Raw genomic sequence first — 72089 nt, forward strand, 5'->3', positions numbered from 1 at the left:
AAGTCGAGCTACAATCAAAGTACACCACCCCCATGGCAAATAAAGAAATAAACAACAAGTCGAGCTACAATCAAAGTACACCGCCCCCATGGCAAATAAAGAAATAAACAACAAGTAGAGCTACAATCAAAGTACACCGCCTCCATGGCAAATAAAGAAATAAACAACAAGTACAGCTACAATCAAAGTACACCACCCCCATGGCAAATAAAGAAATAAACAACAAGTCGAGCTACAATCAAAGTACACCGCCCCCATGGCAAATAAATAAATAAACAGCAAGTAGAGCTACATTCAAAGTACACCGCCCCCATGACAAATAAATAAATAAACAACAAATAGAGCTACAATCAAAGTACACCGCCCCCATGGCAAATAAAGAAATAAACAACAAGTACAGCTACATTCAAAGTACACCGCCCCCATGGCAAATAAATAAATAAACAACAAGTAGAGCTACAATCAAAGTACACCGCCCCCATGGCAAATAAATAAATAAACAACAAATAGAGCTACAATCAAAGTACACTGCCCCCATGGCAAATAAATAAATAAACAACAAGTAGAGCTACATTCAAAGTACACCGCCCCCATGGAAAATAAATAAATAAACAACAAATAGAGCTACATTCAAAGTACACCGCCCCCATTGAAAATAAATATATAAACAACAAGTAGAGCTACATTCAAAGTACACCGCCCCCATGGAAAATAAATAAATAACGAACAAGTGGAGCTACATTCAAAGTGCACCACCCCCATGGAAAATAAATAAATAAACAATAAGTGGAGCTACATTCAAAGCACACCGCCCCCATGGCAAATAAATAAATAAACAACAAGTAGAGCTACATTCAAAGTACACCGCCCCCATGGCAAATAAATAAATAAACAACAAATAGAGCTACATTCAAAGTACACCGCCCCCATGGGAAATAAATCAATAAACAACAAATAGAGCTACATTCAAATTACACCGCCCCCATGGCAAATAAATAAATAAACAACAAGTAGAGCTACATTCAAAGTACACCGACCCCATGGCAAATACAGATATAAACAACAAGTAGAGCTACATTCAAAGTACACCGCCCGCATGGCAAATAAATAAAAAAACAACAAGTAGAGCTACATTCAAAGTACACCGCCCCCATGGAAAATAAATAAATAAACAACAAATCGAGCTACATTGAAAGTACACCGCCCCCATGGCAAATAAAGAAATAAACAACAAATAGAGCTACATTCAAAGTACACCGCCCCCATGGCAAATAAAGAAATAAACAACAAGTAGAGCTTCATTAGCCCTTTCCCAATGTTAGTAATCAAGACCAATATGCGTTGAGAGTTAGGCAGGATTTCAAACCTTTGTGTGATTAAAGGAGGACATTTTGATGAGCAGGAAGGCGTGGCCAGAAGCACAGGCCCACGTGACCAAGGGCAGGTCGAGGACACTGCACCAGCAAGCAACCAATGGGCCGTGAAACCTCCCCGAATGAAAGGGGGAAGGAAAACTGAAACCTTCCTGGGAGAAGGAAGGATTGAAGGCCAGCATGCGACCAACCTCAGCCAATGGGAGGCTGTGGAACATTTTGGAGGCGTGCGCGGGTCTGATAAAACCCCCGTCCAGTGCATTTCCATTCTCTTGCATTTCGCATCGCCGACGAGACCCCCTATTGGATTTTGCTGTGCCACGATCGCCTGCTCTGGACTCTCTTGCTTTTGGCTCCACCAGACGACACTGCTCTTGCCTTTGTGCTCTTGCCCGGACCTTTTGCCTTTGTCCTTTGCCAACACTTCTCTCTCTTGCTTTTTTTGCATCGATGCCCGACACCCATCGCTCTTCGCCAATCTCTCGCTCTGACCTGGCTGACCTGCAGGCGTTGGCTTCTCCCATGATTCACCTGCGCTGAAGCTCGTCTGCCTGCGTTGGAGTTCGTCGTCCAGATACCTCATCCAGGCTGCATGTCCGGATTGAGGATCGAACTGCGCACACCACGTGGCCACTTTCGAGTCAGTCCCTGCTAAGCACCATCGGTACCAATAACCAGCGTGTTATTCCCTGTGTGAGTGTCAGAGTGTGAAGGAGCCAGTGGGGTTTATTATTAGGTAAGAGTTGATAAGGTGCATCTTCGTCTGTTTCTCTGTGCCTTCAAAATAAAAGGCAGTACATTTGGTTACTTTCCATCCTGTTCGGATACGTCTTTTCTCCATTGGCCGAGCATCATCCGAGACCGAATTTGGCTTGAATCAGGTCCATAAATCACGTTAGGTAACGCCGCTTTCCACACTGTGCAAATCCGCTCGGCACTCGATAAAGTGTGGAAGCGAGGGTTCGATCCCCGGTTTCTTCGGGTGCGTGTCCTGAAGGTATTTGGGAATATTTGACCAGCAAACTCTTCGGCGCGTGGCTGGGAGGTTGGCGATTGGAATTGCTTAGCAATCCGTCAATCACGAGTTCAGTCGCTCACGGTCGGCGGCCTCAGTGGAACCGGAGTTTGTGGGGAGACAGGGCATAAACCCCCCCCCCCCCCCCCCACCCCCTTAATACGTCGGCGAACCCGGGATCCGCAACTATGTATGTATATATATATATATATATATATATATATATGTATATATACATATATATATACATATATATATACATGTATATATAATATACATATATATATATATATATATATATATATATATATATATATATATATATATACATATATATATACAGACTTGGCATTTAATATGGAATTTTTTTTTTTTTCTTGACTTGGGTTTACTTTCTGAACTCAGTATATCAATCTGGTGAGTTTCTTTTATGTTTCGGTGATTTATTTGTTAGAAGAACCACGTCACTGATTGTCTGTCGCAGCAAGAAGTCAATAACAGGATTATATCACAGGTGGCGTGACAAAAAGTACGGACAGGTACATTTGACGATTGGCTTCACAATCGGGTATATCAGGGTTGTTGCGCTCTGTATTAGTGGAAAACAACTGCTGCACGTCTACAAAAGTTATTGCCGCTTCCTCTGGAGATGGTCCGTCAACTCGACAATGCTGTTTGTCATTGAGTGGTGGCTTTACGAAATTACGGCATGAAACAGTGTGCTATTGCTCGGCAGTATGGCATCACTCAAGGTCAGGTGTCAAAGATCCTGAAACGAAATGCTCAGAGGGGTGTCCCTACTCCAATAGTTGTTGCTCAGACGAAATGCAAACAATGTTGTTGCAAAATGAAAGTTGCAAAAACGAAATGCTCAGAGGGGTGTCCCTACTCCAAATTGTTCCCCCTCCAGCCTCCATCTCCTCCCTCACCTCAAACGGCCACACGGCTGATTCCGCACGTGAAAAAGCTGAATGCCTCAACTCTGTGTTTGCCTCTAAATCTTGTGTCCCAAACCCATCCCTCTCTGTACCCACCGTACCCAGTCGTACCCAGCTGCTCCTGGACTCTGTGTACTTTCCTCCTGACAAGGTGGAAAAGTTTCTGTCAACCCTCGACTCTGATTCTGCAACTGGACCTGACGGCATCAGCCCACGGGTCCTAAAATCATGTTCTTCCGCTCTTTCACTCCCTCTCTCTGTTCTCTTCACCCTCTCTTTTGCTCAAGGTCATCTGCCATCTGCTTGGAAATCTGCCAACATCACCGCTTTGCACAAAAAAGGTGCAAAAACAGATCCCAGCAACTACAGACCAATCAGCCTTCTCCCAATTATCAGCAAAGTCATGGAATCCATCATTGCTTCAGATATGAAATCTTTCCTCTTCTCCAATGGCTTGATCTCTGATCATCAATTTGGTATCAGACCTGGTCACTCTACTCTGGACATGCTGCTTCTGCTTTCTCAACAATGGATGGAGGTCCTCAATGCCAAACAGGAAATTAGAGCTGTCTCTCTTGACATATCACGTGCCTTCGATACGGTCTGGCACCCCGCTCTGCTCACCAAACTCTCCTCTTTTGGTATCCATGGAAAGCTCCACGCATGGCTGGCGGACTTCCTCTCTAGTCGTAGTCAACGTGTGGCCCTGAATGGGTTTCTCTCATCTCCTCTTCCTGTTCAGGCTGGAGTTCCCCAAGGCAGTGTTCTGGGCCCTGTGCTTTTCCTGGTCTTCATCAATGATCTCTCTGACTCTCTTGAAAATCCTCTCTATCTCTTTGCTGATGACTCTACTCTCTGTCGCTCCATTCTTCATCCCTCAGATCGGCAGTCTGCAGCCTCCTCACTCTCTGCAGACCTGGACAAAATCACAGACTGGGCATACAAGTGGAACATGTCTTTCAATCGTGACAAATCTCACACTCTTACGATGTCTCTCCGAAAAGACCGACTGGACAACCCTCCCATCAACTTTCTGAATAATCCTCTCCAAGAAGTTCTGTCACTCAAGCTTTTGGGTCTCACTATCTGCCACGATCTTTCCTGGGAAAACCACATTTCAAATCTGGCCTCCAAAGCCAGTCGCCGACTGGGCATCCTCCGTCGTGCGAAGTCCTTCCTTGGCACACCTGAGCTCCTCACCACATACAAGGCTTTCATCCACAGCTCAATGGAATACTGCTCTCCCCTCTGGGCTGGTGCACCTGCCTCACACCTAGCTCGTCTTCACGCTGTTGAAACCAAAGCATTCAGAATCATTGGAATCTCCCGCGATGAAGCTCACTCCAAGGGCCTCTCACTCACTCACCGCAGGCAGGTTGGTGGTCTTTCCGTCTTCTACCGACTCCTCTCTGGCCTTGCCCCCCAGCTCTCTCTGGGCTCTGTCCAGCAAATATTCCTACAGGTCGCACAAAATCTGCCTGCAACCCTCTTATGGTTAAACTGCCAAAATCAAGACTCTCTGCTCACCTTCACTCCTTCATTCCTCTTTTCTCCCGCCTCTGGAACAAACTCCCTCACTCTCTTCAATCCCACTCCACCCTCCAGGTCTTTAAAACAGCTGTTCACCACCATCTCTTATCTTCCCCCATCCATAACATTGATCTTTTCTATCCCCGCTAATTTCACCCCAATTCCACTTTTTTGAAATACCAACTTCTGTCCTGGAAGTCCTTAGTGTCCTTGTGTTTGATACTTCTGCCACCCCCCTCCCCCCAAGCCCTCTCCCTCCCACACATCGCCTTGCTCTTAAATGTTGTGTGCCCTCAAGTGTTTGTGTGCTTCCCCTTCTCTTGTCTTCTGCTCCCTCTTTTTATATATTTTGTTTGTCTGGTTGATTTGTTTGTGAAATAAATGTCAGCTCCTTCACGAGCCTTGATTCAGTATACGAAAAAAAAAAAAAAAATTACCGAGGCCTGGACGTCCCCACAGAACCACAAGGAGGGACGATCACCAGCTGCACCGGTTAGTCTGCAATGGCCGTACCAAGTCAGCTAATCGGCATAGGGTTGAGTGGCAGCAACTGACAAATGTGCCTGGATCCAGAAGGCTAGTCAACCAACAACTGGTTCAAGCAGGCTATCGTGCCAGGCGTCCCTTGAGAAAGCCACGCCTGACCAGACAACACCACCAGCGCCGATTGCAGTGGGCCAGAGAGCACCGTCAATGGCAGCCAGGACACTGGGATCACGTGATCTTCAGTGGCGAGTCTAGATTTCTGGTCGATCGTCAAGATGGCCGCGTCCGAGTGCGCAGACAAGTGCATGAAGCCTACAACGAAGATTGTATAGTGCCAAGAGTCCAAGCTGGAGGTGGTGGGGTGACCGTTTGGGCTGCTTTTCATGCAGGGGGCAAAACTGACCTGGTTGTTCTGAATGGAAACCTGAACCAGTTCAAGTACAGGGCCATTCTGGAAGAAACATCGCTTCCATTTGCTCATGCAGCCTTTTGAGGAAACTTTGTCTTCCAAGATGACAATGCATGGCCTCATTATGCTCACATGATCCAACACTTTCTTGCTGACCATGGTGCAGAGCATATGGAGTGGCCTGCCATGTCCCCGGATATGAATCCGTTAGAGAACTTGTGGGCAGAATCAACGCGTCAAATCGACAACTTGGACCAGCAGCCGACCTCTGTGCGTGAATTGCAGCAGGCTATTGTCACTGCATGGCAAGCGCTTCCTCTCCAAACCTTGGCAAATCTCGTGAACAGCATGCCTCAATGTGTACGTGCTCTCCTGAATGCTCATGGCGGTTACACGAAGTACTGAACTGTAATTTTACTGTCAGTAATCCCAGTCGTAATTTAACTTTTGTTTTTGTTTAAAAAAAATTTGGCTAATGTGCAAAATAAAGAGATACTTCTGGAAAACGTACAGAAGTTTAACACAGTACTGTCCGTGAATTGAGTTCGATATCAGTTTACATCACTTTCAAGGATCAATCTATTTGCTTCGAAATGTCAAATGTGGTTTTTGTTTCTTTTAAAGTTCACATTAACAAAATCTAGAATAATTTCGACATAATTCGAATGAACATTTGGTTCCAAGTCATCTTGAAAAGTAAGTTCACCCCCACAAAAAAATATTCCATATTAAATGCCAAGTCTGTATATATATCTATATTATAATAGCCGTAGATGATTCTGTCTGTCTGTCTGTCTGTCTATCTGTTGGGTGTCTGTCCGGGGTGTGGCTTACTCGGTTTGCAGAGTCGCTCCACCCATAGCTCCACCCATTCTGGGAGTGGCTATAAACAAATATCCACCATTTTATTAACTCGCATAGCTTTGAGTCCTGTTTTGTAGGCCCGTGGTGTCTTGCTCTCCCCCAGTTTTATTTCAAATCAAATTCGATAAATCATTTCATTTTTCACAGTCGCTAACATAGTTTTAGACTCGGTTGAAAAAAAACGGGAAGAAAATCCGATGAAAGTTGCCGTTTATAGAACGAAATGAATTCTCAAAGGCCTGTAACTTCAAGGCCATTGAGTCTCTCTCACGCCTTTATCTCCAATCTAACTCACCATATGATTTCATTTTTATCGATGGTTTTACTTTTAGACTCGGTGTCAGCAATAATTGAGAACAATCCACACACGCGGGAAAATGCAGAGATATATTTTTTAAAATCGCGTCATGGTGTATCATACACCGCCCAACATGACACCGCCGGCAATGTGTCGATATATATTAAAAATTCGCTTTTGCTTTTCCGTTATGATATATTACTATTTCGTTTGATGATAGTCGTCACAAAAACGTCAACAATGATGCCGACATATATTTCTTCGTTTTTATTTCATTCAACATATTAGCCGGAAGTAAAATATGTTTCAGGAAATTACCGAGAGATATTTCTTCGTTTTTTTTATTAGTTATGTGCGCATACACTTTAAATAGGTTTATTTGAAATCTTTAATTTTCCACAAACATTCCACACACGCGGGAAAATGCAGAGATATATTTTTTAAAATCGCGTCATGGTGTATCATACACCGCCCTACATGACACCGACGGCAATGTGTCGATATCTATTTTAAATTCGATATATCATTTCATTTTTCACAGTCGCTAACATAGTTTTAGACTCGGTTGAAAAAAAACGAGAAGAAAATCCGATGAAAGTTGCCGTTTATAGAACGAAATGAATTCTCAAATGCCTGTAACTTCAAGGCCATTGAGTCTCTCTCACGCCTTTATCTCCAATCTAACTCACCATATGATTTCATTTTTATCGATGGTTTTAGAGTCGGTGTCAGCAATAATTGAGAACATTCCACACACGCGGGAAAATGCAGATATATTTTTTAAAATCGCGTCATGGTGTATCATACACCGCCTAACATGACACCGACGGCAACGTGTCGATACATATTAAAAATTCGATATATCATTTCATTTTTCACAGTCGCTAACATAGTTTTCGACTCGGTTGAAAAAAAACGGGAAGGAAATCCAATGAAAGTTGCCGTTTATAGAACGAAATGAATTCTCAAACGCCTGTAACTTCAACTTCAAGGCCATTGAGTCTCTCTCACGCCTTTATCTCCAATCTAACTCACCATATGATTTCATTTTTATCGATGGTTTTGGACTCGGTGTCAGCAATAATTGAGAACATTCCACACACGCGGGAAAATGCAGAGATATATTTTTAAAAATCGCGTCATGGTGTATCATACACCGCCCAACATGACACCGACGGCAACGTGTCGATATATATTAAAAATTCGCTTTTGCTTTTCCGTTAAGATATATTACTTTTTCGTTTGATGACAGTCGTCACAAAAACGTCAACAATGATGCCGACATATATTTCTTCGTTTTTATTTAATTCAACATTATTAGCCGGAAGTAAAATATGTTTCAGGAAATTACCGAGATATTTCTTCGTTTTTTAAAATTAGTTATGTGCGAATACACTTTAAATAGGTTTATTTGAAATCTTTAATTTTCCACAATATAATTTACTTGCCATTTATCATTTGATGATTACGAGACAAATTCCTCTTGAGGATCGTGACAATTCATGCGCTGCGTGGAAACTTCTATTTCCAAAATGAATGAGACGATCGATGAAGAACGCAGACTTGAACAGGATGCAGCAAGAAAACGAATGAGACGGGCGAACGAGTCCATCGACGAACGTCAATGCAAACTTGCGGGGTCACCCGTGGGAATCCCACGGGCATGGATGTGTGTGACATTTCGACATATTGAGTTAGATGCTGCACATTCATTTTTACAAAATGGTTACTGGCAAGTCATCAGATCCAGAAATGGTGTAAAAACCACCGTTTAGAGGCCATTTTTCCCCGCAAAGCGGGGGTTGGCCTTTTCGGGGACCGTGGTAGTTGTTGTTTTTTTGTCCCCTTTTTGAAGCAATGTTTTACGGCCGGATGCCCTTCCTGACGCCAACCCTTTTTGCCGCCTTCAACGACAAACAGGGAATTACCAGTGAACTGGTACTCAATTAGCCGACCTCGGAAGGATGACAGGCTGAGTCAACCCCCCTGGCATTAATTCGGCGATCGACCGAGATTCGAACCCAGGATCCTAAGCCGGCACCCTAGCCGCTAGCCCAACACCAGAAATGGTGTCATGAACACAATTTATTTACGCACAAGCACAAAACCAAGACGGGCCGATTTCCGATTCCGACGGGCCGACGGGCGAGACGGGCCGATTTCCGATTCCGACAGGCCGATTTGGAGCAAGAAAAAGAACGAGACGGGAGAAAAAGGAGAGAAACGAGACGGGGAAAGCCGATTGGAGAGGCGAGTGAGGCGCGATTGGAGAGGAGTGTGAGGCGCGATTGGAGAGGAGTGTGAGGCACGATTGGAGAGGAGTGTGAGGCGTGATTGGAGAGGAGTGTGAGGCACGATTGGAGAGGAGTGATTGGAGGGGAGTGTGAGGCACGATTGGAGAGGAGTGTGAGGCACGATTGGAGAGGAGTGTGAGGCACGATTGGAGAGGAGTGTGAGGCGCGATTGGAGAGGAGTGTGAGGCGCGATTGGAGAGGCGTGTGAAGGATTGGAGAGGAGAGGAGTGTGAGGGATTGGAGAGGTGAGGGATTGGAAAGGAGAGGGATGTGAGGGTTTGGAGAGGAGAGGAGTGCTAGGTGGAGAGAGGAGAGTGTCAGGTGGAGACAGGAGAGTGTCAGGTGGAGACAGGAGAGTGTCAGGTGGAGAGGAGTGAGGGGTCACATATTATGTGAAATAACTAAATTCACACCATTTCTGGATCTGATGACTTGCCAGTAACCATTTTGTAAAAATGAATGTGCAGCATATAACTCAATATGTCGAAATGTCACACACATCCATGCCCGTGGGATTCCCACGGGTGACCCCGCTAGTATATATATATTCAGTCACGTGAAAAAGTAAGTACATCCCATGTAAAGTTTTGACTTTTTCAACATATTTGAACATACAGCTATTTGATCTTCATTTCAACAATATTGATAGATAAAGGGGATAGAATATAACAAATATCATGAAACATTTACATTTTGTAGTCCATTGTATAATTTAAATAAACATAAATGCAAATTTCACATGTGGAAAAAGTAAGTACACCCTTGGCTCTAATAGGTGGTATTGCCCCCTTTGGCAGAAACAAGGTCAAGTAGGCGTTTCTTATAACTATCTACCAGTCTCTGACATCGACTGGGAGAATTTTTTTCCCACTCCTCCGTGCAGAATTCTTTCAGCTGTGCGATGTTTGAGGGGTTTCTTGCATGCACACAACAACAACACAACAACATGCATTTTAAGTAGGGCTGTCAACCGATCCGAGACCGGGACGAAATCCCGGCGGTTTCGGCTTTCGAGACGGTCTCGGGACGGTCCCGAGATAAATTGACTGACGCAATTTCTCGGTAAAAAAATCCCGGTTAAAATTCCAACTTCTTGCAGATATTTTCAATAATAGAGGCATTTATTGAGCCTTGCTTTCATTACTCTGCTTCTGCACAAGCATCATTTTTCGCAAGTGCAGCTGAACTGACACAAACGATGATAGATAAAGTAAACTCACTGTTCCAGGATTTTCCCCTTGTCAACAAACGATGCACTGCAAACGAATCCGAATTCCGAATCCGGATCTTCACCAACACCTAATCATGTCGTCCTTGTCACACACGCTGCATCTCCACAAAATTTCGTCCGAATCCGTCCACAACTTTTTGAGATATTGTGTTCACAAACAACGGACAAACAACGGACAAACAGACAGGAGTGAAAACATAAACCTCCATCCACCTTTGGTGGCGGAAGTAACGAAATCAGGATAAAGGTCCCAATGAAAATCCCCGGCATCGCGGCTTTATTTAAACCGTTGAATCCTTCCGCTGTATCACTCCGCCTCGCTGCGGTCACGTGTCCGTCCTTGGAGACGAGTTACGGAATGTGGTTGCTGTGGTCTTTTGCACATTAATATCGAGGGACTCGCTCGAGCCCCGTGAATGGAGGGACAATGTTTATTTAGATTAAAAACACGTTTATAACGGATTATTCTACACACAATGTATTAATACAAGTACAATACATTATGTAGTTTTATGAAATGAGTTTTTGATGAACGTTTATGTTTAATTGCAACGCTAAATCTATAAATTGTAAGAATCCCTCGGGGTTTGGTTTCACGGTTTGAATGTGAAAGTATTTTGGTTATCTTATCTCCACTTTAGGCCTGATAAGTTGATTACGTTTACTTTAGTCACAGAGTCAAAATAAGGAGGGGGGGGGGGTGATCACTACACCGCCTGCTTTATAATTTACTCGCAGAAGTACCCGGCATTGCCGGGCGGGGGAGGGGAGGGGAGGGGAACGGGGGGGAGCGAGCCCCTTGGCAAAGCGAGCGATTTTTTTTTTCATAGCGTCATAGCGTCATAGCGTCATCACGTGATCGCTCTGAGCGAATCAGCGCCCACCTGCTCTGATGCCGTTGATTCCGTGCGCTGAGGTAAATATGAATAAAAAATATTTCGTTGTGTGGCAGGAACTTCTGAAAATGTCTGCCGTCGTCCTGGTGGGGCTTCCCAGGAATTCAGGTAACGCAGTCGGGTTGATCAAAGCATGGGCTCGGATAACTTGGGTGCCTTATCAGTCGACAATTGTTAAAACACGTGAACATTCGATGAAAGGCGTTATTAGTTTCAATTTCTGGAATAAGGGGTCGGTATATTCGATCCGTCCACCGAACGACTATCAACGGGTTGAACAAAAAATTGTACATTCCGATTTGAGTTGAGGCACGCAACGCTGCGTCATTATAGCCCGCTTAACGGAACTATTAAAAAAAAAGTAACATGCACATGTGCGCAGCAGCAGGACGCGGCAACTATTGAACTATCATGAATATCGAACGGTCGTACGTGTACGCGCGCGAGCTACGAGAACGCTTGACATGCCCGATCACAACTCACAAAATGATAATGAAACTCCAACCGGGACTCGAATATGCCTGGGCAGAAACATTTTCTCCCTCTCTCTGACATTCCGAGCAAGAAATTACACGACAATACAAACTGTAATGAGATAACCCGGTCCCATCGGTGGCCGATAATCTGCATGTAGGCGGTGTATTTTATTTCATCCCGGTAAATGGAAGCTAAGTCGGAATTTAAGTACTCAACATCAGAAATGAATTTTTTTCATTGTTGTTTATATATTGTTACGCAACCGTGATTAACACCACAGTTACGGATGGCCGATTTGCGAGACTTTAACTCCCGAGGCGAAAACTCAATGGCGGATTAAAGCTCAACACAAAGTTAAACGCGCGGAAGGGCAGACGCAGCAAGCTCCGCAGCCCTATCTATTAAAATGAAACACCCAGGAAAACTGCGTTCAGATATATACAGAAAATAATACAAGGATTTATTAATGAAAAGTAAAGACAGTGAAAAAGCCCGCGCCGGTAGTACTAATAACTCTAATAAGCCTAAATTGGGATCCCACACACAACAGATATCAAACACGATACGAGGGAGGTTAATACGAAAATAACACGTCTCGTCATGTAAAGTGTAAACGCGGGGATCGGGCTTATCTGGCTCCTTTCGTCTTCAGTGTAACACGGCCCCGCGCCTCCAAGCACCACCAGGCCTCGTCGGTTCAACGGCACACCCACACCACGAGCTCCCTTGCTCCAAAGGTCCAACGCAGGGCTGCACAGAGCAAACGAACTCCACTTGACCAGGGACAGGAAGGACTCCTTTTAACTCCACTCGACTCGACTCTCTGCGGGAGTGCTGGCAGCCAAGTGCCAACTGTTCAGTGCCAACTGTTCAACGAACTGCGACGAACGAACCTCGAACTGCAACGAACTGCTGCGAACTGCCGTGTGCTCTGTGTGCTCGGTGTGCTCGGTGTGCCCGGTGTGCTCGGTGTGCCAACTGCCGACTCCGACGAACTCTCCTCAACTCCCCGAAATGGCGTCCGTCCGACCGTCCTAATATTGGTGGCCGATGACGTCACATTGGCGCACTCCTCAGCCAATCATAGCCTCCCAACTCGCCGGCTCGCCCAGGTCACGCCCTCTGCGGCATGCTACTCCTGACATCTCCCGTCCGCGACCCCGCGGTCCTTGTGTAACACGTGCCAGGCGAGGTTTGTAGGCCTTGGAGGTGTAAACGGTGGCGGTGTATTGTGGCGGTGTTTTTGGCCTGGTTTCCTATCCACTTGTTCCGAAGTCATTGTCAGGGAAAGGAATTATTTAATGTTGCGCTAAGGACCTAACTAATGTTTATGTGGTTTGCAGTGCCATAATGGACAAAGGTTTGACTACTAGGTGAGACTCACAGGGGCGTTACCTTTAATCCCTCACTATTTACCACTCGAACCTCCAGGTAGGTCCACAATCATACATCTTACCCCGACAAACGCCTAAACATCAAGAACTTATTACATGTGGAGTCCCTGTCACGACAGCCGAATACCTACCTATTCAGATCTACCGAGCTCTAGATGTTGCTCTACCAAATTCATAACAATATTGTAATGAAATTCCATTATTTTTGAAGCCTTATTTTTTTTTTTTTTTTTTCTTGTGTATTACTTTGTCAGGAACCGAGCCGAACCGAGATCCCGTTATGAAAATTGAAAATTTATCGAGACGGTTCCGAGACGGGATTTCTAATCTAGCTAACAGCACTGATTTTAAGGCCATTTTCCCTGCTAGAGCGGGGGTGCACAGCTCGTTGCAAATCCCCCCACAACATCTCGATGGGATTTAGATCCGGGCTTTGACTTGGCCATTCCAGAACCCTCCATTTCTTTATTTTCAGCCATTCCTTGGTGGATTTACTGGTATGTTTCGGGTCATTGTCATGTTGCAAGGTCCACCTTCGGTTGAGCTTCAACTTTCCGACAGATGGCCTCACATTATCCTCAAGAACCCTCTGGTACAATGAAGAATTCATAGTGGATTCTATGATGGTGAGCTGCCCAGGCCCTGATGCAGCAAAGCTGCCCCAAACCATAATATTTCCACCACCATGCTTTACAGTTGGTATCAGGTTCTTGTGGTCAAATGCTGTCTTTGGTTTTCGCCCAACATGTCTTCTGGTACTGTGGCCAAATAGCTCTACCTTTGACTCATCTGTCCAGAGCACATTGTTCCAGAAGTGCTGGTCTTTGCCTCGGTGTTCATTGGCAAACTTTAGTCTTGCCTTGATGTTCTTTCTGGACAGCAAAGGTTTCCTCCTGGCACACCTCCCATGTAGATCAAAGTTGTGCAGCCTCTTTCTAATGGTAGACTCGTGCACTTCGACATCAACAGTGGCAAGAGCTACCTGCTGGTCCCGTGATGACATTCTGGGGTTCTTAGAGACTTCTTTCAGCATCTTGCGGTTTGCTCTCGGGCTGAACTTGCTGGGGCGGCCTGGCGTGAACAAGTTGGCAGTTGTTTGGAATCTTCTCCACTTGTAGATGATCTTCCGGACAGTCGAATGATTGATTTCAAATTGTTTGTAGATCTTTTTAAATCCCTTCCCAGACTCGTACGCATCTATAACCTTCTTTCTGAAGGCCCCAGAGAGCTCTTTTGATCTAGGCATGGTGAAGCCGCACACTTCAACAACAAAGAGCAAACCAAACTAAATGTCTGAGGTTTGAATAAGACAGGTTCCTCCAAGATCCTCTCTAACGATCTTCTAATCATTTGCACCTGAGCTGGTGCACCTGATTCTAATTTTAGGTATTTGAAGTTGTGATAATTATAGGGGTGTACTTACTTTTTCCACATGCGAAATTTGCATTTATGTTTATTTAAATTATACAATGGACTACAAAATGTAAATGTTTCATGATATTTGTTATATTATATCACCTTTATCTATCAATATTGTTGAAATGAAGATCAAATAGCTGTATGTTGAAATATGTTGAAAAAGTCAAAACTTTACATGGGGTGTGCTTACTTTTTCACGTGACTGTATATTTTACCACATTGCCTCCATTTGTTTTCTCAACTCCCTGCCCAATTTGGTGCTTTTCGACTGATTTGCATGAAAATATCCCTAAGGCCCTCGACTACAAGCCCTTTGTGCTGAATTAATCCCGATCGCACATGCGTAGAGAGCAGTGAGATAATATCACTCTGTCTGTCTGTCTGTCTGTTTGTCTGTCTGTCTCTGAAACAAAATTTGAAAATTAGTTTTTAAGGACGTCATAAAGGACCAAAAAACAGGCACAAATAACTGATGTCACATGTTAAATAAGGTGGTGTAATAGACACTGGGTCAGCGGCGGTAAATGTCCAGAATTATTTTTTTAATTTAATTTAATTACATACATGAACAATGAAGAACACAAATGGCCTTCTTATTGCTTCCAAAAACCCTCCCGTTTTGCTTTCCTTGGACATGTGTATGTCTGTATGTTTGTGTGTTTGTATGTGTGGTGTATGTATGTGTATGTGTTTGTGTGTGTATGTGTGTTTGTGTTTGTATGTGTGTGTTTTTATGTTTGTGTGTGTGTGTATATGTGTGTGTGTGTATATGTGTTTGTGTGTGTATGTGTTTGTGTTTTTGTGTTTGTGTGTGCGTATGTCCTTGTGTTTATGTGTGTATGTGCGTGTGCTTGTGTTTGTGTGTGTATGTATGTGTGTGTAAGTGTGTGTTTGTATTTTTGTGTTTGTGGGTGTGTGCTTGTATTTGTGTGCTTGTGTTTGTGTTTGTATGTGGGTGTGTTTGTATGTGTGTGTATGTGTTTGTTTTGTGTGTGTATGTGTGTGCCTGTGTTTGTGTGTGTGTGTTTGTGTATGTGCGCTTGTGTTTGTGTGTATATGTGTGTGTGTGTGTGTGTGTGTGTGTGTGTGTGTGTGTGTGTGTGTGTGTGTGTGTGTGTGTGTGAGTGCCACCAGCCCCACCCCTCACCCACCTCTCTTCTTCCCCTAATACTTGGTCCCCTACACTGTCTCCATCTTTCCCCCAAAACCATTCACCCCATCGTATTTCAGATCTTCTTCACATACAATTCACCTTTGGATTTCTCCTTCTGTTTCATTTTCAGCCCTTACACTGTTATACTTGAATTTTATTCCATTAGAGTATTAGACGCCTCAAATGAGTTCTGAAAAAATAAGATATTACTTGGGGAGGCGACATGACGTGCTTCTTTGAGGGTCTGTGTTGTTCTGCAATGCATTGAGAAATCGCCATACAAAGGAATGCTGAAATGCTCCTCCCCGGAGCAGCGTCATCAGGCTGACTCTGTGATTGCTGCAGTGGAAGCATAATGGACATTTGTCTGCATATTCACCTTCACCGTGATGGCTTTTCCTTTTCTTCGATTTTCTGACTATCTTATATTTGGAAAGTAAACCCAATTGGCATGTTTGAAAAAGCAAAACAAGAACATCTCCAAATGTGCATCAGCATGGAGCACACAATGTGCCACGAGTCCCCTGCACGGAGCGGGAGAGAGTGCGACAAAATTGCACATCGTCCGCTCATCATGGGAAAATGGTCCGAGGGATCCATACGTGTCCGCAGTGTCTGCAGCAAAAAGAAAAGATGTTTGAAAATTGTGTCCGCTGTCAGTTGTGCTGTCCGCCAGTCCACGACCCCGTTGTGCCTTCTTACGTTGTAAAAGGCATGTCGGTGCCATGACAACTGGGCAGCAAAGCTGGCGGGGATGGCAGAAGCTTCCCCAATGCAATCACATTGGAATTTCGTCAATGGAAATGCGCTGGCGAAGAATTATGTATATGAGAAGCAGCAAAATGTCAAATCGTGCCCGTTATGTGGTCACTTTAATCCTTTTTGCCTTTTCTCTCTCTCTCTTTCTCTTGCCAATGAGGTGATGACGCAATAAGTAGGAGTGGGCAAAGCTGAGAGAGGCCTGCCCACTGCGGCCTAACTGGTCCAAACTGAAGCAGGAACATGCGAGACCGGAAACCAGCATTCACACACCGTTTACAGAATGACGCATCTTACACTCACTTCCTGTACACTGTGCAAAGTGTACATACTTTAAACATACAAAGTGTACATATACAAAGTGTACATACATCCTGTCCAATGATTGCACACAAACAGCTTCTTTCATCATCATAAATGAATCGTACACCTGTCATAGCACAAGCCAAGGTCATAACTGATTCTCTCATTATTTACAAGATAATATCCCGGAGGGTGCAGAGCTTTGGTAAATGTAAACTACGCTTCCTGTATTTGAATATTACAAGGAACATCCGTATTAGCAAAGAACATGCGGTATTCATGTTACCGGGCGCAATGGCAGCGGACAGTCGTGCGAATGAGAGCAGTGATTGAGGCAATGATGGAGTCAGTGATGGAGATGGAGGTAGTGATGGAGGTAGTGATGGAGTCAGTGATGGAGGCAATGATGGAGGCAATTATGGAGTCAGTGATAGAGATGGAGGTAGTGATGGAGGCAGTGATGGAGGCAATGATGGAGGCAGTGATGGAGATGGAGGTAGTGATGGAGGCAGTGATGGAGGTAGTGATGGAGGCAGTGATGGAGGCAATGATGGAGGCAGTGATGGAGATGGAGGTAGTGATGGAGGCAGTGATGGAGGCAATGATGGAGGTAGTGATGGAGGCAGTGATGGAGGCAATGATGGAGTCAGTGATGGAGATGGAGGTAGTGATGGAGGCAGTGATGGAGGTAGTGATGGAGTCAGTGATGGAGTCAGTGATGGAGTCAGTGATGGAGTCAGTGATGGAGGCAATGATGGAGGCAATTATGGAGTCAGTGATAGAGATGGAGGTAGTGATGGAGGCAGTGATGGAGGCAATGATGGAGGCAGTGATGGAGATGGAGGTAGTGATGGAGGCAGTGATGGAGGTAGTGATGGAGGCAGTGATGGAGGCAATGATGGAGGCAGTGATGGAGATGGAGGTAGTGATGGAGGCAGTGATGGAGGCAATGATGGAGGTAGTGATGGAGGCAGTGATGGAGGCAATGATGGAGTCAGTGATGGAGATGGAGGTAGTGATGGAGGCAGTGATGGAGGTAGTGATGGAGTCAGTGATGGAGTCAGTGATGGAGTCAGTGATGGAGTCAGTGATGGAGGCAATGATGGAGGCAATTATGGAGTCAGTGATAGAGATGGAGGTAGTGATGGAGGCAGTGATGGAGGCAATGATGGAGGCAGTGATGGAGATGGAGGTAGTGATGGAGGCAGTGATGGAGGCAGTGATGGAGGCAGTGATGGAGGCAATGATGGAGGCAGTGATGGAGGTCGTGATGGAGGCAGTGATGGAGGTAGTGATGGAGGCAGTGATGGAGGCAATGATGGAGGTAGTGATGGAGGCAGTGATGGAGGCAATGATGGAGTCAGTGATGGAGATGGAGGCAGTGATGGAGGTAGTGATGGAGGCAGTGATGGAGGCAGTGATGGAGGCAGTGATGGAGGTAGTGATGGAGGCAGTGTTGGGGGCAGTGATGGAGGTAGTGATGGAGGTAGTGATGGAGGCAGTGATGGAGGTAGTGATGGAGGCAGTGATGGAGGTAGTGATGGAGTCAGTGATGGAGGCAGTGATGGAGGCAGTGATGGAGGTAGTGATGGAGTCAGTGATGGAGGCAGTGATGGAGGCAATGATGGAGTCAGTGATGGAGATGGAGGGAGTGATGGAGGCAGTGATGGAGGCAGTGATGGAGGCAATGATGGAGGTAGTGATGGAGGCAATGATGGAGTCAGTGATGGAGGTAGTGATGGAGGCAGTGATGGAGGCAATGATGGAGTCAGTGATGGAGATGGAGGTAGTGATGGAGGCAGTGATGGAGGCAGTGATGGAGGCAATGATGGAGGCAATGATGGAGGGAGTGATGGAGGCAGTGATGGAGGCAATGATGGAGTCAGTGATGGAGATGGAGGTAGTGATGGAGGCAGTGATGGAGGTAGTGATGGAGGCAGTGATGGAGGCAATGATGGAGGTAGTGATGGAGGCAATGATGGAGATGGAGGCAGTGATGGAGGTAGTGATGGAGGTAGTGATGGAGGCAGTGATGGAGGTAGTGATGGAGGCAGTGATGGAGGTAGTGATGGAGGTAGTGATGGAGGTATTGATGGAGGCAGTGATGGAGGTAGTGATGGAGGCAGTGATGGAGGTAGTGATGGAGGCAATGATGGAGTCAGTGATGGAGATGGAGGCAGTGATGGAGGTAGTGATGGAGGTAGTGATGGAGACAGTGATGGAGGTAGTGATGGAGGCAGTGATGGAGGTAGTGATGGAGGCAGTGATGGAGGTAGTGATGGAGGTAGTGATGGAGGTAGTGATGGAGGTAGTGATGGAGGCAGTGATGGAGGTAGTGATGGAGTCAGTGATGGAGTCAGTGATAGAGATGGAGGTAGTGATGGAGGCAATGAAGGAGTCAGTGATGGAGATGGAGGCAGTGCTGAAGGTAGTGATGGAGTCAGTGATGGAGATGGAGGCAGTGCTGAAGGTAGTGATGGAGTCAGTGATGGAGATGGAGGCAGTGCTGAAGGTAGTGATGGAGTCAGTGATGGAGTCAGTGATGGAGTCAGTGATGGAGTCAGTGATGGAGTCAGTGATGAAGGCAGTGATGAAGGTAGTGATGGAGTCAGTGATGGAGGCAGTGATTGAGGTAGTGATGGAGTCGGTGATGGAGTCAGTGATGAAGGTAGTGATGGAGGCAGTGATGGAGGCAGTGATGGAGGTAGTGATGGAGTCAGTGATGGAGGCAGGAATAGATGTTGTGAGCAAAGCAACCTTGAGAAAGAGGCCTCACTGCCAGAGGACAATCTCTGTGGACATTATATGGATGGTGAGAATGAGAACCTGCACTTCCTACAATTAGCAAACTCTCCGTCACCTTGGTGTATATTAAAGGGAGTAGCCCTTCTTTACCCTGGTACCCTGGTGTATATTAAAGGGAGTAGCCCTTCTTTACCCTGGTACCCTGGTGTATATTAAAGGGAGTAGCCCTTCTTTACCCTGGTACCTTGGTGTATATTAAAGGGAGTAGCCCTTCTTTACCCTGGTACCTTGGTGTATATTAAAGGGAGTAGCCCTTCTTTACCCTGGTACCTTGGTGTATATTAAAGGGAGTAGCCCTTCTTTACCCTGGTACCCTGGTGTATATTAAAGGGAGTAGCCCTTCTTTACCCTGGTACCCTGGTGTATATTAAAGGGAGTAGCCCTTCTTTACCCTGGTACCTTGGTGTATATTAAAGGGAGTAGCCCTTCTTTACCCTGGTACCTTGGTGTATATTAAAGGGAGTAGCCCTTCTTTACCCTGGTACCTTGGTGTATATTAAAGGGAGTAGCCCTTCTTTACCCTGGTACCTTGGTGTATATTAAAGGGAGTAGCCCTTCTTTACCCTGGTACCTTGGTGTATATTAAAGGGAGTAGCCCTTCTTTACCCTGGTACCTTGGTGTATATTAAAGGGAGTAGCCCTTCTTTATCCTAGTACCTTGGTGTATATTAAAGGGAGTAGCCCTTCTTTACCCTGGTACCTTGGTGTATATTAAAGGGAGTAGCCCTTCTTTACCCTGGTACCTTGGTGTATATTAAAGGGAGTAGCCCTTCTTTACCCTGGTACCTTGGTGTATATTAAAGGGAGTAGCCCTTCTTTACCCTGGTACCCTGGTGTATATTAAAGGGAGTAGCCCTTCTTTACCCTGGTACCCTGGTGTATATTAAAGGGAGTAGCCCTTCTTTACCCTGGTACCTTGGTGTATATTAAAGGGAGTAGCCCTTCTTTACCCTGGTACCTTGGTGTATATTAAAGGGAGTAGCCCTTCTTTACCCTGGTACCTTGGTGTATATTAAAGGGAGTAGCCCTTCTTTACCCTAGTACCTTGGTCCTTGGTCTTGGTTTGAATCCTGACCCAGCTAAGTATAAACTGTCATACTTGTGTTTTGCATGTCGCGTAATATATTGTTACTTGTAAAAATCAGGTCGAAAAGGACAATTTGTAAGTGTTTATTCGACGGTGCAACCTCGTGAGCTTGCTAAAATCTGAAGCCTCGGCCTAGTGTCAGCTAGGTCAGCTTACATTTTCAGCTTACATTTCCTTTATTTAGACGACAACATACGGATATAAATGAACACTCGTTTTACTCTACACACATTGCACATCATGTGCAGCGAATTTCACCTCCCTGTACCTTGTATTTATTGTTTTTTTGTTTTTTAACGCTAACGTACACCGCCCTTGAGGCTCAGTTTGCAAGACACCACATATAAATCCAATAGGAGAGACATAATTACTCTTTTATGGGAAATGCTTTTCAAGTTTGTTTTATCCTCAAAATAGACCGCAGAGAACACACTTTTGTGTTAAAAATTTGGCCTTTAAAACCCACCTTTATAAAGGGGGACAGACATCTGTACAAACACAGAGACATTGGGGTTTATGTGGTAGATGTGGAAGGGGGAGGGGAGATCCATCGGTACACTGTGGTGAGTATAAAATGGTCCATGTGATTTGAGTAGATTAACTTGCTTTGTATCAAGACCTGTCAGAGTAAGTTTTCTTGTAAATTGTGACGCTGAAGAGGCAGCGGATGTAATTTACAGACAGGATAGTCAGAGGGGAAAATGGTATGTGTAAACACCTTTTGTTTGTGGGCGGGACCAGATGAGGACTTCCAATCGCAAAAGGCACACGTGTCACACGTGTGTGAAAAGGCCGTCACGATCTGTCTGGCCAGTGTGTGCCAGAAATGGTGGCATAATGCATTGTAGGACCCAGAAGCAGGCAATGGATTTATCTTTATTGTTCAGGGGATGCCCAAAGGATGACTCCCCCCCCCCCCCCCCCCAAAAGAATCAGAAAAGGAGGAAAGAAGGCCTGGGGTGTGAAAAAGAAGCAGGAGGATCGAGATTGGGAACAAGGGCCTTGGGAGGAGAGAAAGGACGAAGGGCAGATGAGCAGTACTCATGAACAGAAGAAGGGCCAAATAAGGAGGAGAGAAAGACTGATGTGAAGGATGTGGTGTATTCGTAATTATAGTTTAGATTACAGGACCCTTTATGTATTACGTTAGGATTCACTGTGGAGTAACACAGCCTGGTGCATGAACATGTATCTGCAAAGAAAGTAGTTCCATGGCAGCCATCTTCCGTGCCTGTCGCGTTCACATCGATCTACTCAAGTCCTGAAAACCAGCGTGCAGGTGGGCGTGCAGGTGACCAAGCCCGAGCTGGTGAGCCAGGTCTCTAAGCCTGTGACGTGTGGGGCGGCAGACGAGCCTCCTCGGTGTGGATCAAGGTCGGACTGCCGGTATGCAGGTCAAAGCCCCCTTGGTGAGCAAGACTTCGCCCATCGAGATGTGTGAGCTGGTGATGGCGAAGGACATGCCGGTTCCCAGGACGTTTGAGGTAGATCCTGTGGAGGTCAACTCGGTGTCCAGAGCTGTTGACTCACCACAGACGGGGTGTGTGTTAGCGACCACGAGGCAGCGGGTGAGAATGAAAAACTTTCGTGGTGGGGAACTTAGAAAGAGGCAGGCTATTGTGGAGAAATGTCAATTTGAGCCCCAATTAGTTTTTTAACATGCTTGTTTGTGTGATGTAGGAGATGTGATTCATGAGCACCTAGCGACTCATGGCAATGGAGAAAGGTTGGAAGAGAGGGAGCCTCAAAACCAGCAGTGGCTGCAGGGAGGGTCAGAAAAGGCCAAAAATAACAATGTGGAAAAGCGTGCGGGCAAAATTGGAAATGCAAGGCTTGGAATTTAAAATTGAAATGGGAATTTATTTTCGAGCAATCTTGGTGGGAGTTGGTCCCCAAGCTGCAGAATTCAGACCAAGGGAGGTTAATGGAGCCGGCCTCGTGGGAAATTGCCCTCCTGCGAGGTGGTTTGAGCCAGGCAGCTGGGGAGCTGGGCCGACAGAATTTGGACGTGGCTCACTTTGTCGCTGGCTTCCATAATGGGGCTGCATCATCGCCTTCCACCTGCACATCAGGCCAAAGGAAAGCCCTGGTCTGCAATTTTAATGTTCGTACAAGTCTGTGGCACCTGGTGTGGGTACGTTTTATTTATTTATTTTTCCCTGCACATAAGTTTATGTGTCCCCATATTCCTGTTTTTGTCTTTTGATTCACATGGTTTATTCCAAAATGCTCATCCCGTCCAGCTTTTCCCCCATATTCATAAAAACAAACAGTTTAATAGGTAAGAAAACATCTTCAATCGATCCGCCTTCCATGCATGTGCCATTGATTTTGGCTCATTTGAGTGACCTGACGGAACAGTAAACATTAATTATAATAAGAAGAACTAGCCGAAAGCACCCAGCGTTGCCCGGGTTCTTTTTGAATGAATTTATTACTATAATTCAGCTTTTACTCGTGGCCGTAGAAGATTGACTACGATAATTCAGCTCAGATTTAATTGCAAAATGGGCCCAGCCCAGCCGAGGTGGGCCTCAACCGGCCTCACCACCTAGCCTATAACCTGCCCGGGCCCAGTCCCGACAATTTTAGTTCTTTTTAAATGAATTTACTACTATAATTCAGCTTTTACTTGTGGCCGTAGAAGATTGACTATGATAATTCAGCTCTGCCTTTAATTGCGAAATGGGCCCAGCCCGGCCCAAGCAGCCTCAACCGGCCTCACCACTTAGCCTATAACCTTCCCGGGGCCCGTCCCAACATTTTTAGTTCTTTTTGAATGAATTTACTACCATAATTCAGCTTTTACTTGCGGCCGTAGAATATTGACTACTATAATTCAGCTCAGCCTTTAATTGCGAAATGGGCCCAGCCCGGCCTAAGCGGCCTCGACCGGCCTCACCACCTAGCCTATAACCTTCCCGTCGCCCGTCCCGACATTTTTAGTTCTTTTGAATGAATTTACTACTATAATTCAGCTTTTACTCGTGGCCGTAGAAGATTGACTTCGATAATTCAGCTCAGCTTTTAATTGCAAAATGGGCCCATCCCGGCCGAGGTGGCCTCGACCAGTCTCACCACCTAGCCTATAACCTTCCCGGGGCCCGTCCCGACATTTTTTGTTTTAGAGGTTTCCTCCTATCTTCCACTATTCAGGAGATTAGCGCGTGCAGACAAACAAACAAACAAACAAACAAAAACTTTCTTTTATATATATAGATAACTGAACGCAGTAGGTTAGAAAACGATCAGCGGTTGTCTGATCCTGGTGCGGAGGCAAATCACGTTTGTGAGCCTCAGACGTGACAATATCAATGTGTGTGCTGTTCATCGGATGGACGTTAAACTGTACGTCCAGCGCTGATTGGTGGTGGATGTTAAACGTCTCATGGTGTCTTGCACGAAGAGTAGGTGAGTTGTCATTGTGATCGCCATTATCGATTCCATGGTCAATTCCAAATTCTTGATGCCTTCAGTCAAACATCACACCTGGCTAGTTGGTTCATCAAAAACTTGAGCGAAAATGTTACCCAATTGGCACCTCAAGGTGGGAATAATTAGGGCCGTTACAGTAGTTGGCGTGGTAAACAATCCCCCTTTAGATGAAATGTTGTGGTAGTAGTAGTAGTAGTAGTATTAGTAGTAGAAGTAGTAGTAGTAGTAGTTGTAGTCCGACAGCTAAGCTAAATATAGCATACCAATTGTGCATTTTGTGAGGAAAGCACCAAATTTGGCACACAAGTAGACTATCATATTATGAAGAGATCTGGATATTGGGCCATCTCAGATTCAGAGATTTGATTTTTGGAAGATTTGCAGATTTTTCAGATTTGCAAGCTGAGATTGCAACGCCAGGGACGGCCGACTCCTTCCTGCGAGCTGCCCACGTCACCCGCACAAGAAGAGCTCATCAAATCACTGCAGCGGCACTGCACATCCTGCAACACCGTGCGTATGAACGCCACTGTATGACATATGCTGATGATGCAGAAGACCTGCCTGAGTTCGAAGACCGGTGTCACCAGAGAGGAGAAGACATTCCCAACTTTCAGTACTGGGCAACTGTGCTGGAACTAGAGATGTTGGTACTGGTCTACGTGCGTTCTCTGCGGCAGGCTTCATTCACGATGTACCTCGATGCCCTGACGGAACTGGTCCCATGGTTCCATGCCTTAGACCACACACACTATGCCAGGTGGGTCCCTGTTCACCTGAGGGACATGGTTGCACTCCCAATGAAGCACCCAGATGTAGCCAGAGAATTCAGGGCTGGCAACTTCACTGTACAGAAGACGAAGAAGGTGTTCTCTTCGATCCCAATCGAATCGAAATCTTGCAAAAATCAAATCTCTGAATCTGAGATGGCCCAATATCCAGATCTTTTCATAATATGATAGTCTACTAGTGCGCCAAGTTTGGTGTTTCCTCACAAAATGCACAATTGTTATGCTAAGTTGCCCCACTATAGTAGTAGTAGTAGTAGTAGTAGTAGTAGTAGTAGTAGTAGTAGTAGTAGTAGTGGTAGTAGTAGTAGTAGTAATAGTAGTAAATCCCTATTGGTGCTAATGCTCATTCATGTGCTACATGCCATCGGTAAGTCTTTGTGTATCATTTGGCAAATTCTTTGTTTCTCTAATCTTGTGTACGAGGAATGTGCCAAATCTCACGGGACATCCTGACAAGGAGGAGACCCTCGCTAGCTCCTTGTGAAGTAAAGCAAGTGAAGACCCCAGGTATCTCCTTGTGAAGTAAAGCAAGTGAAGACCCCTCGCTATCTCCTTGAGAAGTAAAGCAAGTGAAGACCCCTCGCTATCTCCTTGTGAAGTAAAGCAAGTGAAGACCCTCGCTAGCTCCTTGTGAAGTAAAGCAAGTGAAGACCCCAGCTATCTCCTTGTGAAGTAAAGCAGGTGAAGACCCCTCGCTATCTCCTTGTGAAGTAAAGCAAGTGAAGACCCCAGCTATCTCCTTGTGAAGTAAAGCAAGTGAAGACCCTCGCTATCTCCTTGTGAAGTAAAGCAAGTGAAGACCCCAGCTATCTCCTTGTGAAGTAAAGCAAGTGAAGACCCTCGCTATCTCCTTGTGAAGTAAAGCAAGTGAAGACCCTCGCTAGCTCCTTGTGAAGTAAAGCAAGTGAAGACCCTCGCTAGCTTCTTGTGAAGTAAAGCAAGTGAAGACCCTCGCTATCTCCTTGTGAAGTAAAGCAAGTGAAGACCCTCGCTAGCTCCTTGTGAAGTAAAGCAAGTGAAGACCCTCGCTAGCTTCTTGTGAAGTAAAGCAAGTGAAGACCCTCGCTAGCTTCTTGTGAAGTAAAGCAAGTGAAGACCCCTCGCTATCTCCTTGTGAAGTAAAGCAAGTGAAGACCCCAGCTATCTCCTTGTGAAGTAAAGCAAGTGAAGACCCTCGCTAGCTCCTTGTGAAGTAAAGCAAGTGAAGACCCCAGCTATCTCCTTGTGAAGTAAAGCAAGTGAAGACCCCAGCTATCTCCTTGTGAAATAAAGCAAGTGAAGACCCTCGCTAGCTCCTTGTGAAGTAAAGCAAGTGAAGACCCTCGCTATCTTCTTGTGAAATAAAGCAAGTGAAGACCCCAGCTATCTCCTTGTGAAGTAAAGCAAGTGAAGACCCTCGCTAGCTCCTTGTGAAGTAAAGCAAGTGAAGACCCCAGCTATCTCCTTGTGAAGTAAAGCAAGTGAAGACCCCAGCTATCTCCTTGTGAAATAAAGCAAGTGAAGACCCTCGCTAGCTCCTTGTGAAGTAAAGCAAGTGAAGACCCTCGCTATCTTCTTGTGAAATAAAGCAAGTGAATACCCCTCGCTATCTCCTTGTGAAGTAAAGCAAGTGAAGACCCTCGCTATCTCCTTGTGAAGTAAAGCAAGTGAAGACCCCAGCTATCTCCTTGTGAAGTAAAGCAAGTGAAGACCCTCGCTAGCTCCTTGTGAAGTAAAGCAAGTGAAGACCCCAGCTATCTCCTTGTGAAGTAAAGCAAGTGAAGACCCCAGCTATCTCGTTGTGAAATAAAGCAAGTGAAGACCCTCGCTAGCTCCTTGTGAAGTAAAGCAAGTGAAGACCCCAGCTATCTCCTTGAGAAGTAAAGCAAGTGAAGACCCTCGCTAGCTCCTTGTGAAGTAAAGCAAGTGAAGACCCTCGCTAGCTCCTTGTGAAGTAAAGCAAGTGAAGACCCTCGCTAGCTTCTTGTGAAGTAAAGCAAGTGAAGACCCTCGCTAGCTCCTTGTGAAGTAAAGCAAGTGAAGACCCTCGCTAGGTCCTTGTGAAGTAAAGCAAGTGAAGACCCTCGCTAGCTCCTTGTGAAGTAAAGCAAGTGAAGACCCTAGTTATCTCCTTGTGAAGTAAAGCAAGTAAAGACCCTCGCTAGCTCCTTGTGAAGTAAACAAGTGAAGACCCTAGTTATCTCCTTGTGAAGTAAAGCAAGTGAAGACCCTCGCTAGCTCCTTGTGAAGTAAAGCAAGTGAAGACCCTCGCTAGGTCCTTGTGAAGTTAAGCAAGTGAAGACCCTAGTTATCTCCTTGTGAAGTAAAGCAAGTGAAGACCCTCGCTAGGTCCTTGTGAAGTAAAGCAAGTGAAGACCCTAGTTATCTCCTTGTGAAGTCAAGCAAGTAAAGACCCTCGCTAGCTCCTTGTGAAGTAAAGCAAGTGAAGACCCTCGCTAGGTCCTTGTGAAGTAAAGCAAGTGAAGACCCTCGCTAGCTCCTTGTGAAGTAAAGCAAGTGAAGACCCCCGCTAGCTCCTTGTGAAGTAAAGCAAGTGAAGACCCTCGCTAGCTCCTTGTGAAGTAAAGCAAGTGAAGACCCTCGCTAGCTCCTTGTGAAGTAAAGCAAGTGAAGACCCTAGTTATCTCCTTGTGAAGTAAAGCAAGTGAAGACCTAGTTATCTCCTTGTGAAGTAAAGCAAGTGAAGACCCTCGCTAGCTCCTTGTGAAGTAAAGCAAGTGAAGACCCTAGTTATCTCCTTGTGAAGTAAAGCAAGTGAAGACCCTAGTTATCTCCTTGTGAAGTAAAGCAAGTGAAGACCCTCGCTAGCTCCTTGTGAAGTAAAGCAAGTGAAGACCCTAGTTATCTCCTTGTGAAGTAAAGCAAGTGAAGACCCTCGCTAGCTCCTTGTGAAGTAAAGCAAGTGAAGACCCTAGTTATCTCCTTGTGAAGTAAAGCAAGTGAAGACCCTAGTTATCCCATTGGTTTAAGTCTATCTGAAGCAAAATCATGACCAGCTCCTCATCAGCAGCATGCTTCATCCCATGTACACTCCTGCTCCATCTAATGCTTCCAACGACCCCGATCCCCTCCATACTCCCACACCACCCCCTTCCTCTCTACCACTCATGTGCAAGGTCTTTGTCTCCTTGTTCACCTTTGGCCCTCTCAATCTGCGAACCCGTTGCCCTCTGTCGTTGCCCTTCCATGAGCATAGATTTTTGTATTAAAAAAAAAAAGCCTGTTCATGAAAACTGAAACAGATGTGCAGCAGGTTGGGGATCTTCACAAGTCTCGGGATGGCTGATCCCAACCTGCCCTCTAGTGGAAATGAGATGTGCAGCAGGTTGGGGATCTTCACAAGTCTCGGGATGGCTGATCACAACCTGCCCTCTAGTGGAAATGAGATGTGCAGCAGGTTGGGGATCTTCACAAGTCTCGGGATGGCTGATCCCAACCTGCCCTCTCGTGGAAATGAGATGTGCAGCAGGTTGGGGATCTTCACAAGTCTCGGGATGGCTGATCCCAACCTGTCCTCTAGTGGAAATGAGATGTGCAGCAGGTTGGGGATCTTCACAAGTCTCGGGATGGCTGATCCCAACCTGCCCTCTAGTGGAAAAGAGTTGTGCAGCAGGTTGGGGATCTTCACAAGTCTCGGGATGGCTGATCCCAACCTGCCCTCTCATGGAAATGAGATGTGCAGCAGGTTGAGGATCTTCACAAGTCTCGGGATGGCTGATCCCAACCTGCCCTCTAGTGGAAATGAGATGTGCAGCAGGTTGGGGATCTTCACAAGTCTCGGGATGGCTGATCCCAACCTGCCCTCTCGTGGAAATGAGATGTGCAGCAGGTTGTGGATCTTCACAAGTCTCGGGATGGCTGATCCCAACCTGCCCTCTCGTGGAAATGAGATGTGCAGCAGGTTGGGGATCTTCACAAGTCTCGGGATGGCTGATCCCAACCTGCCCTCTCGTGGAAATGAGATGTGCAGCAGGTTGGGGATCTTCACAAGTCTCGGGATGGCTGATCCCAACCTGCCCTCTAGTGGAAATGAGAAGTGCAGCAGGTTGGGGATCTTCACAAGTCTCAGGATGGCTGATCCCAACCTGCCCTCTAGTGGAAATGAGATGTGCAGCAGGTTGGGGATCTTCACAAGTCTCGGGATGGCTGATCCCAACCTGCCCTCTAGTGGAAATGAGTAGTGCAGCAGGTTGGGGATCTTCACAAGTCTCGGGATGGCTGATCCCAACCTGCCCTCTCGTGGAAATGAGATGTGCAGCAGGTTGAGGATCTTCACAAGTCTCGGGATGGCTGATCCCAACCTGCCCTCTCGTGGAAATGAGATGTGCAGCAGGTTGGGGGATCTTCACAAGTCTCGGGATGGCTGATCCCAACCTGCCCTCTCGTGGAAATGAGATGTGCAGCAGGTTGGGGATCTTCACAAGTCTCGGGATGGCTGATCCCAACCTGCCCTCTAGTGGAAATGAGATGTGCAGCAGGTTGGGGATCTTCACAAGTCTCAGGATGGCTGATGCCAACCTGCCCTCTAGTGGAAATGAGATGTGCAGCAGGTTGGGGATCTTCACAAGTCTCGGGATGGCTGATCCCAACCTGCCCTCTAGTGGAAATGAGAGTGCAGCAGGTTGGGGATCTTCACAAGTCTCGGGATGGCTGATCCCAACCTGCCCTCTCGTGGAAATGAGATGTGCAGCAGGTTGGGGATCTTCACAAGTCTCGGGATGGCTGATCCCAACCTGCCCTCTCGTGGAAATGAGATGTGCAGCAGGTTGGGGATCTTCACAAGTCTCGGGATGGCTGATCCCAACCTGCCCTCTCGTGGAAATGAGATGTGCAGCAGGTTGGGGATCTTCACAAGTCTCGGGATGGCTGATCCCAACCTGCCCTCTAGTGGAAATGAGATGTGCAGCAGGTTGGGGATCTTCACAAGTCTCGGGATGGCTGATCCCAACCTGCCCTCTAGTGGAAATGAGATGTGCAGCAGGTTGGGGATCTTCACAAGTCTCGGGATGGCTGATCCCAACCTGCCCTCTCGTGGAAATGAGATGTGCAGCAGGTTGGGGATCTTCACAAGTCTCGGGATGGCTGATCCCAACCTGCCCTCTAGTGGAAATGAGATGTGCAGCAGGTTGGGGATCTTCACAAGTCTCGGGATGGCTGATCCCAACCTGCCCTCTCGTGGAAATGAGATGTGCAGCAGGTTGGGGATCTTCACAAGTCTCGGGATGGCTGATCCCAACCTGCCCTCTCGTGGAAATGAGATGTGCAGCAGGTTGGGGATCTTCACGAGTCTCGGGATGGCTGATCCCAACCTGCCCTCTCGTGGAAATGAGATGTGCAGCAGGTTGGGGATCTTCACAAGTCTCGGGATGGCTGATCCCAACCTGCCCTCTCGTGGAAATGAGATGTGCAGCAGGTTGAGGATCTTCACAAGTCTCGGGATGGCTGATCCCAACCTGCCCTCTCGTGGAAATGAGATGTGTAGCAGGTTGGGGATCTTCACAAGTCTCGGGATGGCTGATCCCAACCTGCCCTCTCGTGGAAATGAGATGTGCAGCAGGTTGGGGATCTTCACAAGTCTCGGGATGGCTGATCCCAACCTGCCCTCTAGTGGAAATGAGATGTGCAGCATGTTGGGGATCTTCACAAGTCTCAGGATGGCTGATGCCAACCTGCCCTCTAGTGGAAATGAGATGTGCAGCAGGTTGGGGATCTTCACAAGTCTCGGGATGGCTGATCCTAACCTGCCCTCTAGTGGAAATGAGATGTGCAGCAGGTTGGGGATCTTCACAAGTCTCGGGATGGCTGATCCCAACCTGCCCTCTAGTGGAAATGAGATGTGCAGCAGGTTGGGGATCTTCACAAGTCTCGGGATGGCTGATCCCAACCTGCCCTCTCGTGGAAATGAGATGTGCAGCAGGTTGGGGATCTTCACAAGTCTCGGGATGGCTGATCCCAACCTGCCCTCTCGTGGAAATGAGATGTGCAGCAGGTTGGGGATCTTCACAAGTCTCGGGATGGCTGATCCCAACCTGCCCTCTAGTGGAAATGAGATGTGCAGCAGGTTGGGGATCTTCACAAGTCTCGGGATGGCTGATCCCAACCTGCCCTCTAGTGGAAATGAGATGTGCAGCAGGTTGGGGATCTTCACAAGTCTCGGGATGGCTGATCCCAACCTGCCCTCTCGTGGAAATGAGATGTGCAGCAGGTTGGGGATCTTCACAAGTCTCGGGATGGCTGATCCCAACCTGCCCTCTAGTGGAAATGAGATGTGCAGCAGGTTGGGGATCTTCACAAGTCTCGGGATGGCTGATCCCAACCTGCCCTCTCGTGGAAATGAGATGTGCAGCAGGTTGGGGATCTTCACAAGTCTCCGGATGGCTGATCCCAACCTGCCCTCTAGTGGAAATGAGATGTGCAGCAGGTTGGGGATCTTCACAAGTCTCGGGATGGCTGATCCCAACCTGCCCTCTCGTGGAAATGAGATGTGCAGCAGGTTGGGGATCTTCACAAGTCTCGGGATGGCTGATCCCAACCTGCCCTCTCGTGGAAATGAGATGTGCAGCAGGTTGGGGATCTTCACAAGTCTCCGGATGGCTGATCCCAACCTGCCCTCTCGTGGAAATGAGATGTGCAGCAGGTTGGGGATCTTCACAAGTCTCGGGATGGCTGATCCCAACCTGCCCTCTAGTGGAAATGAGATGTGCAGCAGGTTGGGGATCTTCACAAGTCTCGGGATGGCTGATCCCAACCTGCCCTCTCGTGGAAATGAGATGTGCAGCAGGTTGGGGGATCTTCACAAGTCTCGGGATGGCTGATCCCAACCTGCCCTCTCGTGGAAATGAGATGTGCAGCAGGTTGGGGATCTTCACAAGTCTCGGGATGGCTGATCCCAACCTGCCCTCTCGTGGAAATGAGATGTGCAGCAGGTTGGGGATCTTCACAAGTCTCGGGATGGCTGATCCCAACCTGCCCTCTCGTGGAAATGAGATGTGCAGCAGGTTGGGGATCTTCACAAGTCTCCGGATGGCTGATCCCAACCTGCCCTCTCGTGGAAATGAGATGTGCAGCAGGTTGGGGATCTTCACAAGTCTCGGGATGGCTGATCCCAACCTGCCCTCTAGTGGAAATGAGATGTGCAGCAGGTTGGGGATCTTCACAAGTCTCGGGATGGCTGATCCCAACCTGCCCTCTAGTGGAAATGAGATGTGCAGCAGGTTGGGGATCTTCACAAGTCTCGGGATGGCTGATCCCAACGTGCCCTCTCGTGGAAATGAGATGTGCAGCAGGTTGGGGATCTTCACAAGTCTCGGGATGGCTGATGCCAACCTGCCCTCTCGTGGAAATGAGATGTGCAGCAGGTTGGGGATCTTCACAAGTCTCGGGATGGCTGATCCCAACCTGCCCTCTAGTGGAAATGAGATGTGCAGCAGGTTGGGGATCTTCACAAGTCTCGGGATGGCTGATCCCAACCTGCCCTCTCGTGGAAATGAGTGAATTCACGTTTAGCTCAGTTTGGCTTAAAATCCGTGAGAATTGGACTCCTCAAGTTCAACTCTCAATCAAAAAACTCTGGTATCAAAAACAGCAAAGGCGAAATAGAAGAAATAACAACTTTCATGGACAGACCGGACATTGATAACCTGAGAAAGAAATAAAAAGCTTGGAGAGGAAAAAGGTAGTATCCAAAACTACCAAAAAGGTAAAAACAAAGAACCCCAAAACATGTGGACAAAGAAACAAGCGGAACATAGTCCAAGGGTCTTCGGGCAAAAATACACCCAACCCGGATATGAATAGTACGAGCTGGAATTTTCTGGAACATTCCACATTATCATGAGAAACAGCATAACCCAAGTTTCGTGTGTTTGTGTTTTTGTCACAGCAGATATAAATATAATAACAACTAGTTTGTGCTTACATGAACCTGTCAAAATACGAAAAAGCCCATTTTGCCCATAAAACCAAAAAAATGGACATATATCTACGATATAAGAGAGATGTCTGTCTGTGTCGCCATTTTTCTCAGAGATGGCTGAAACGGATCTTCGTGAAACTGTCAGAGGTTCATCAGTGAGTGCCTGGGAGTGTTTTAGGCCAAAGAAAAAAAAAACATTTATGAAAAACAAAGATCGTTTTTTTGGAGTTAAATAAATAAATAAAAAAATCGCTCGATAGTGCCTAATCCTTTTTAAATGAACTAGGGCATGCCCGTACGTGGGTGCAATGCCCGTACGTGGGTACGTGGGTACGTGGGTGCGAGTACGGTGACAATCCCCCCCCCCTCTATTTACATGAAATGGTTTGGTCCATGAAATGTTTTGGTCCATTCGCAACGCCAAAGCGAACGGCGAACGGCTTGCGAGTACGGTGACAATCCCCCCCCTCTATTTACATCAAATGGTTTGGTCCATTCGCAACGACCACAGAACCCCCCCCCCCCCCCCTCTATTTACATGAAATGGTTTGGTCCATTCGCAACGCCAAAGCGAACGGCGAACGGCTAAATCGCCATAGCTCGGTAACTACTTGTCCGATTAATATGAAACCTTGAAAAGGCACATCCTCGGGTCCCCAGCAATATACCTGGCAAGTTTAAAGTATATCGGACCCGTGGTTGTCGAGAAACAGCGGTCACAGACATACAAACATACAAACAAACAAACAAACATACACACAGAGATTAGTGGAATTATAGATAGATGACAGTTATATACAAGTACACATTCGCATAAATAAATATAAAACATTTATCACCAGACATTTGAATACAAATAAATCAAACAATTCCGGAAGTGCACAAATTTGGTAGTACGGCTTCTTCTTCTTACTGATCGGCATCACACTTAACTCAGAAACGTGATGAACGCCACATTCACAAACCAGCATATATATGAACCCCCTTCCGCTCCTGCCTCCACCCCCTCCCCTTCCCCCTTATCCCCGCTATTCCCCCCTCTCCCCACCACTCGCCCCTTCCCTCCCCTTTCCCCCCTCCACCCCCTCTCGCCATTCCCCCCTCTCCCCCTTCCGCCCCCCCTCTCCCCACCACTCGCCCCTTCCCCCCGCCACCCCCTCTCGCCATTGCCCCCTCTCCCCCTTCCCCCCCTCTCACCGCCCCTTCCCCCTCCTCCCCTCCCCCTCCCCGCCCGGCAACGCCGGGTACTTCTGTTAGTAGTCGATATTTCACAGTTGAGTAGTCAGCTTGTACCCAATGACAAAGCTATTTGTCATGTATGTACTCATAACACAAACACTCAAGTTGGTTCATGCATTCGCTGCACTCTGGCTTGTGGGACATGTGGTGGAGGTTACTCCTCCTCGTCCATCATGGAGTTGCTATGGGCAGATAGCGACGAGGAGGTTTTTTTTTTGTTTGTTTTTTTGTTTTTACAAAAGTAGAGTGGAAGTGCTCCCTTTCATCAATTTATATCCTGCCAAACCCAGTACCACCTATGCTGCCTTGCACTTTTCCCAAAAGGAGTGTGAAAAACAGGCTATACCCACATGCCCTGTCACATTGAATCATCCTCGTTACATTAAGGCTGCAGAAAATGTGGCAGCATCATAGGACTTGGAAACATTTTCATTCGGTTTGGTGGCTTACACTTACTCATGTCTTATGTGGCTTACACTTACTCATGTCTTATGTGGCTTACACTTACTCATGTCTTATGTGGCTTACACTTACCCATGTCTTATGTGGCTTACACTTACTCATGTCTTATGTGGCTTACACTTGCTCATGTCGTATGTGGCTTACACTTACTCATGTCTTATGTGGCTTACACTTGCTCATGTCCTATGTGGCTTACACTTACTCATGCATATGTGACTTACACTTACTCATGGCGTATGTGACTTACACATACCCATGTCTTATGTGGCTTACACTTACTCACGACTTGTGGTTACACATACCAAAGACGTATGTGGCTTACACTTGCCCATGTCCTATGTGGCTTGTGCTTACTCATGCCTTACGTAGCTTACACTTACCCATGTCGCACACCACTTATTTACTCATCTCTTATACTGCTTACACTTGTGGTGCATGTGGCTTACACTTACTCATATCCTATGTGGCTTACACGTACTCATCTCTTATGTGGCTTACACTTACCCATGTCATACGTGGCTTACACTTACCCATGTCGTACACTTACTCACATCTTATGCGGCTTACACTGCATACAGTTAATCATGTCTTGCACTGCTTACATTTACTCATGTCTTACACAGCTTACACTGCCTCATAACGGACACAGCTTACACTTACTCGGGTCTTGCACAGCTTACACCTACTCGTGCTTTATGTTGCTTACACTTGCCCACGTCTTACATGGCGTACGCTTTCTCATGTTGTAAACGGCTTACACTTACTCATGGCTTACAAGCCTACACTTACCCATGTCTGACATTTACTCATGCTTTAGATGGCTTACACATACGCATGACTTGCATGGCTTACACGCACCCATGTCTTACACAGCTTACACGTACCCATGGCTTACATTTACTCGTGTCTTACACAGCTTACACTTATGCCTTATGTGGCTTACACTTACCCATGTCTTACAGCAACATCGGAGACGTTTACAGCAGTGCATTCAGAAATGCCAGAGCAATATTATAGAAGTTTACAGCAGTGCACTCGGAAATGGCGGAGCGACATTGGAGAAGTTTATCGCAGTGCACTCAGAAATGGCAGAGCAACATTGGAGAAGTTTACCGCATTGCACTCAGAAATGTCAGAGAAACATTGGAGAAGTTTACAGCAGTGCACTCAGAAACGCCAGAACAACATTGGAGAAGTTTACCACAGTGCACTCAGAAATGTCAGAGAAACATTGGAGAAGTTTACAGCAGTGCACTCAGAAACGCCAGAACAACATTGGAGAAGTTTACCACAGTGCACTCAGAAATGGCAGAGCAACATTGGAGAAGTTTACAGCAGTGCACTCAGAAATGCCAGAGCAACATTGGAGAAGTTTACAGCAGTGCTCTCAGAAATGTCAGAGCAACATTGGAGAAGTTTACAGCAGTGCACTCAGAAATGGCGGAGCAAGATTGGAGAAGTTTACCGCAGTGCACTCAGAAATGCCGGAGCAACATTGGAGAAGTTTACAGCAGTGCACTCAGAAATGGCAGAGCAACATTGGAGAAGTTTACAGCAGTGCACTCAGAAATGCCGGAGCAACATTGGCGGAGTTTACAGCATTACACTCAGATATGCCACAGCAACATTGGCGGAGTTTACAGCAGTGCACTCAGAAATGGTGGAGCAACATTGGCGGAGTTTCCAGCAGTACACTCAGAAATGCCAGAACAACATTGGAGGAGTTTACAGCAGTACACTCAGAAATGCCAGAGCAACATTGGAGAAGTTTACAGCAGTGCACTCAGAAATGGCGGAGCAACATTGGAGAAGTTTACAGCAGTGCACTCATAAATGCCAGAGCAACATTGGAGAAGTTTATAGCAGTGCACTCAGAAATAGCGCAGCAACATTGGAGAAGTTTACAGCAGTGCACTCAGAAATGGCAGAGCAACATTGGAGAAGTTTACAGCAGTGCAATCAGAAATGCCCGAGCAACATTGGAGAAGTTTATAGCAGTGCACTCAGAAATAGCGGAGCAACATTGCAGAAGTTTACAGCAGTGCACTCAGAAATGGCGGAGCAACATTGGAGAAGTTTCCAACAGTGCACTCAGAAATGCCAGAGCAACATTGGCGGAGTTTACAGCAGTGCACTCAGAAATGCCAGAGCAACATTGGAGAAGTTTACAGCAGTGTATTCAGAAATGTCAGAGAAACATTGGAGAGGTTTACAGCAGTGCACTCAGAAATGTCCGAGCAACATTGGAGAAGTTTACAGCAGTGCACTCAGAAATGGTAGAGCAACATTGGAGAAGTTTACAGCATTGCACTCAGAAATGGTAGAGCAACATTGGAGAAGTTTACAGCAGTCTATTCAGAAGTAGCGGAGCAACATTGGAGAAGTTTACCGCAGTGCATTCAGAAATGCCGGAGCAACATTGGAGAAGTTTACAGCAGTGCACTCAGAAATGGCGGAGCAGCATTGGAGAAATTTACAACAGTGCACTCAGAAATGCCAGAGCAACATTGGCGGAGTTTACAGCAGTGCACTCAGAAATGGCAGAGCAACATTGGAGAAGTTTACAGCAGTGTATTCAGAAATGTCAGAGAAACATTGGAGAGGTTTACAGCAGTGCACTCAGAAATGTCAGAGCAACATTGGAGAAGTTTACAGCAGTGCACTCAGAAATGGAAGAGCAACATTGGAGAAGTTTACAGCAGTGTATTCAGAAATGTCAGAGCAACATTGGAGAAGTTTGCAGCAGTGCATTCAGAAATGGCAGAGCAACATTGAAGAAGTTTACAACAGTGCACTCAGAAATGGCGGAGCAACATTGGAGAAGTTTACAGTCGTGCATTCAGAAATGGCGGAGCAACATTGGATAAGTTTACAACAATGCACTCAGAAATGGCGGAGCAACATTGGCGGAGTTTACCGCAGTGCATTCAGAAATGCCGGAGCAACATTTGCGGAGTTTTCAGGAGTGCACTCAGAAATGGTGGAGCAACATTGGAGAAGTTTACTGCAGTGCACTCAGAAATGGCGGAGCAACATTGGAGAAGTTTACCGCAGTGCACTAAGAAATGGAGGAGCAACATTGGAGAAGTTTACAGCAGTGTATTCAGAAATGCCAGAGCAACATTGGAGAAGTTTACAGCAGTGCATTCAGAAATGGTGGAGCAACATTGGAGAAGTTTACAGCAGTGCACTCAGAAATGGCGGAGCAACATTGGAGAAGTTTACCGCAGTGCACTAAGAAATGGAGGAGCAACATTGGAGAAGTTTACAGCAGTGTATTCAGAAATGCCAGAGCAACATTGGAGAAGTTTACAGCAGTGCACTCAGGCATGCCGGAGCAACATTGGAGAAGTTTACAGCAGTGCACTCAGAAATGGCAGAGCAATATTATAGAAGTTTACAGCAGTGCATTCAGAAATGCCAGAGCAACATTGGAGAAGTTTACAGCAGTGCACGCAGAAATGGCGGAGCAATATTATAGAAGTTTACAACAGTGCATTCAGAAATGCCGGAGCAACATTGCAGAAGTTTACAGCAGTGCACTCAGAAATGGCGGAGCAACATTGGAGAAGTTTACAACATTGCACTCAGAAATGCCAGAGCAACATTGGCGGAGTTTACAGCAGTGCACTCAGAAATGCCAGAGCAACATTGGAGAAGTTTACAGCAGTGTATTCAGAAATGTCAGAGAAACATTGGAGAAGTTTACAGCAGTGCACTCCGAAATGTCCGAGCAACATTGGAGAAGTTTACAGCAGTGCACTCAGAAATGGTAGAGCAACATTGGAGAAGTTTACAGCACTCTATTCAGAAGTAGCGGAGCAACATTGGAGAAGTTTACCGCAGTGCATTCAGAAATGCCGGAGCAACATTTGAGAAGTTTACAGCAGTGCACACAGAAATGGCGGAGCAACATTGGAGAAATTTACAACAGTGCACTCAGAAATGCCAGAGCAACATTGGCGGAGTTTACAGCAGCGCACTCAGAAATGCCAGAGCAACATTGGAGAAGTTTACTGCAGTGCACTCAGAAATGGCAGAGCAACATTGGAGAAGTTTACAGCAGTGTATTCAGAAATGTCAGAGAAACATTGGAGAAGTTTACAGCAGTGCACTCAGAAATGGAAGAGCAACAGTGGAGAAGTTTACAGCAGTGTATTCAGAAATGTCAGAGCAACATTGGAGAAGTTTGCAGCAGTGCATTCAGAAATGGCAGAGCAACATTGAAGAAGTTTACAACAGTGCACTCAGAAATGGCGGAGCAACATTGGAGAAGTTTACAGCAGTGCATTCAGAAATGGCGGAGCAACATTGGAGAAGTCTACAGCAGTGCATTCAGAAATGGCGGAGCAACATTGGCAGAGTTTACCGCAGTGCATTCAGAAATGCCGGAGCAACATTTGCGGAGTTTTCAGCAGTGCACTCAGAAATGCCAGAGCAACATTGGAGAGTTGTACAGCAGTGCACTCAGAAATGGTGGAGCAACATTTGAGAAGTTTACAGCAGTGCATTCAGAAATGGTGGAGCAACATTGGAGAAGTTTACAGCAGTGCACTCAGAAATGGAGGAGCAACATTGGAGAAGTTTGCAACAGTGCATTCAGAAATGCCAGAGCAACATTGGAGAAGTTTACAGCAGTGCACTCAGAAATGCCAGAGCAACATTGGAGAAGTTTACAGCAGTGCACTCAGAAATAGCAGAGCAACATTGGAGAAGTTTACAACAGTGCATTCATAAATGCCAGAGCAACATTGGAGAAGTTTACAGCAGTGCACTCAGAAATGGCGGAGCAACATTGGAGAAGTTTACAACAGTGCATTCAGAAATGCCAGAGCAACATTGGAGAAGTTTACAGCAGTGTATTCAGAAATGCCAGAGCAACATTGGAGAAGTTTACAGCAGTGCATTCAGAAATGCCAGAGCAACATTGGAGAAGTTTACAGCAGTGCACTCAGAAATGCCAGAGCAACATGGGAGAAGTTTCCAGCAGTGCATTCAGAAATGCCAGAGCAACATTGGAGAAGTTTACAGCAGTGCACTCAGAAATGGCGGAGCAACATTGGAGAAGTTTACAGCAGTGCACTCAGAAATGCCAGAGCAACATTGGAGAAGTTTACAGCAGTGCACTCAGAAATGGCGAGCAACATTGGAGAAGTTTACAGCAGTGCACTCAGAAATGGCGGAGCAACATTGGAGAAGTTTACAGCAGTGCATTAACAATGTTTTTTTTTTTGTTTTTTTTTTTTTGTATACTGAATCGAGGCTCGTGAAAGAGCTAACATTTACTTCACAAACATTCAGAAACATTGGATAAGCAATGGCAGAGCAATATTATAGAAGTTTACAGCAGTGCATTCAGAAATGCCAGAGCAACATTGGAGAAGTTTACAGCAGTGCACTCAGAATTGGTGTAGCAATATTGGAGAAGTTTACAGCAGTGCACTCAGAAATGGTGGAGCAACATGGGAGAAGTTTACACAGTGCATTCAGAATTGGTGTAGCAATATTGGAGAAGTTTACAGCAGTGCATTCAAAAATGCCAGAGCAACATTGCAGAAGTTTACAGCAGTGTAGTTCTGTCCCTCAAGCTTTTCGGTCTCGCTATCTGCCATGATCTTTCCTGGGATAAACCACATTTCGAAGTTGGCCTCCAAAGCCAGTTGCCGACTGGGCATCCTCCGTCGTGCGAATTCCTCTCTGGGCACGTCTGTGCTTCTCACCACATACAAGGCTTTTGTGCACAGCTTGATGGAATACTGTTCTCTCCTCTGGACTGGTAGTCCTGCCTCACACCGAGCTCGGCTTCACGTGGTTGAAACCAAAGCATTCAGAATCATTGGAATCTCCCGCGATGAAGCTAATTCCAAGGGCCTTTCTCTCTCTCACCACAGGCAGGTTGGTGGTCTTTTTGTCTTCTACCGACTCCTCTCCGGCCTTGCTCCCCCAGCTCTCTCTGGGCTCTGTCCCCCAAATATTCCTACAGGTCGCACAAGATCTGCCTGTAACCCTCTTCTGGTGAAACTGCCAAAATCACGACTCTCTGCTCACCTTCACTGTTTCATTCCTCTTTTCTCCCTCCTCTGGAACAAACTCCCACACTCTCTCCAATCCCTGTCCTCCCTCCAGGTATTTAAAACAGCTGTTCACCACCATCTCTTATCTTCCCCCATCCAAAACCTTGATGTTTTCTACCCCCGGTAATTCACCCCAGAGTCCTTGCAGTGTTCATATGTTTTAATCCTCTCCCACCTCCCCCCAAGTCCTCCTGATGTCCCTGCTCTCAAATGTTGTGTTTGTGTCCTTCCCCCTCTTCCCCCTCTCTTTTGTGTCCTTCCCCCTCTCTCCCCATCTTGTCTGCCGCTCCCCTTGTTTTTTGTGTTTTGTGTGTCGGTTTGTCTTTTTGTGTGATTAATGTTAGCTCTTTCACGAGCCTCGATCTTGTATACAAAAAAAAAAAAGAAAAAAAAGAAAAAAAAAAGCGTTTATCAGAGCCAGCTTAATCAAAAGTTGGTGCACGATAAGTCGTCCAACAGTCGATGTATCAACGTTGGAGATCCAGTGTTTGCCAGAAATCCAGTGTTTGGTGACGATTTTCGTTGAAGATAACCAGGGCCCGTGCGGGCCCGGGGAACGAGGTTGGTCTTGAAGTATTTTAATTACAAATTAGAGGTGCATAAGATTGTGAATCAAACAAAGACGGGTGAAACAAACTCCTATTGAACTTTTTCGCAATTTTTTATGCAAACTTCCGCATCCGGACGATGGCGGCCTCCATGGAGTGATTTGGTTTCTCAGATATTTTTTCAAATGCTCGAATCTCATTGGTTCCGGTAATTGGTGACGATTTTCGTTGAAGATAACCAGGCCCGTGCGGGCCGAGGTTGGTCTTAAAGTATTTTAATTACAAATTAGAGGTGCATAAGATTGTGAATCAAAAAAAGACGGGTGAAAGAAACTCCTATTGAACGTTTTTCAATTTGTTATGCATACTTCCGCATCCGCAAGATGGCGGCCTCCATTGCGCTTCGGAATTCTCAAGCCAAGGGATACAGAATAATCTGGTTTTCGACATAATACGTACGCGTTTATTGACAACACCGGCTTCGTCGGCTATAAAATCTTGATTCTTGAAGGTGCCTGGACTACCTCTACATATAAAGAGACTTGTATGAAATTTTGAATGCAGTGTGTCTATCCCAAAAGGATCACATTTAGGCCATGAGAACATTCACATTAACATTTTAAAATTTTCACCCCGTTTGAGGGCCACACTAATTACCCAGTCATAGTGCCAGATTCAATCCATCCAATATACACAGTCAACCTCATAGTGCCAGATTCAATCCACCCAATATACACAGTCAACCTCATAGTGCCAGATTCAATCCACCCAATATACACAGTCAACCTCATAGTGCCAGATTCAATCCACCCAATATACACAGTCAACCTCATTGTGCCAGATTCAATCCATCCAATATACACAGTCAACCTCATAGTGCCAGATTCAATCCACCCAATATACACAGTCAACCTCATAGTGCCAGATTCAATCCACCCAATATACACAGTCAACCTCATAGTGCCAGATTCAATCCACCCAATATCCACAGTCAAACTCATAGTGCCAGATTCAATCCACCCAATATACACAGTCAACCTCATAGTGCCAGATTCAATCCACCCAATATACACAGTCAACCTCATAGTGCCAGATTCAATCCAACCAATATAACCCAGTCAACCTCATAGTGCCAGATTCAATCCACCCAATATACACAGTCAACCTCACAGTGCCAGATTCAATCCAACCAATATAACCCAGTCAACCTCATAGTGCCAGATTCAATCCACCCAATATACACAGTCAACCTCATAGTGCCAGATTCAATCCACCCAATATACACAGTCAACCTCATAGTGCCAGATTCAATCCACCCAATATACCCCAGTCATAGAGCCAGATTCAATCCAACCAATATACCCCAGTCATAGTGCCAGATTCAATCCAACCAATATACCCCAGTCAACCTCATAGTGCCAGATTCAATCCAACCAATATACCCAGTCATAGTGCCAGATTCAATCCAACTAATATACCCCAGTCAACCTCATAGTGCCAGATTCAATCCAACCAATATACCCAGTCAACCTCACAGTGCCAGATTCAATCCACCCAATATACCCCAGTCATAGTGCCAGATTCAATCCACCCAATATACACAGTCAACCTCATAGTGCCAGATTCAATCCAACCAATATAACCCAGTCAACATCATAGTGCCAGATTCAATCCACCCAATATACACAGTCAACCTCATAGTGCCACATTCAATCCACCCAATATACAAAGTCAACCTCACAGTGCCAGATTCAATCCACCCAATATAACCCAGTCAACCTCATAGTGCCAGATTCAATCCACCCAATATAACCCAGTCATAATGCCAGATTCAATCCACCCAATCTAACCCAGTCAACCTCATAGTGCCAGATTAAATCCACCCAATATACCCCAGTCATAATGCCAGATTCAACCCACCCAATCTAACCCAGTCAACCTCATAGTGCCAGATTAAATCCACCCAATATACCCCAGTCATAGTGCCAGATTCAATCCACCCAATATGCACAGTAAATATTAATTTTCACCCAATATTAATCAATAAATCCAAAACACCCTATACAGCCAAATCAGTTGATCACTGTCATGTCCAAATATCAGCTCCCTAGCTCAAAAGGTGCTTGAGATATTGCCCAGATGAGAAAGAAAATAAAGAAATGATTAGTAATGAAAAAATATATATAATAATCATAAAAAAATCAAATAAATAATAAATTGGCTAATATAATACATAAACCACCACCATTTCATCTGATTTTAATTTTTTTTTCATGATAATGCCTAGAAGAGAAAGGAAATAAATAAGTTCTTAATTAATCCATAATAATGAAGTAATTGATCAATTAATTGATTAATCAAAAAATACTGTTTTTGCCAAAGTACTTGCTCACTATTGTGCCGAAATTTCAGCTTGCTCGCTCAAAGGATGGCTGAGATATCGCCCGGACAACCAAGAAAACAAGAAAGAAAGAAAACAAACAAGAAAGAAAACAAGAAAGAAAACAAGAAAACAAACAACCAGAGTGAAAACTGAGTACTCCCTTTCAGCGTGCGGCATTGCCGAGCCCCCTTCGGTGCCCGGCAATGACGTCATGCAGCGCCTGCGGATGGCATAGGAAAGGAGCGGTGTACAACATGCAATATTCTCCATCATGAAGCTTAAAAAAATGAAGCAACCAGGACAAAGGATTAGCTGGTCTTACAAATGGACAACGACATATACAGAAAAATACTTTGACATTCTGTATATGAAACAAAAGGTTGTTTTTGCAAACACGTTTGGAGGTTCTCATGGACATTGGAGAAAAGGGGAGGCAATCATTAAATATGTTGTGGCGGACACAATGTCAGTGGGCAATAATTCCGCGCACCAGTGGGTGGCGCGAGTGTCCGGGCGTGGAAGCGCAGCTCGGGCCACGCCCGGAGCAAAGGCGTCAGAAGGCGCAGGGTGGAACTGAGATACATGCCCCACCTTTCGGCTGACCGGCCACGCCCGGGGGCAAGGCGTGGCCTCGGGACATATATGCGGGCTCCAAAGTCGAGCCCGTCCAGTGCTTATTTGCGAGCTGTTAATAAAGTGTTTCAGTTTGTACAACGTGTTGTGGCCTACCTTCTTGGCAAACGAATTGTGTGTGCACAGCACCACAATCTATATAATAATAGCGTAAGGACTCGACTTTGTTATCCCTTTTACGCCGCACCCAGTGACCCGATGCCCACGGCACTAATGGATTTACGATCTACGAACCACGCTCTTTGTTTATCACGTACAGCCATACTCGAAAAATCTGAATTAGCCGACGTTGGGGCCCAAAACCATCCGATTAACTGCCGATACGACTCCATCTTACGACGCCATCGTATTGGCGTCTGCTGGGCGAAGGCGAAGTGAGCCGTCCGCTGATTGGACAGTCGAGTGGTGTGAACATGGGTGGTGTGAACCAAATGGTCTTTTTATTCCCTTGAACATTTTAAATTAGGATATATAAGGAAACGTCTTTATCGTCATTTTAATAAAGTTAAATGGAGTGACGTTGCGATACTCGGGGTGCGTTGCATAAATCCTCGTAACTCAGAGAGGTGTAGCAGGTGGCGAGACGTAAGGAAGCTTAAAGATAACGAGCTGAAACAGACGACCGATATGTCAATCCCTTTCTACACCGAACGGCAATAAAAGTATGAGAGCGGGAAGGCATGGCCTGAGCACTTCGAGCAGAGAGGACTGATTTGACTTAACTTAAAGAGAAAAAATTGGAGCTTAACGGAAGAAGAAGATCCCATGAGCGCTCCCCTATGCCATCCATAATGGTACACTCCATCCATACACAACATCCTCCCTTCCGTGGATGTTCCACGGGTTTCGGCTAGTATATTCATTATTTGTACACAAGCAACAAATAAATATAAAAGTTATTTTTCAGAAATCTAAACACTATAATTATTTGAAAATGAATGTCTGCACTACATAAGGAGTCGTGCGTGTGTCTGTCCATCAATCTGAGTGCCACCCATTGGTTGGACAGTTCAACTGACTCCACCTACAATTTCTACACTACGGCCGCCATGATGGTGTTTACTGCTATGCAAAGTCAAAGACATCTTCAGATCTGTCATATTCACAGTCTGTCCTATAAGTTTTCCCTTCAGTGCAAAACAACAAAAGCAACAGTTTAAAGGATTTTGATCCGATAGTCGTCACGGGCCTTGTGAAAATAGGCCTCACCGATCGAGTCTGTTATTTATACACTGCTCAAAATAACTATGCGCCATTTTCTCAAGCAGAGGTTTTACTGCTGAGGTGAGGCAGGTCCTTGCTACTACTTCTGACTATTTTCTCTTAACAGGTAAGTGTGAGTTAGACAGGTAAGCGTGATGGGTTTCTGCGAAATTGGTGATGACATGGATAGGAGGTAGTAGCAAACATTAACTATTCCGCTGTTTCGATGTGAGAATGTCCGTGGCGGAATCATCCCGTGGGTAAAACACTAATTCACATGAACAGCCCATTAAAGGCCCCTGCAGGCCTAAGGTCTCACTCAATATGGATTATTCTTTCATTTTCTCAACAATTCCAAACGTTTGTAGTCCAGTAAATTTTTCAATTTATTCTCGACATCTAATCTTCTTCCTCTCCTTTTCCAGGTCCTCCTCCTACGTGTTGTCAATTTGTAATTCTTGCAAGCTCTTTCTCTTGATTGGTCCAGCATAATTAGGTGTCCATTTTCATTCCGATCTGATCCATCAGCTCCTGGTTTTTCCTTTTCTTAAGCCATGACAATCTTCCAGCAGCACTTTATGCTGTGATCAATTTTTATTTCGTCTCCTGTAAAACACACAAAGTTCAACCGCCATATCTCAATGCTGGTATTACACATTGATTGGAAACATTTCTTTTTCAGGAACAAAGGCATTTTGCTTTCAATGATGACGTTTCGATTCTGTAAAAGCTGCCCATCCTCGTGCTGCTCTGGTGCAGATTCTATAAAAGATGCCCATCCTCATGCTGCTCTGGTGCAGATTCTATAAAAGATGCCCATCCTCGTGCTGCTCTGGTGCAGGTTTTATAAAAGCTGCCCATCCTCATGCTGCTCTGGTGCAGGTTTTATAAAAGCTGCCCATCCTCATGCTGCTCTGGTGCAGATTCTATAAAAGATGCCCATCCTCGTGCTGCTCTGGTGCAGGTTTTATAAAAGCTGCCCATCCTCGTGCTGCTCTGGTGCAGATTCTATAAAAGATGCCCATCCTCGTGCTGCTCTGGTGCAGATTCTATAAAAGATGCCCATCCTCATGCTGCTCTGGTGCAGATTCTATAAAAGCTGCCCATCCTCGTGCTGCTCTGGTGTAGACTTTATAAAAGCTGCCCATCCTCGTGCTGCTCTGGTGCAGATTCTATAAAAGATGCCCATCCTCATGCTGCTCTGGTGCAGATTCTATAAAAGCTGCCCATCCTCATGCTGCTCTGGTGCAGATTCTATAAAAGATGCCCATCCTCGTGCTGCTCTGGTGCAGATTCTATAAAAGATGCCCATCCTCATGCTGCTCTGGTGCAGATTCTATAAAAGCTGCCCATCCTCGTGCTGCTCTGGTGTAGACTTTATAAAAGCTGCCCATCCTCGTGCTGCTCTGGTGCAGATTCTATAAAAGATGCCCATCCTCATGCTGCTCTGGTGCAGATTCTATAAAAGCTGCCCATCCTCGTGCTGCTCTGGTGTAGACTTTATAAAAGCTGCCCATCCTCGTGCTGCTCTGGTGCAGATTCTATAAAAGATGCCCATCCTCATGCTGCTCTGGTGCAGATTCTATAAAAGCTGCCCATCCTCGTGCTGCTCTGGTGTAGACTTTATAAAAGCTGCCCATCCTCGTGCTGCTCTGGTGCAGATTCTATAAAAGATGCCCATCCTCATGCTGCTCTGGTGTAGACTTTATAAAAGCTGCCCATCCTCGTGCTGCTCTGGTGCAGATTCTATAAAAGCTGCCCATCCTCGTGCTGCTCTGGTGCAGATTCTATAAAAGATGCCCATCCTCATGCTGCTCTGGTGCAGATTCTATAAAAGCTGCCCATCCTCGTGCTGCTCTGGTGTAGACTTTATAAAAGCTGCCCATCCTCGTGCTGCTCTGGTGCAGATTCTATAAAAGATGCCCATCCTCGTGCTGCTCTGGTGCAGATTCTATAAAAGCTGCCCATCCTCATGCTGCTCTGGTGCAGATTCTATAAAAGATGCCCATCCTCGTGCTGCTCTGGTGCAGATTCTATAAAAGATGCCCATCCTCATGCTGCTCTGGTGCAGATTCTATAAAAGCTGCCCATCCTCGTGCTGCTCTGGTGTAGACTTTATAAAAGCTGCCCATCCTCGTGCTGCTCTGGTGCAGATTCTATAAAAGATGCCCATCCTCATGCTGCTCTGGTGCAGATTCTATAAAAGCTGCCCATCCTCGTGCTGCTCTGGTGTAGACTTTATAAAAGCTGCCCATCCTCGTGCTGCTCTGGTGCAGATTCTATAAAAGATGCCCATCCTCATGCTGCTCTGGTGCAGATTCTATAAAAGCTGCCCATCCTCGTGCTGCTCTGGTGTAGACTTTATAAAAGCTGCCCATCCTCGTGCTGCTCTGGTGCAGATTCTATAAAAGATGCCCATCCTCATGCTGCTCTGGTGTAGACTTTATAAAAGCTGCCCATCCTCGTGCTGCTCTGGTGCAGATTCTATAAAAGCTGCCCATCCTCGTGCTGCTCTGGTGCAGATTCTATAAAAGATGCCCATCCTCATGCTGCTCTGGTGCAGATTCTATAAAAGCTGCCCATCCTCGTGCTGCTCTGGTGTAGACTTTATAAAAGCTGCCCATCCTCGTGCTGCTCTGGTGCAGATTCTATAAAAGATGCCCATCCTCATGCTGCTCTGGTGCAGATTCTATAAAAGATGCCCATCCTCATGCTGCTCTGGTGCAGATTCTATAAAAGATGCCCATCCTCATGCTGCTCTGGTGCAGATTCTATAAAAGATGCCCATCCCCATGCTGCTCTGGTGCAGGTTTTATAAAAGCTGCCCATCCTCGTGCTGCTCTGGTGCAGATTCTATAAAAGATGCCCATCCCCATGCTGCTCTGGTGTAGGTTTTATAAAAGCTGCCCATCCCCATGCTGCTCTGGTGCAGGTTTTATAAAAGCTGCCCATCCTCGTGCTGCTCTGGTGTAGACTTTATAAAAGCTGCCCATCCCCATGCTGCTCTGGTGCAGGTTTTATAAAAGCTGCCCATCCTCGTGCTGCTCTGGTGTAGACTTTATAAAAGCTGCCCATCCCCATGCTGCTCTGGTGCAGGTTTTATAAAAGCTGCCCATCCTCATGCTGCTCTGGTGCAGGTTTTATAAAAGCTGCCCATCCTCGTGCTGCTCTGGTGCAGATTCTATAAAAGATGCCCATCCCCATGCTGCTCTGGTGTAGATTTTATAAAAGCTGCCCATCCCCATGCTGCTCTGGTGCAGGTTTTATAAAAGCTGCCCATCCTCGTGCTGCTCTGGTGCAGATTCTATAAAAGATGCCCATCCTCGTGCTGCTCTGGTGCAGGTTTTATAAAAGCTGCCCATCCTCGTGCTGCTCTGGTGCAGATTTATAAAAGCTGTCCATCCCCATGCTGCTCTGGTGTAGATTTAATAAAAGCTGCCCATCCCCATGCTGCTCTGGTGCAGATTTATAAAAGCTGCCCATCCTCGTGCTGCTCTCGTGCAGGTTTTATAAAAGCTGCCCATTCTCATGCTGCTCTCGTGCAGGTTTTATAAAAGCTGCCCATCCTCATGCTGCTCTGGTGCAGATTTTATAAAAGCTGCCCATCCTCGTGCTTCTCTGGTGCAGGTTTTATAAAAGCTGCCCATCCCCATGCTGCTCTGGTGCAGGTTTTATAAAAGCTGCCCATCCTCATGCTGCTCTGGTGCAGGTTTTATAAAAGCTGCCCATCCTCATGCTGCTCTGGTGCAAATTTATAAAAGCTGCCCATCCTCATGCTGCTCTGGTGCAGATTTATAAAAGCTGCCCATCCTCGTGCTGCTCTGGTGCAAATTTATAAAAGCTGCCCATCCTCGTGCTGCTCTGGTGCAAATTTATAAAAGCTGCCCATCCTCATGCTGCTCTGGTGCAGATTTATAAAAGCTGCCCATCCTCGTGCTGCTCTGGTGCAAATTTATAAAAGCTGCCCATCCTCATGCTGCTCTGGTGCAGATTTATAAAAGCTGCCCATCCTCGTGCTGCTCTGGTGCAGATTTTATAAAAGCTGCCCATCCCCATGCTGCTCTGGTGCAGATTTATAAAAGCTGCCCATCCTCATGCTGCTCTCGTGCAGGTTTTATAAAAGCTGCCCATCCTCGTGCTGCTCTGGTGCAGATTTTGTAAAAGCTGCCCATCCTTGTGCTGCTCTGGTGCAGATTTTATAAAAGCTGCCCATCCTCGTGCTGCTCTGGTGCAGATTTTATTAAACCTGCCCATCCTCGTGCTGCTCTGGTGCAGGTTTTATAAAAGCTGCCCATCCTCGTGCTGCTCTGGTGCAGATTTTATAAAAGCTGCCCATCCTCGTGCTGCTCTGGTGCAGATTTTATAAAAGCTTCCCATCCTCCTGCTGCTCTAGTGTAGATTTTATAAAAGCTGCCCATCCTCGTGCTGCTCTGGTGCAGATTTTATAAAAGCTGCCCATCCTCCTGCTGCTCTAGTGTAGATTTTATAAAAGCTGCCCATCCTCGTGCTGCTCTGGTGCAAATTTATAAAAGCTGCCCATCCTCGTGCTGCTCTGGTGCAAATTTATAAAAGCTGCCCATCCTCATGCTGCTCTGGTGCAGATTTATAAAAGCTGCCCATCCTTGTGCTGCTCTGGTGCAAATTTATAAAAGCTGCCCATCCTCATGCTGCTCTGGTGCAGATTTATAAAAGCTGCCCATCCTCGTGCTGCTCTGGTGCAGATTTTATAAAAGCTGCCCATCCCCATGCTGCTCTGGTGCAGATTTATAAAAGCTGCCCATCCTCATGCTGCTCTCGTGCAGGTTTTATAAAAGCTGCCCATCCTCGTGCTGCTCTGGTGCAGATTTTGTAAAAGCTGCCCATCCTTGTGCTGCTCTGGTGCAGATTTTATAAAAGCTGCCCATCCTCGTGCTGCTCTGGTGCAGATTTTATTAAACCTGCCCATCCTCGTGCTGCTCTGGTGCAGATTTTATAAAATCTGCCCATCCTCTTGCTGCTCTGGTGCAGGTTTTATAAAAGCTGCCCATCCTCGTGCTGCTCTGGTGCAGATTTTATAAAAGCTGCCCATCCTCGTGCTGCTCTGGTGCAGATTTTATAAAAGCTGCCCATCCTCCTGCTGCTCTAGTGTAGATTTTATAAAAGCTGCCCATCCTCGTGCTTCTCTGGTGCAGATTTTATAAAAGCTGCCCATCCTCGTGCTGCTCTGGTGCAGATTTTATAAAAGCTGCCCATCCTCCTGCTGCTCTAGTGTAGATTTTATAAAAGCTGCCCATGCTCGTGCTGCTCTGGTGCAGATTTTATAAAAGCTGCCCATCCTCTTGCTGCTCTGGTGCAGGTTTTATAAAAGCTGCCCATCCTCGTGCTGCTCTGGTGCAGATTTTATAAAAGCTGCCCATCCTCGTGCTGCTCTGGTGTAGATTTTATAAAAGCTGCCCATCCTCGTGCTGCTCTGGTGCAGATTTTATAAAAGCTGCCCATCCTCGTGCTGCTCTGGTGCAGATTTTATAAAAGCTGCCCATCCTCGTGCTGCTCTGGTGCAGATTTTATAAAAGCTGCCCATCATCATGCTGTTCTGGTGTAGATTTTATAAAAGCTGCCCATCCTCGTGCTGCTCTGGTGCAGATTTTATAAAAGCTGCCCATCCTCGTGCTGCTCTGGTGTAGATTTTATAAAAGCTGCCCATCCTCATGCTGCTCTGGTGCAGATTTTATAAAAGCTGCCCATCCTCATGCTGCTCTGGTGCAGGTTTTATAAAAGCTCCCATCCTCATGCTGCTCTGGTGCAGATTTTATAAAAGCTGCCCATCCTCATGCTGCTCTGGTGCAGGTTTTATAAAAGCTGCCCATCCTCGTGCTGCTCTGGTGCAGATTTTATAAAAGCTGCCCATCCTCGTGCTGCTCTGGTGCAGATTTTATAAAAGCTGCCCATCCTCGTGCTGCTCTGGTGCAGGTTTTATAAAAGCTGCCCATCCTCGTGCTGCTCTGGTGTAGATTTTATAAAAGCTGCCCATCCTCATGCTGCTCTGGTGCAGGTTTTATAAAAGATGCCCAACCTCATGCTGCTCTGGTGCCGGTTTTATAAAAGCTGCCCATCCTCATGCTGCTCTGGTGCAGATTTTATTAAAGCTGCCCATCCTCATGCTGTTCTGGTGCAGATTTTATAAAAGCTGCCCATCCTCATGCTGCTCTGGTGCAGGTTTTATAAAAGATGCCCATCCTCATGCTGCTCTGGTGCAGGTTTTATAAAAGATGCCCATCCTCATGCTGCTCTGGTGCAGATTTTATTAAAGCTGCCCATCCTCATGCTGTTCTGGTGCAGATTTTATAAAAGCTGCCCATCCTCATGCTGCTCTGGTGCAGATTTTATAAAAGCTCCCATCCTCATGCTGCTCTGGTGCAGGTTTTATAAAAGCTCCCATCCTCATGCTGCTCTGGTGCAGATTTTATAAAAGCTGCCCATCCTCATGCTGCTCTTGTGTAGGTTTTATAAAAGCTCCCATCCTCATGCTGCTCTGGTGCAGGTTTTATAAAAGCTCCCATCCTCATGCTGCTCTGGTGCAGATTTTATAAAAGCTGCCCATCCTCATGCTGCTCTTGTGTAGGTTTTATAAAAGCTGCCCATCCTCATGCTGCTCTGGTGCAGGTTTTTATAAAAGCTCCCATCCTCATGCTGCTCTGGTGTAGATTTTATAAAAGCTGCCCATCCTCATGCTGCTCTGGTGTAGATTTTATTAAAGCTGCCCATCCTCATGCTGTTCTGGTGCAGATTTTATAAAAGCTGCCCATCCGCATGCTGCTCTGGTGCAGGTTTTATAAAAGCTCCCATCCTCGTGCTGCTCTGGTGCAGGTTTTATAAAAGATGCCCAACCTCACGCTGCTCTGGTGCAGGTTTTATAAAAGCTCCCATCCTCATGCTGCTCTGGTGCAGGTTTTATAAAAGATGCCCAACCTCATGCTGCTCTGGTGCAGGTTTTATAAAAGCTCCCATCCTAATGCTGCTCTGGTGCAGGTTTTATAAAAGCTCCCATCCTAATGCTGCTCTGGTGCAGATTTTAAAGAATCTGCCCATCCTCATGCTGCTCTGGTGCAGGTTTTATAAAAGATGCCCAACCTCATGCTGCTCTGGTGCAGGTTTTATAAAATCTCCCATCCTAATGCTGCTCTGGTGCAGATTTTAAAGAATCTGCCCATCCTCGTGCTGCTCTGGTGCAGATTTTAAAGAATCTGCCCATCCTCGTGCTGCTCTGGTGCAGATTTTAAAGAATCTGCCCATCCTCGTGCTGCTCTGGTGTAGATTTTAAAGAATCTGCCCATCCTCGTGCTGCTCTGGTGCAGATTTTATAAAAGCTCCCATCCTCGTGCTGCTCTGTTGCAGATTATATAAAAGATGCCCAACCTCGTGCTGCTCTGGTGCAGGTTTTATAAAAGCTCCCATCCTCGTGCTGCTCTGGTGCAGGCTTTATAAAAGCTGCCCATCCTCATGCTGCTCTGGTGCAGATTTTAAAGAATCTGCCCATCCTCATGCTGCTCTGGTGCAGGTTTTATAAAAGCTGCCCATCCTCGTGCTGCTCTGGTGCAGGTTTGATAAAAGCTGCCCATCCTCATGCTGCTCTGGTGCAGGTTTTATAAAAGCTCCCAACCTCGTGCTGCTCTGGTGCAGATTTTATAGAATCTGCCCATCCTCATGCTGCTCTGGTGCAGGTTTTATAAAAGCTGCCCATCCTCGTGCTGCTCTCGTGCAGGTTTTATTACAGCTTCCCATCCTCATGCTGCTCTAGTGCAGATTTATAAAAGCTGCCGATCATCGTGCTGCTCTGGTGCAGATTCTATAAAAGCTGCCCATCCGCATGCTGCTCTCGTGCAGGTTTTATAAAAGCTGCCCATCCTCGTGCTGCTCTGGTGCAGGTTTTATAAAAGATGCCCATCATCATGCTTCTCTGGTGCAGGTTTTATAAAAGATGCCCATCATCATGCTGCTCTGGTGCAGATTCTATAAAAGATGCCCATCATCATGCTTCTCTGGTGCAGGTTTTATAAAAGATGCCCATCCTCATGCAGCTCTGGTGCAGGTTTTATAAAAGATGTCCATCATCATGCTTCTCTGGTGCAGATTCTATAAAAGATGCCCATCATCATGCTTCTCTGGTGCAGGTTTTATAAAAGCTGCCCATCCTCATGCTGCTCTGGTGCAGATTCTATAAAAGATGCCCATCATCATGCTTCTCTGGTGCAGGTTTTATAAAAGCTGCCCATCCTCATGCTGCTCTGGTGGAGGTTTTATAAAAGCTGCCCATCCTCATGCTGCTCTGGTGCAGATTCTATAAAAGATGCCCATCATCATGCTTCTCTGGTGCAGGTTTTATAAAAGATGCCCATCCTCATGCTGCTCTGGTGCAGATTCTATAAAAGCTGCCCATCCTCATGCTGCTCTGGTGCAGATTCTATAAAAGCTGCCCATCCTCATGCTGCTCTGGTGCAGATTCTATAAAAGATGCCCATCATCATGCTTCTCTGGTGCAGATTCTATAAAAGCTGCCCATCCTCATGCTGCTCTGGTGCAGATTCTATAAAAGATGCCCATCATCATGCTTCTCTGGTGCAGGTTTTATAAAAGCTGCCCATCCTCATGCTGCTCTGGTGCAGATTCTATAAAAGCTGCCCATCCTCATGCTGCTCTGGTGCAGATTCTATAAAAGATGCCCATCATCATGCTTCTCTGGTGCAGATTCTATAAAAGCTGCCCATCCTCATGCTGCTCTGGTGCAGATTCTATAAAAACTGCCCATCCTCATGCTGCTCTGGTGCAGATTCTATAAAAGATGCCCATCATCATGCTTCTCTGGTGCAGATTCTATAAAAGCTGCCCATCCTCATGCTGCTCTGGTGCAGATTCTATAAAAACTGCCCATCCTCATGCTGCTCTGGTGCAGATTCTATAAAAGATGCCCATCATCATGCTTCTCTGGTGCAGATTCTATAAAAGATGCCCATCATCATGCTTCTCTGGTGCATTCTATAAAAGATGCCCATCCTCATGCTGCTCTGGTGCAGGTTTTATAAAAGATGCCCATCATCATGCTGCTCTGGTGCAGATTCTACAAAAGATGCCCATCATGCTGCTCTGGTACAGATTCTATAAAAGATGCCCATCATCATGCTTCTCTGGTGCATTCTATAAAAGATGCCCATCATCATGCTTCTCTGGTGCAGGTTTTATAAAAGCTGCCCATCCTCATGCTGCTCCTGTGCAGGTTTTATAAAAGATGCCCATCATCATGCTTCTCTGGTGCAGATTCTATAAAAGATGCCCATCATCATGCTTCTCTGGTGCAGGTTTTATAAAAGCTGCCCATCCTCATGCTGCTCTGGTGCAGATTCTATAAAAGATGCCCATCATCATGCTTCTCTGGTGCAGGTTTTATAAAAGCTGCCCATCCTCATGCTGCTCTGGTGCAGATTCTATAAAAGCTGCCCATCCTCATGCTGCTCTGGTGCAGATTCTATAAAAGATGCCCATCATCATGCTTCTCTGGTGCAGATTCTATAAAAGATGCCCATCATCATGCTTCTCTGGTGCAGATTCTATAAAAGCTGCCCATCCTCATGCTGCTCTGGTGCAGATTCTATAAAAGCTGCCCATCCTCATGCTGCTCTGGTGCAGATTCTATTAAAGATGCCCATCATCATGCTTCTCTGGTGCAGATTCTATAAAAGATGCCCATCATCATGCTTCTCTGGTGCAGATTCTATAAAAGATGCCCATCCTCATGCTGCTCTGGTGCAGGTTTTATAAAAGATGCACATCATCATGCTGCTCTGGTGCAGATTCTACAAAAGATGCCCATCATCATGCTGCTCTGGTGCAGATTCTATAAAAGCTGCCCATCCTCATGCTGCTCTGGTGCAGATTCTATAAAAGATGCCCATCATCATGCTGCTCTGGTGCAGATTCTATAAAAGATGCCCATCATCATGCTTCTCTGGTGCAGATTCTATAAAAGCTGCCCATCCTCATTCTGCTCTGGTGCAGATTCTATAAAAGATGCCCATCATCATGCTTCTCTGGTGCAGGTTTTATAAAAGCTGCCCATCCTCATGCTGCTCTGGTGCAGATTCTATAAAAGCTGCCCATCCTCATGCTGCTCTGGTGCAGATTCTATAAAAGCTGCCCATCCTCATGCTGCTCTGGTGCAGATTCTATAAAAGATGCCCATCATCATGCTTCTCTGGTGCAGATTCTATAAAAGCTGCCCATCCTCATGCTGCTCTGGTGCAGATTCTATAAAAACTGCCCATCCTCATGCTGCTCTGGTGCAGATTCTATAAAAGATGCCCATCATCATGCTTCTCTGGTGCAGATTCTATAAAAGATGCCCATCATCATGCTTCTCTGGTGCATTCTATAAAAGATGCCCATCCTCATGCTGCTCTGGTGCAGGTTTTATAAAAGATGCCCATCATCATGCTGCTCTGGTGCAGATTCTACAAAAGATGCCCATCATCATGCTGCTCTGGTGCAGATTCTATAAAAGATGCCCATCATCATGCTTCTCTGGTGCAGGTTTTATAAAAGCTGCCCATCCTCATGCTGCTCTGGTGCAGGTTTTATAAAAGATGCCCATCATCATGCTTCTCTGGTGCAGATTCTATAAAAGATGCCCATCATCATGCTTCTCTGGTGCAGGTTTTATAAAAGCTGCCCATCCTCATGCTGCTCTGGTGCAGATTCTATAAAAGATGCCCATCATCATGCTTCTCTGGTGCAGGTTTTATAAAAGCTGCCCATCCTCATGCTGCTCTGGTGCAGATTCTATAAAAGCTGCCCATCCTCATGCTGCTCTGGTGCAGATTCTATAAAAGATGCCCATCATCATGCTTCTCTGGTGCAGATTCTATAAAAGATGCCCATCATCATGCTTCTCTGGTGCAGATTCTATAAAAGCTGCCCATCCTCATGCTGCTCTGGTGCAGATTCTATAAAAGCTGCCCATCCTCATGCTGCTCTGGTGCAGATTCTATAAAAGATGCCCATCATCATGCTTCTCTGGTGCAGATTCTATAAAAGATGCCCATCATCATGCTTCTCTGGTGCAGATTCTATAAAAGATGCCCATCCTCATGCTGCTCTGGTGCAGGTTTTATAAAAGATGCCCATCATCATGCTGCTCTGGTGCAGATTCTACAAAAGATGTCCATCATCATGCTGCTCTAGTGCAGATTCTATAAAAGCTGCCCATCCTCATGCTGCTCTGGTGCAGATTCTATAAAAGATGCCCATCATCATGCTGCTCTGGTGCAGATTCTATAAAAGATGCCCATCATCATGCTTCTCTGGTGCAGATTCTATAAAAGCTGCCCATCCTCATGCTGCTCTGGTGCAGATTCTATAAAAGATGCCCATCATCATGCTTCTCTGGTGCAGGTTTTATAAAAGCTGCCCATCCTCATGCTGCTCTGGTGCAGATTCTAAAAAAGCTGCCCATCCTCATGCTGCTCTGGTGCAGATTCTATAAAAGATGCCCATCATCATGCTTCTCTGGTGCAGATTCTATAAAAGCTGCCCATCCTCATGCTGCTCTGGTGCAGATTCTATAAAAGATGCCCATCATCATGCTTCTCTGGTGCAGATTCTATAAAAGATGCCCATCATCATGCTTCTCTGGTGCATTCTATAAAAGATGCCCATCCTCATGCTGCTCTGGTGCAGATTCTATAAAAACTGCCCATCCTCATGCTGCTTTGGTGCAGATTCTATAAAAGATGCCCATCATCATGCTTCTCTGGTGCAGATTCTATAAAAGATGCCCATCATCATGCTTCTCTGGTGCATTCTATAAAAGATGCCCATCCTCATGCTGCTCTGGTGCAGGTTTTATAAAAGATGCCCATCATCATGCTGCTCTGGTGCAGATTCTACAAAAGATGCCCATCATCATGCTGCTCTGGTGCAGATTCTATAAAAGATGCCCATCATCATGCTTCTCTGGTGCATTCTATAAAAGATGCCCATCGTCATGCTTCTCTGGTGCAGGTTTTATAAAAGCTGCCCATCCTCATGCTGCTCTGGTGCAGGTTTTATAAAAGATGCCCATCATCATGCTTCTCTGGTGCAGATTCTATAAAAGATGCCCATCATCATGCTTCTCTGGTGCAGGTTTTATAAAAGCTGCCCATCCTCATGCTGCTCTGGTGCAGATTCTATAAAAGATGCCCATCATCATGCTTCTCTGGTGCAGGTTTTATAAAAGCTGCCCATCCTCATGCTGCTCTGGTGCAGATTCTATAAAAGATGCCCATCATCATGCTTCTCTGGTGCAGGTTTTATAAAAGCTGCCCATCCTCATGCTGCTCTGGTGCAGATTCTATAAAAGATGCCCATCATCATGCTTCTCTGGTGCAGATTCTATAAAAGATTCCCATCCTCGTGCTGCTCTGGTGCAGATTCTATAAAAGATGCCCATCATCATGCTTCTCTGGTGCAGATTCTATAAAAGATGCCCATCATCATGCTTCTCTGGTGCAGATTCTATAAAAGCTGCCCATCCTCATGCTGCTCTGGTGCAGATTCTATAAAAGCTGCCCATCCTCATGCTGCTCTGGTGCAGATTCTATAAAAGATGCCCATCATCATGCTTCTCTGGTGCAGATTCTATAAAAGATGCCCATCATCATGCTTCTCTGGTGCAGATTCTATAAAAGATGCCCATCCTCAAGCTGCTCTGGTGCAGATTCTATAAAAGATGCCCATCATCATGCTTCTCTGGTGCAGATTCTATAAAAGATGCCCATCATCATGCTTCTCTGGTGCAGATTCTATAAAAGCTGCCCATCCTCATGCTGCTCTGGTGCAGATTCTATAAAAGATGCCCATCATCATGCTTCTCTGGTGCAGATTCTATAAAAGATGCCCATCATCATGCTTCTCTGGTGCAGATTCTATAAAAGATGCCCATCGTCATGCTGCTCTGGTACAGGTTTTATAAAAGATGCCCATCATCATGCTGCTCTGGTACAGATTCTACAAAAGATGCCCATCATCATGCTGCTCTGGTGCAGATTCTATAAAAGATGCCCATCATCATGCTTCTCTGGTGCAGATTCTATAAAAGATGCCCATCCTCATGCTGCTCTGGTGCAGATTCTATAAAAGCTGCCCATCCTCATGCTGCTCTGGTGCAGATTCTATAAAAGCTGCCCATCATCATGCTTCTCTGGTGCAGATTCTATAAAAGCTCCCATCCTCATGCTGCTCTGGTGCAGGTTTTATAAAAGATGCCCATCCTCATGCTGCTCTGGTGCAGGTTTTATAAAAGATGCCCATCCTCATGCTGCTCTGATGCAGATTCTATAAAAGCTGCCCATCCTCATGCTGCTCTGGTGCAGATTCTATAAAAGCTGCCCAACCTCATGCTGCTCTGGTGCAGATTCTATAAAAGCTGCCCATCATCATGCTGCTCTGGTGCAGATTCTATAAAAGATGCCCATCCTCATGCTGCTCTGGTGCAGGTTTTATAAAAGCTCCCAACCTCATGCTGCTCTGGTGCAGATTCTATAAAAGATGCCCATCCTCATGCTGCTCTGGTGCAGATTCTACAAAAGATGCCCATCCTCTTGCTGCTCTGGTGCAGGTTCTATAAAAGATGCCCATCCTCTTGCTGCTCTGGTGCAGGTTCTATAAAAGATGCCCATCCTCTTGCTGCTCTGGTGCAGGTTCTATAAAAGATGCCCACCCTCTTGCTGCTCTGGTGCAGGTTCTATAAAAGATGCCCATCCTCTTGCTGCTCTGGTGCAGGTTCTATAAAAGATGCCCATCCTCTTGCTGCTCTGGTGCAGGTTCTATAAAAGATGCCCATCCTCATGCTGCTCTGGTGCAGATTCTATAAAAGCTGCCCATCATCATGCTGCTCTGGTGCAGATTCTATAAAAGATGCCCATCCTCATGCTGCTCTGGTGCAGGTTTTATAAAAGCTCCCAACCTCATGCTGCTCTGGTGCAGATTCTATAAAAGATGCCCATCCTCATGCTGCTCTGGTGCAGATTCTACAAAAGATGCCCATCCTCTTGCTGCTCTGGTGCAGGTTCTATAAAAGATGCCCATCCTCTTGCTGCTCTGGTGCAGATTCTATAAAAGATGCCCATCCTCTTGCTGCTCTGGTGCAGGTTCTATAAAAGATGCCCATCCTCATGCTGCTCTGGTGCAGATTCTATAAAAGCTGCCCATCCTCATGCTGCTCTGGTGCAGATTCTATAAAAGATGCCCATCATCATGCTTCTCTGGTGCAGATTCTATAAAAGCTGCCCATCCTCATGCTGCTCTGGTGCAGATTCTATAAAAGATGCCCATCATCATGCTTCTCTGGTGCAGATTCTATAAAAGATGCCCATCATCATGCTTCTCTGGTGCATTCTATAAAAGATGCCCATCCTCATGCTGCTCTGGTGCAGATTCTATAAAAGCTGCCCATCCTCATGCTGCTCTGGTGCAGATTCTATAAAAGATGCCCATCATCATGCTTCTCTGGTGCAGATTCTATAAAAGATGCCCATCATCATGCTTCTCTGGTGCAGATTCTATAAAAGATGCCCATCCTCATGCTGCTCTGGTACAGGTTTTATAAAAGATGCCCATCATCATGCTGCTCTGGTACAGATTCTACAAAAGATGCCCATCATCATGCTGCTCTGGTGCAGATTCTATAAAAGATGCCCATCATCATGCTGCTCTGGTGCAGATTCTATAAAAGATGCCCATCCTCATGCTGCTCTGGTGCAGATTCTATAAAAGATGCCCATCATCATGCTTCTCTGGTGCAGATTCTATAAAAGCTGCCCATCCTCATGCTGCTCTGGTGCAGATTCTATAAAAGATGCCCATCATCATGCTTCTCTGGTGCAGGTTTTATAAAAGCTGCCCATCCTCATGCTGGTCTGGTGCAGATTCTATAAAAGCTGCCCATCCTCATGCTGCTCTGGTGCAGATTCTATAAAAGATGCCCATCATCATGCTTCTCTGGTGCAGATTCTATAAAAGCTGCCCATCCTCATGCTGCTCTGGTGCAGATTCTATAAAAGATGCCCATCATCATGCTTCTCTGGTGCAGATTCTATAAAAGATGCCCATCATCATGCTTCTCTGGTGCATTCTATAAAAGATGCCCATCCTCATGCTGCTCTGGTGCAGATTCTATAAAAACTGCCCATCCTCATGCTGCTCTGGTGCAGATTCTATAAAAGATGCCCATCATCATGCTTCTCTGGTGCAGATTCTATAAAAGATGCCCATCATCATGCTTCTCTGGTGCATTCTATAAAAGATGCCCATCCTCATGCTGCTCTGGTGCAGATTCTATAAAAGATGCCCATCATCATGCTTCTCTGGTGCAGGTTTTATAAAAGCTGCCCATCCTCATGCTGCTCTGGTGCAGATTCTATAAAAGCTGCCCATCCTCATGCTGCTCTGGTGCAGATTCTATAAAAGATGCCCATCATCATGCTTCTCTGGTGCAGATTCTATAAAAGCTGCCCATCCTCATGCTGCTCTGGTGCAGATTCTATAAAAGATGCCCATCATCATGCTTCTCTGGTGCAGATTCTATAAAAGATGCCCATCATCATGCTTCTCTGGTGCATTCTATAAAAGATGCCCATCATCATGCTTCTCTGGTGCAGATTCTATAAAAGATGCCCATCATCATGCTTCTCTGGTGCAGATTCTATAAAAGCTGCCCATCCTCATGCTGCTGTGGTGCAGATTCTATAAAAGCTGCCCATCCTCATGCTGCTCTGGTTCAGATTCTATAAAAGATGCCCATCATCATGCTTCTCTGGTGCAGATTCTATAAAAGATGCCCATCATCATGCTTCTCTGGTGCAGATTCTATAAAAGATGCCCATCCTCATGCTGCTCTGGTGCAGGTTTTATAAAAGATGCACATCATCATGCTGCTCTGGTGCAGATTCTACAAAAGATGCCCATCATCATGCTGCTCTGGTGCAGATTCTATAAAAGCTGCCCATCCTCATGCTGCTCTGGTGCAGATTCTATAAAAGATGCCCATCATCATGCTGCTCTGGTGCAGATTCTATAAAAGATGCCCATCATCATGCTTCTCTGGTGCAGATTCTATAAAAGCTGCCCATCCTCATTCTGCTCTGGTGCAGATTCTATAAAAGATGCCCATCATCATGCTTCTCTGGTGCAGGTTTTATAAAAGCTGCCCATCCTCATGCTGCTCTGGTGCAGATTCTATAAAAGCTGCCCATCCTCATGCTGCTCTGGTGCAGATTCTATAAAAGCTGCCCATCCTCATGCTGCTCTGGTGCAGATTCTATTAAAGATGCCCATCATCATGCTTCTCTGGTGCAGATTCTATAAAAGCTGCCCATCCTCATGCTGCTCTGGTGCAGATTCTATAAAAACTGCCCATCCTCATGCTGCTCTGGTGCAGATTCTATAAAAGATGCCCATCATCATGCTTCTCTGGTGCAGATTCTATAAAAGATGCCCATCATCATGCTTCTCTGGTGCATTCTATAAAAGATGCCCATCCTCATGCTGCTCTGGTGCAGGTTTTATAAAAGATGCCCATCATCATGCTGCTCTGGTGCAGATTCTACAAAAGATGCCCATCATCATGCTGCTCTGGTGCAGATTCTATAAAAGATGCCCATCATCATGCTTCTCTGGTGCAGGTTTTATAAAAGCTGCCCATCCTCATGCTGCTCTGGTGCAGGTTTTATAAAAGATGCCCATCATCATGCTTCTCTGGTGCAGATTCTATAAAAGATGCCCATCATCATGCTTCTCTGGTGCAGGTTTTATAAAAGCTGCCCATCCTCATGCTGCTCTGGTGCAGATTCTATAAAAGATTTCCATCATCATGCTTCTCTGGTGCAGGTTTTATAAAAGCTGCCCATCCTCATGCTGCTCTGGTGCAGATTCTATAAAAGCTGCCCATCCTCATGCTGCTCTGGTGCAGATTCTATAAAAGTTGCCCATCATCATGCTTCTCTGGTGCAGATTCTATAAAAGATGCCCATCATCATGCTTCTCTGGTGCAGATTCTATAAAAGCTGCCCATCCTCATGCTGCTCTGGTGCAGATTCTATAAAAGCTGCCCATCCTCATGCTGCTCTGGTGCAGATTCTATAAAAGATGCCCATCATCATGCTTCTCTGGTGCAGATTCTATAAAAGATGCCCATCATCATGCTTCTCTGGTGCAGATTCTATAAAAGATGCCCATCCTCATGCTGCTCTGGTGCAGGTTTTATAAAAGATGCCCATCATCATGCTGCTCTGGTGCAGATTCTACAAAAGATGTCCATCATCATGCTGCTCTGGTGCAGATTCTATAAAAGCTGCCCATCCTCATGCTGCTCTGGTGCAGATTCTATAAAAGATGCCCATCATCATACTGCTCTGGTGCAGATTCTATAAAAGATGCCCATCATCATGCTTCTCTGGTGCAGATTCTATAAAAGTTGCCCATCCTCATGCTGCTCTGGTGCAGATTCTATAAAAGATGCCCATCATCATGCTTCTCTGGTGCAGGTTTTATAAAAGCTGCCCATCCTCATGCTGCTCTGGTGCAGATTCTATAAAAGCTGCCCATCCTCATGCTGCTCTGGTGCAGATTCTATAAAAGATGCCCATCATCATGCTTCTCTGGTGCAGATTCTATAAAAGCTGCCCATCCTCATGCTGCTCTGGTGCAGATTCTATAAAAGATGCCCATCATCATGCTTCTCTGGTGCAGATTCTATAAAAGATGCCCATCATCATGCTTCTCTGGTGCATTCTATAAAAGATGCCCATCCTCATGCTGCTCTGGTGCAGATTCTATAAAAACTGCCCATCCTCATGCTGCTCTGGTGCAGATTCTATAAAAGATGCCCATCATCATGCTTCTCTGGTGCAGATTCTATAAAAGATGCCCATCATCATGCTTCTCTGGTGCATTCTATAAAAGATGCCCATCCTCATGCTGCTCTGGTGCAGGTTTTATAAAAGATGCCCATCATCATGCTGCTCTGGTGCAGATTCTACAAAAGATGCCCATCATCATGCTGCTCTGGTGCAGATTCTATAAAAGATGCCCATCATCATGCTTCTCTGGTGCATTCTATAAAAGATGCCCATCATCATGCTTCTCTGGTGCAGGTTTTATAAAAGCTGCCCATCCTCATGCTGCTCTGGTGCAGGTTTTATAAAAGATGCCCATCATCATGCTTCTCTGGTGCAGATTCTATAAAAGATGCCCATCATCATGCTTCTCTGGTGCAGGTTTTATAAAAGCTGCCCATCCTCATGCTGCTCTGGTGCAGATTCTATAAAAGATGCCCATCATCATGCTTCTCTGGTGCAGGTTTTATAAAAGCTGCCCATCCTCATGCTGCTCTGGTGCAGATTCTATAAAAGATGCCCATCATCATGCTTCTCTGGTGCAGGTTTTATAAAAGCTGCCCATCATCATGCTTCTCTGGTGCAGATTCTATAAAAGATGCCCATCATCATGCTTCTCTGGTGCAGGTTTTATAAAAGCTGCCCATCCTCATGCTGCTCTGGTGCAGATTCTATAAAAGATGCCCATCATCATGCTTCTCTGGTGCAGGTTTTATAAAAGCTGCCCATCCTCATGCTGCTCTGGTGCAGATTCTATAAAAGCTGCCCATCCTCATGCTGCTCTGGTGCAGATTCTATAAAAGATGCCCATCATCATGCTTCTCTGGTGCAGATTCTATAAAAGCTGCCCATCCTCATGCTGCTCTGGTGCAGATTCTATAAAAGATGCCCATCATCATGCTTCTCTGGTGCAGATTCTATAAAAGATGCCCATCATCATGCTTCTCTGGTGCATTCTATAAAAGATGCCCATCATCATGCTTCTCTGGTGCAGATTCTATAAAAGATGCCCATCATCATGCTTCTCTGGTGCAGATTCTATAAAAGCTGCCCATCCTCATGCTGCTCTGGTGCAGATTCTATAAAAGCTGCCCATCCTCATGCTGCTCTGGTTCAGATTCTATAAAAGATGCCCATCATCATGCTTCTCTGGTGCAGATTCTATAAAAGATGCCCATCATCATGCTTCTCTGGTGCAGATTCTATAAAAGATGCCCATCCTCATGCTGCTCTGGTGCAGGTTTTATAAAAGATGCACATCATCATGCTGCTCTGGTGCAGATTCTACAAAAGATGCCCATCATCATGCTGCTCTGGTGCAGATTCTATAAAAGCTGCCCATCCTCATGCTGCTCTGGTGCAGATTCTATAAAAGATGCCCATCATCATGCTGCTCTGGTGCAGATTCTATAAAAGATGCCCATCATCATGCTTCTCTGGTGCAGATTCTATAAAAGCTGCCCATCCTCATTCTGCTCTGGTGCAGATTCTATAAAAGATGCCCATCATCATGCTTCTCTGGTGCAGGTTTTATAAAAGCTGCCCATCCTCATGCTGCTCTGGTGCAGATTCTATAAAAGCTGCCCATCCTCATGCTGCTCTGGTGCAGATTCTATAAAAGCTGCCCATCCTCATGCTGCTCTGGTGCAGATTCTATAAAAGATGCCCATCATCATGCTTCTCTGGTGCAGATTCTATAAAAGCTGCCCATCCTCATGCTGCTCTGGTGCAGATTCTATAAAAACTGCCCATCCTCATGCTGCTCTGGTGCAGATTCTATAAAAGATGCCCATCATCATGCTTCTCTGGTGCAGATTCTATAAAAGATGCCCATCATCATGCTTCTCTGGTGCATTCTATAAAAGATGCCCATCCTCATGCTGCTCTGGTGCAGGTTTTATAAAAGATGCCCATCATCATGCTGCTCTGGTGCAGATTCTACAAAAGATGCCCATCATCATGCTGCTCTGGTGCAGATTCTATAAAAGATGCCCATCATCATGCTTCTCTGGTGCAGGTTTTATAAAAGCTGCCCATCCTCATGCTGCTCTGGTGCAGGTTTTATAAAAGATGCCCATCATCATGCTTCTCTGGTGCAGATTCTATAAAAGATGCCCATCATCATGCTTCTCTGGTGCAGGTTTTATAAAAGCTGCCCATCCTCATGCTGCTCTGGTGCAGATTCTATAAAAGATGCCCATCATCATGCTTCTCTGGTGCAGGTTTTATAAAAGCTGCCCATCCTCATGCTGCTCTGGTGCAGATTCTATAAAAGCTGCCCATCCTCATGCTGCTCTGGTGCAGATTCTATAAAAGATGCCCATCATCATGCTTCTCTGGTGCAGATTCTATAAAAGATGCCCATCATCATGCTTCTCTGGTGCAGATTCTATAAAAGCTGCCCATCCTCATGCTGCTCTGGTGCAGATTCTATAAAAGCTGCCCATCCTCATGCTGCTCTGGTGCAGATTCTATAAAAGATGCCCATCATCATGCTTCTCTGGTGCAGATTCTATAAAAGATGCCCATCATCATGCTTCTCTGGTGCAGATTCTATAAAAGATGCCCATCCTCATGCTGCTCTGGTGCAGGTTTTATAAAAGATGCCCATCATCATGCTGCTCTGGTGCAGATTCTACAAAAGATGTCCATCATCATGCTGCTCTGGTGCAGATTCTATAAAAGCTGCCCATCCTCATGCTGCTCTGGTGCAGATTCTATAAAAGATGCCCATCATCATGCTGCTCTGGTGCAGATTCTATAAAAGATGCCCATCATCATGCTTCTCTGGTGCAGATTCTATAAAAGCTGCCCATCCTCATGCTGCTCTGGTGCAGATTCTATAAAAGATGCCCATCATCATGCTTCTCTGGTGCAGGTTTTATAAAAGCTGCCCATCCTCATGCTGCTCTGGTGCAGATTCTATAAAAGCTGCCCATCCTCATGCTGCTCTGGTGCAGATTCTATAAAAGATGCCCATCATCATGCTTCTCTGGTGCAGATTCTATAAAAGCTGCCCATCCTCATGCTGCTCTGGTGCAGATTCTATAAAAGATGCCCATCATCATGCTTCTCTGGTGCAGATTCTATAAAAGATGCCCATCATCATGCTTCTCTGGTGCATTCTATAAAAGATGCCCATCCTCATGCTGCTCTGGTGCAGATTCTATAAAAACTGCCCATCCTCATGCTGCTCTGGTGCAGATTCTATAAAAACTGCCCATCCTCATGCTGCTCTGGTGCAGATTCTATAAAAGATGCCCATCATCATGCTTCTCTGGTGCAGATTCTATAAAAGATGCCCATCATCATGCTTCTCTGGTGCATTCTATAAAAGATGCCCATCCTCATGCTGCTCTGGTGCAGGTTTTATAAAAGATGCCCATCATCATGCTGCTCTGGTGCAGATTCTACAAAAGATGCCCATCATCATGCTGCTCTGGTGCAGATTCTATAAAAGATGCCCATCATCATGCTTCTCTGGTGCATTCTATAAAAGATGCCCATCATCATGCTTCTCTGGTGCAGGTTTTATAAAAGCTGCCCATCCTCATGCTGCTCTGGTGCAGGTTTTATAAAAGATGCCCATCATCATGCTTCTCTGGTGCAGATTCTATAAAAGATGCCCATCATCATGCTTCTCTGGTGCAGGTTTTATAAAAGCTGCCCATCCTCATGCTGCTCTGGTGCAGATTCTATAAAAGATGCCCATCATCATGCTTCTCTGGTGCAGGTTTTATAAAAGCTGCCCATCCTCATGCTGCTCTGGTGCAGATTCTATAAAAGATGCCCATCATCATGCTTCTCAGGTGCAGGTTTTATAAAAGCTGCCCATCCTCATGCTGCTCTGGTGCAGATTCTATAAAAGATGCCCATCATCATGCTTCTCTGGTGCAGATTCTATAAAAGATGCCCATCCTCGTGCTGCTCTGGTGCAGATTCTATAAAAGATGCCCATCATCATGCTTCTCTGGTGCAGATTCTATAAAAGATGCCCATCATCATGCTTCTCTGGTGCAGATTCTATAAAAGATGCCCATCCTCAAGCTGCTCTGGTGCAGATTCTATAAAAGATGCCCATCATCATGCTTCTCTGGTGCAGATTCTATAAAAGATGCCCATCATCATGCTTCTCTGGTGCAGATTCTATAAAAGCTGCCCATCCTCATGCTGCTCTGGTGCAGATTCTATAAAAGATGCCCATCATCATACTTCTCTGGTGCAGATTCTATAAAAGATGCCCATCATCATGCTTCTCTGGTGCAGATTCTATAAAAGATGCCCATCCTCATGCTGCTCTGGTACAGGTTTTATAAAATCTCCCATCCTAATGCTGCTCTGGTGCAGATTTTAAAGAATCTGCCCATCCTCGTGCTGCTCTGGTGCAGATTTTAAAGAATCTGCCCATCCTCGTGCTGCTCTGGTGCAGATTTTAAAGAATCTGCCCATCCTCGTGCTGCTCTGGTGTAGATTTTAAAGAATCTGCCCATCCTCGTGCTGCTCTGGTGCAGATTTTATAAAAGCTCCCATCCTCGTGCTGCTCTGGTGCAGATTCTAAAAAAGCTGCCCATCCTCATGCTGCTCTGGTGCAGATTCTATAAAAGATGCCCATCATCATGCTTCTCTGGTGCAGATTCTATAAAAGCTGCCCATCCTCATGCTGCTCTGGTGCAGATTCTATAAAAGATGCCCATCATCATGCTTCTCTGGTGCAGATTCTATAAAAGATGCCCATCATCATGCTTCTCTGGTGCATTCTATAAAAGATGCCCATCCTCATGCTGCTCTGGTGCAGATTCTATAAAAACTGCCCATCCTCATGCTGCTTTGGTGCAGATTCTATAAAAGATGCCCATCATCATGCTTCTCTGGTGCAGATTCTATAAAAGATGCCCATCATCATGCTTCTCTGGTGCATTCTATAAAAGATGCCCATCCTCATGCTGCTCTGGTGCAGGTTTTATAAAAGATGCCCATCATCATGCTGCTCTGGTGCAGATTCTACAAAAGATGCCCATCATCATGCTGCTCTGGTGCAGATTCTATAAAAGATGCCCATCATCATGCTTCTCTGGTGCATTCTATAAAAGATGCCCATCATCATGCTTCTCTGGTGCAGGTTTTATAAAAGCTGCCCATCCTCATGCTGCTCTGGTGCAGGTTTTATAAAAGATGCCCATCATCATGCTTCTCTGGTGCAGATTCTATAAAAGATGCCCATCATCATGCTTCTCTGGTGCAGGTTTTATAAAAGCTGCCCATCCTCATGCTGCTCTGGTGCAGATTCTATAAAAGATGCCCATCATCATGCTTCTCTGGTGCAGGTTTTATAAAAGCTGCCCATCCTCATGCTGCTCTGGTGCAGATTCTATAAAAGATGCCCATCATCATGCTTCTCTGGTGCAGGTTTTATAAAAGCTGCCCATCCTCATGCTGCTCTGGTGCAGATTCTATAAAAGATGCCCATCATCATGCTTCTCTGGTGCAGATTCTATAAAAGATTCCCATCCTCGTGCTGCTCTGGTGCAGATTCTATAAAAGATGCCCATCATCATGCTTCTCTGGTGCAGATTCTATAAAAGATGCCCATCATCATGCTTCTCTGGTGCAGATTCTATAAAAGCTGCCCATCCTCATGCTGCTCTGGTGCAGATTCTATAAAAGCTGCCCATCCTCATGCTGCTCTGGTGCAGATTCTATAAAAGATGCCCATCATCATGCTTCTCTGGTGCAGATTCTATAAAAGATGCCCATCATCATGCTTCTCTGGTGCAGATTCTATAAAAGATGCCCATCCTCAAGCTGCTCTGGTGCAGATTCTATAAAAGATGCCCATCATCATGCTTCTCTGGTGCAGATTCTATAAAAGATGCCCATCATCATGCTTCTCTGGTGCAGATTCTATAAAAGCTGCCCATCCTCATGCTGCTCTGGTGCAGATTCTATAAAAGATGCCCATCATCATGCTTCTCTGGTGCAGATTCTATAAAAGATGCCCATCATCATGCTTCTCTGGTGCAGATTCTATAAAAGATGCCCATCGTCATGCTGCTCTGGTACAGGTTTTATAAAAGATGCCCATCATCATGCTGCTCTGGTACAGATTCTACAAAAGATGCCCATCATCATGCTGCTCTGGTGCAGATTCTATAAAAGATGCCCATCATCATGCTTCTCTGGTGCAGATTCTATAAAAGATGCCCATCCTCATGCTGCTCTGGTGCAGATTCTATAAAAGCTGCCCATCCTCATGCTGCTCTGGTGCAGATTCTATAAAAGCTGCCCATCATCATGCTTCTCTGGTGCAGATTCTATAAAAGCTCCCATCCTCATGCTGCTCTGGTGCAGGTTTTATAAAAGATGCCCATCCTCATGCTGCTCTGGTGCAGGTTTTATAAAAGATGCCCATCCTCATGCTGCTCTGATGCAGATTCTATAAAAGCTGCCCATCCTCATGCTGCTCTGGTGCAGATTCTATAAAAGCTGCCCAACCTCATGCTGCTCTGGTGCAGATTCTATAAAAGCTGCCCATCATCATGCTGCTCTGGTGCAGATTCTATAAAAGATGCCCATCCTCATGCTGCTCTGGTGCAGGTTTTATAAAAGCTCCCAACCTCATGCTGCTCTGGTGCAGATTCTATAAAAGATGCCCATCCTCATGCTGCTCTGGTGCAGATTCTACAAAAGATGCCCATCCTCTTGCTGCTCTGGTGCAGGTTCTATAAAAGATGCCCATCCTCTTGCTGCTCTGGTGCAGGTTCTATAAAAGATGCCCATCCTCTTGCTGCTCTGGTGCAGGTTCTATAAAAGATGCCCACCCTCTTGCTGCTCTGGTGCAGGTTCTATAAAAGATGCCCATCCTCTTGCTGCTCTGGTGCAGGTTCTATAAAAGATGCCCATCCTCTTGCTGCTCTGGTGCAGGTTCTATAAAAGATGCCCATCCTCATGCTGCTCTGGTGCAGATTCTATAAAAGCTGCCCATCATCATGCTGCTCTGGTGCAGATTCTATAAAAGATGCCCATCCTCATGCTGCTCTGGTGCAGGTTTTATAAAAGCTCCCAACCTCATGCTGCTCTGGTGCAGATTCTATAAAAGATGCCCATCCTCATGCTGCTCTGGTGCAGATTCTACAAAAGATGCCCATCCTCTTGCTGCTCTGGTGCAGGTTCTATAAAAGATGCCCATCCTCTTGCTGCTCTGGTGCAGATTCTATAAAAGATGCCCATCCTCTTGCTGCTCTGGTGCAGGTTCTATAAAAGATGCCCATCCTCATGCTGCTCTGGTGCAGATTCTATAAAAGCTGCCCATCCTCATGCTGCTCTGGTGCAGATTCTATAAAAGATGCCCATCATCATGCTTCTCTGGTGCAGATTCTATAAAAGCTGCCCATCCTCATGCTGCTCTGGTGCAGATTCTATAAAAGATGCCCATCATCATGCTTCTCTGGTGCAGATTCTATAAAAGATGCCCATCATCATGCTTCTCTGGTGCATTCTATAAAAGATGCCCATCCTCATGCTGCTCTGGTGCAGATTCTATAAAAGCTGCCCATCCTCATGCTGCTCTGGTGCAGATTCTATAAAAGATGCCCATCATCATGCTTCTCTGGTGCAGATTCTATAAAAGATGCCCATCATCATGCTTCTCTGGTGCAGATTCTATAAAAGATGCCCATCCTCATGCTGCTCTGGTACAGGTTTTATAAAAGATGCCCATCATCATGCTGCTCTGGTACAGATTCTACAAAAGATGCCCATCATCATGCTGCTCTGGTGCAGATTCTATAAAAGATGCCCATCATCATGCTGCTCTGGTGCAGATTCTATAAAAGATGCCCATCCTCATGCTGCTCTGGTGCAGATTCTATAAAAGATGCCCATCATCATGCTTCTCTGGTGCAGATTCTATAAAAGCTGCCCATCCTCATGCTGCTCTGGTGCAGATTCTATAAAAGATGCCCATCATCATGCTTCTCTGGTGCAGGTTTTATAAAAGCTGCCCATCCTCATGCTGGTCTGGTGCAGATTCTATAAAAGCTGCCCATCCTCATGCTGCTCTGGTGCAGATTCTATAAAAGATGCCCATCATCATGCTTCTCTGGTGCAGATTCTATAAAAGCTGCCCATCCTCATGCTGCTCTGGTGCAGATTCTATAAAAGATGCCCATCATCATGCTTCTCTGGTGCAGATTCTATAAAAGATGCCCATCATCATGCTTCTCTGGTGCATTCTATAAAAGATGCCCATCCTCATGCTGCTCTGGTGCAGATTCTATAAAAACTGCCCATCCTCATGCTGCTCTGGTGCAGATTCTATAAAAGATGCCCATCATCATGCTTCTCTGGTGCAGATTCTATAAAAGATGCCCATCATCATGCTTCTCTGGTGCATTCTATAAAAGATGCCCATCCTCATGCTGCTCTGGTGCAGATTCTATAAAAGATGCCCATCATCATGCTTCTCTGGTGCAGGTTTTATAAAAGCTGCCCATCCTCATGCTGCTCTGGTGCAGATTCTATAAAAGCTGCCCATCCTCATGCTGCTCTGGTGCAGATTCTATAAAAGATGCCCATCATCATGCTTCTCTGGTGCAGATTCTATAAAAGCTGCCCATCCTCATGCTGCTCTGGTGCAGATTCTATAAAAGATGCCCATCATCATGCTTCTCTGGTGCAGATTCTATAAAAGATGCCCATCATCATGCTTCTCTGGTGCATTCTATAAAAGATGCCCATCATCATGCTTCTCTGGTGCAGATTCTATAAAAGATG

The sequence above is a fragment of the Myxine glutinosa genome, chromosome 8 (assembly GCF_964187855.1).
Source record: "Myxine glutinosa chromosome 8, kmMyxGlut1.1, whole genome shotgun sequence".
NCBI lineage: Eukaryota > Metazoa > Chordata > Myxini > Myxiniformes > Myxinidae > Myxine > Myxine glutinosa.